This window comes from Trachemys scripta, chromosome 7 (assembly GCF_013100865.1).
Source record: "Trachemys scripta elegans isolate TJP31775 chromosome 7, CAS_Tse_1.0, whole genome shotgun sequence".
NCBI classification, from domain to species: domain Eukaryota; kingdom Metazoa; phylum Chordata; order Testudines; family Emydidae; genus Trachemys; species Trachemys scripta.
In genome coordinates, this window is record NC_048304.1 from 72052159 (window position 1) to 72124247 (window position 72089).

Genomic DNA, 72089 nt, shown 5'->3' on the forward strand with positions numbered 1-72089 from the left:
CCTGGAGTATTTCCGCTCCATCTCCAGACACGTTAACAGACTTTTCCAGTAGCTGTACTGGCCGCGAATGCATCCCAAGTCCTCGGGGCAAAGTAATCATTAAAAAAATGCTTGTTTTAAAAGCAAGTTTTATATTTTAAAAGGTAAACTCACCTGAGGTCCCTTCCATTGGGTCATGGTCTTGGATATTGGCTTGGGAGGGTTGGGAGGGTACTTCAGTCAGGCTGAGAAAAAGTTCCTGGCTGTTGGGGAGAACGGAGTGCTGGGTACTCTCCGCAAGCTCCTCCTCCTCCTCCTCCTCTTCCCCGTCCGCAGAATCCTCAGGTGTAGCTGATGAGATTATCCCCACCTCGGAATCCACTGTCAAAGATGGGGTAGTGGTGGCGGCCCCCCCTAGAATTGCATGCAGCTCGGCGTAGAAGCGGCATGTCCACGGCTCTGACCCGGAGTGACCATTTGCCTCCTTTGTTTTTTGATAGACTTGTCTGAGCTCCTTGACTTTCACGCGGCACTGATCTGAGTCCCTATTGTGGCCTCTCTCCATCATGCCCTTGGAGATTTTTTCAAAAGTTTTGGCATTTTGTCTTTTCGAACGAAGTTCTGCTAGCACTGAATCTTCTCCCCATATAGCGATCAGATCCAGTACCTCCCGTATGGTCCATGCTGGTGCTCTTTTTTTGATTATCGGCCTGCATGGTTACCTGTGCTGATGAGCTGAGCTATCTGTGTTCACCTGTGCTGTCCACTCTGGGCAAACAGGAAATGAAATTCAAATGTTCGCGGGGCTTTTCCTGTCTACCTGGTCCGAGTTCAGATTGCTGTCCAGAGCGGTCACAATGGTGCACTGTGGGACAGCTCCCGGAGGCCAATATCATCGAATTGCGGCCACCCTAACCCTAATTCGAAATGACAATATCGATTTTGGCGCTACTCCGCTCGTCGGGATGACAGAAATTGATTTAAAGAGCCCTTTATTTCAAAATAAATGGCTTCGTTGTGTGGACACGTGCAGGGTTAATTCGATTTAACGCCGCTAAATCCGAATTAAAGTCATAGTGTACACCAGGCCTTTGATAAAATGAAAAGACTGAGGCTATGTCTACACTACAGCCGGGATCGACGCTCTGAGATCGATCCACTGGTGGTCAGTTCAGCAGGTCTAGTGAAGATGTAGAAGAGTAAGGTAAGTTGATGGGAGAGTTTCTCACATCGACACCCCCCCACCCCTCCCGTGGTGTAGACCCTGTAGTAACTTGACCTAAGCAGTTAGACTCTGAAGATGACTTAGGGGTCCTGGTATATAATCAGAGTCACTCTTTTCTTTAAACAACCCCTCATCCTGTATATATGACTTACATTCTTTTTTTCCGTACATGTATGCCCTTGGATTCAGCTTACCAAGTGATCCACTGGCCTATTCCCATTATTATTTGCCACCCCATCAGTCATCATGTCATCTGCAAAATTTATCATTAATGATTTCATATTTTCTTCTAGTTCATCGATTAAAAATATTCAGTGGTGTTGGTCTGGGACTAGAAATACTTCATTTACATAATTATTTGCCATTAACAATTAAACTTTGATATCTGTTAACTATTTTAATCAAGTTTAATATCTGCCATGTTAGTTTTGTGTGTTGCTTTTTCAGTCAAAACATCATGTGATACTTGGACAAGTCTAATAATATTATGTCACCACAGTTCTTTTATCAATCAAAATTGAAATCTCATTAAAATCTATTGAATTGGTTTGTCAAGACCTATTTTCCATTAAGTTGATTGGCATTAATTATGTGTTCATCCTTTAATTCTTTATTGATTTAATCCTGTATCAGCAATTCCATTCTTTTGCCCAAGACTGATGTCAGGCTAACTAGATTATAGTTACCGATGTCAATCTGTTTTATCTTTTAAAATTCTCATGCAATATAGGCTTTCCACAATGTTATCCAAGATGTTTTAAAAATTAACACAGTGAGCCAGAGAGCTCTTTGGCCAACTCCTTTAAACTCCAAGGTTTTTATAGACCTATTGTTTTTAAAATGTATGTTTATTTAATGCAATTTACAGCCTCTTTAGTTATTGTTGAACTAGATGGCAAGTATTTTATCATTTTATAATATGAATACATCATCCAGCTTATTTCCAGATATTGAACATAAATATTTATTGAATACTTCTGCCTTATCTCTTCCTTTACTGGCAATTTCACCACCTCCATCTAGTAATGGACTGATACACTTGTTAGGATTCTTTTTGCTCCAGATATATTTAAGATATTCTTTCTTGTCCAAAACTGAGCTGGCAATAGCTATTTCACTGATACCTTTAGCTTCCCTGATCAACTGACAACTGAAAACTTGAAAAAAAAAAACATGTCCTTCCCTTTTTCTGTGCTGATAAACCATGATTATCCAAATACATAGAGCCATCAGAAAATTTGAATGATCAGAGATTCAGATAAAAATGTTTTTATAAATATCCATACTTCAGATGATCTCACATTTTGGATGTTCAGGGTCTGGATCACTAGCATTTCCCTAAAGCCCTTTTTAAATTTAACAGATATAGAGCAAGATTAATAAGATTCAGCATCACCACTCTGCTGGTGCAAAGCAGCTGTAAACCTAGCTTAATTGGGTGGTTAAACCACTGCAGCAGTTCAAAGCAGCAGGAGTGTTCTAGTGAATCTAGCTCTTTATTTTTACAGTCTTTACCATATGCACAACCCAAAAGGCTTTATTCTTGAACATTCTGAACTGCTTTAACACTTCACTGCAGCACAAAGACTCATACTGACAGGAAACAACACGAGGCTACAATTAACGAGTTGGGGACTATTTCCCCACACTCCCTGTGGTTCTAAAAGAGCCTGAAATTAAACAGGGCTCTAGTGACTTCTTGTTTCTGTATTGTATCATCATTTCTGAGAATGAGGTTTCTTGGGTGCTTCAGGCCCCAGGTAAATGGTAACTATTTATTTTCTTGTTTAGCTGTTTACTTTTTTATTAGATAGTCCCTTTAAATGCAAGTCCTATTGCTCTCAATGAAGAGTAGTTTAATGGTCCAGTTTAGATCAGACTTGTTCATCAATTGTGTGCTTCAATGGCTGGGGGAGGGAGATAAAAGTCACCCTGTCATTCTGTACAAGGCCTATGGATTATCTGCTCTAATTCACTGAGGACCATTGCTGGAAATTTTACAAAATAGCCTTTCAGTAAATGTGCTTTTAAAAGTTACAGTGTAACTAGACAACAACCTTTCCATCCTTTTACTAAAGCACTAGCAGTTCCCACGTCTAGGCAGGTGAAATAATAAACAACCAAGAGAAAACAAGTTCTGTGTATCCAGAGCATCTTAATAAATAAAAATAGTTTCTGTGGCTCAGTGCAGATCTTGTGGTTAGTCATGATAGTACATCTATTTTATTATTAAGTTAGACAATACTTTATAATGGCCATGGAAGAAAATATGATACACAGTACATTGAATAAGTCATCTGCTGTGCTTTTACATATAGTATACAGTAAGAAACTATGAATAACAACATTTAATAATGTCCTGCAGTCAACCATGCATTATCTATTGGAGTAAAAGCAGAGCAAGGAAGAGAGACTGATTTGTAGTCTGGTTGCCACTGTCCAGCAGGCTGTAAATGAGGAGTCTCGGGGTATGTCTACACTATGAAATTAGGTCAATTTTTTTTTTTTAAGCTAGCTGGCCTAGCCTTTTACAAAAGACTGTTAAGGTACTGGACAGGGACTTAGGGGATCTGGGTTCAGTTTCTGGCTCAGTCACAGATCTTCTGTGTGACCTTGAGCAAACCACTTAGCCTCTCTGTGCATCATTTTCTCTCCTGTAAAATGGATATAATACTTCCATGCTCCCATCTTTTACATTCTAAGTAAAATAGATTAGCTATTATGGTCAGGAAGTGTCTCCTTTCTTTGTGTATGTACAGCACCTAGCATAATGGGGCCCTCAGTTGGTGCCTCTAGGTGCGACTATCATATAAATGAATACTAATATTAATTAATTAATAATGTGGGTAGCCTCTCTTCCCATTGAGTGAAACATAGCTTATTCTAGAGATCATCATCTCTAGACAATGCACAAACAACAAGTCAAAGCAACTCACCTTTGTTTGTACATAGAGTATAATAGTTTTCTAACCACTGATTTCAAATTCATTCAAAAACCTGTATCTCTGTAACTCAAAGGTCAAATCATGGTACAAGTCATATAGTTACTGTCAGTTTTGTTTAGCAAATAATTATATATGACTTGATTTGACTTTGAAAGATCTGAAATCTTATATGGTGAATTGTATTATATATAATATTAAATATATTATAATGCATTTAGAAAATTTGTGGAGTTGTCACACGTAACATCCAGAGGGAATATTTGTAGTAGTATTAAGTATTTAAACACTATCTCTGTCAGGTCCATTTCCCCCCACATTGCCACTGTGCCAAATGGAGATTGAGCACAACAGAAAATGTTAGGCCTATATTTGGAGGCCTGAATACAAATATTAGATGGATGGGTACTAGCAGTGATTCATAGCGGATACCACAACATTTCTCCAGAGGCCTGGTAAAGAAGGCCAGTGTTGAAACCAGAGTCTTTCCAGTCCTATCCATAGATGTTAAAGTTCTCTTACTGAATTGAGAATGAGGAGTAGTGAACTTGATTCCTATTATCGGCCAAGAAGAGGTTGGGATGCAGATGTTTATATGTGATTTTTAAATGGTTGAACCAATCCAAATGCAGGGTTCAGAAATGGATCATTCAAAATTAATTATTCTATCCATCAATCTGGGCAATCTATCATACCCAATATGGATCTCTAAGATGCTTACTTCCATATCCACAGTCAGTATCTCCCAACTATACCTACCATTTGCTGTGGGTCCTCAGCATCTCCTGTATCTTACTGTGAAGTTTGGTCTGACTACATCCAGAGGCCTATATATACAGCTATGGACAGAAAGGGTAGGAATAGTCCCATATGTGGATGATTAGCTAATTCAAGCCTCACCACATCCAGAAACATTAACACCAGTGTAAACTACCCAAAATGTATGGCTTGCGATTGATGCACAAAGTAGGATGTTGACCCTGATTTAAGATAGGGCACTCCTGAATATCCATATTCAATAAGCCTGAAGGAAAGGTCTTTCCATATGCAGAGATGTGAACAAAATAAAGCAAAGGACTGATCTGCTGAGACAGATCAGATTCTAAGAGAAATGGCAGTGCTCCTGTGGTCCCTCTGGCTTATCATCTGGAAGTAGTGCCCAGGTATAAGCTATTCTCCATAATGCTCTTTCTGGTTTACAAAATTAAATTTTCCAAGACAATTCAGTTCCCTTTAAAGCTGGATGTCAACCAGCACAGAGGAATGCAATGAAGAGAAACAGAATAAATGCCCCCTCCCTCAAAGTGGAGAGCCACCTACACAAACAACTCACCTATGGCACCTGGAAAGGTCAGAAACACAGTTCAGAGAGAAAGTCAAAAAGGTCCTAATCTGGTTGTACAGAATGGATGTATGGTTCTAATGGTCCATCTAGTCCAGTATTCTGTCTTCTGACAGTGGCTGGTGCCAGGTATTTCAAAGAGAATGAACAGAACAGGGTAACTTATTGAATGATCCAGTCCCAGTTTCTGGCAGTCAGAGGTTTAAGAATACCCAGAGCATGGGCTTGCATCTCTGCAGTTTTGGCTAATAGCCATCGATGGACCTATCCCCCATGAATTTATCTAAGTCTTTTTTGAATTCGGTTCTGTCAAGGTTCCTTCCCCACTCTGAACTTTAGAGTACAGATATGGGGACCTGCATGTGAACCCCTAAACTGAATTACCAGCTTAGATCTGGTTTTGCTGCCACCACTCCGAAGTACTAACTCCCTTCCCTGAGTAGCCTTGAGAGACTTCTTCACCAATTTCCTGGTGAACACCGATCCAAAACCTTGGATCTTAACACAAGGAGAATTTAACCATACCCCCTCCTTTCCCCCACCAATTCCTGGTGAGTCCAGATCCAATCCCCTTGGATCTTAAAACAAGGAAAAATCAATCAGGTTCTTAAAAAGAAGACTTTTAATTAAAGAAAGAAAGGTAAAAATCATCTCTGTACAATCAGGATGGAAAATAACTTTACAAGGTAATCAGATTCAAAGAGCCCAGAGGAACCCCCTCTAGCCTTAAGTTCAAAGTTACAGCAAACAGAGGTAAACCCTCTAGCAAAAGGAACATTTACAAGTTGAGAAAACAAAGATAAAACTAACACGCCTTACCTGGCTGCCACTTACAATTTTGAAATATGAGAGACTTGTTCAGAAAGATTTGGAGAGCATGGATTGATGTCTGGTCCATCTTAGTCCCAAGAGCGAACAACCCCCAAAACAAAGAGCACAAACAAAAGCCTTCCCCCCACCAATATTTGAAAGTATCTTGTCCACTTATTGGTCCTTTGGGTCAGGTGTCAGCCAGGTTACCTGATCTTCTTAACCCTTTACAGGTAAAAGGATTTTGGTGTCTCTGGCCAGGAGGGATTTTATAGTATTGTACACAGGAGGGCTGTTACCCTTCCCTTTATAGTTATGACAGTTATACTTCTGGCCTTCACAACATCCCCTGGCAATGAGTTCCACAGGTTGACTGTACTGTTGACGAAGTACTTCTTTGTATTTGTTTTAAACCTACTGCCTATTAATTTTATTGGGTGATGCCTGGTTCATGTGTTGTATGACACTTTCCTATTCACTTTCTCCACACCATTCATGATTGCATATCTTTATCATACCTCACTTAGTTATATCTTTTCTAAATTGAACAGTCCCAGTCTTTTTAATCTCTCTGTTGTCAGTTAGGTGCATGTGCTCTCTCTATATGCTGTCCCAGCCCTGTTCAGATAGTTGGTTCAGCAGACCTCAATAATATTACTCAGAAAGAAGGACCACTGGCACGGTTCGGTGACAAAGGCACTCAGCCTGGTTTATTGCCCTCAAGACACAGTGCTAGCACTCTGGCTCCATAGTTACAGGTACACTAACACGTGAGTGTTCAGTGGCAAGGAATGGCTCAGTCAGCAGTAGGAATTTCTGCTGTCCCCAAGGCCACACAAAGGGTTAAGACGAGGCATCCCAATGTTTATAGACTGAGACAAACAACGCTCTCATTATCTTATGTGTTTCATGACATTTGCTTATTACCTCCCCTTGTATTATGCTTCAGGTGTCTTGGGCACAACATCCTTATTCATTAATTCAAGCAGACCCTCTTATCTGGTATTATCTGGGCTAATTTTCTGGAGTGTGTTCTCACACATACCCAGTATCTGCTTCTTAGGAGTTGTCTGTGTTTTAGCCATACTGGCAGTACTTTTGCCATCGTCATCTAGTGAACTTGTAAACATCTCCTTTAATACATGGCTTAACTTTGGTTCACAGCCTCTGGTTTAGACCTCAGTTCTTGCACCAATCCTGGTGCTCCAGGCTCTCTCTTTCTCCTACACTTTCCTCATATGGAAGCTATTCCATACCCCTACTAACTTGTTTTGCCCTTCTCTGTTCTTTTTCCAATTCTAATATATTATTTTTCAGATGGGGTGTTCAGAACTGCATGCAGCATTCAAGGTGGGGGCATCCCTGGCATTATAATATTTTCTGTCATGTAACATTCTGTTAGCTTTTTCGACTGCCACTGCACATTGAGCAGATCTTTTGAGAGAATGATGCCAAGATCTCTTTCTTCCATCTATTACAACCACTATATTGAGATCTCAGAAAAGTGAGAGAGGCAAAGTTTGACCTGGATGAAACCACCTTATGGGTTGAGTTAAACTCACATTAAAACTGATGTGTGAATGCACCCTCCATTTAAGATAGTTTTAAGAAACACTTAAGGGGCCACTCCTAAAATAAAGCTTAATAGAATCTGCCCAGAAACTAGCACCATGTGGGCAGAAGGTTCAACTGGGTATTGTGAAAAGAGGGTATGGATGGGTTTTCAGACAAGCTGAAAACTGAGAACGTCTCAGAGGCAGGAAGAAACTCAAGCAGCAGCCTGGAAGCATGGTGTGATGCTGGAAAAAGCTAAAGAGAAAGCTTTCAGATCTGGTGTTGGCTACAGAGGCTTGGGGCTATAAACTAAGAAAGGGCTTCTTTTCCTCTGGGCTCCACCTGTGTTTAGAAAAGCAGGTCTCTGTACATTTCTTGTAAATTGCATGAAAGAAAATACCAAATGCCATCAATTTGTACTTCCAACTGGAATAGCCACAGGGCCCTGAAATTTAACTAGCCACTTGGCTCAAAAGAGGACAATACTAATAGTCCCAAACTGGCCACACAGAGCTAGGTATTCTGACAGTGGAGGACCCATTATTTCTGCCATAAAGACTTACTGTCTTCAGGGTCCTGCCTTCAGCTAGAACTCAGATGATAGCACTGTCAGAACACCTAGCTCTTAAGCCTCTTAAGGTGACACCTAAGTTGCTGATAGGGTCACCTTAAGAGGCATTCATTGACACTCAACTTCAGTTACTAGTAGTGGTCGTGGTGTGGCTATCAAGGCAATACCTGGGGGCCAAAACTCAGGGCCCTGTTTATATTAGGCATTGTAAAAACACATATAGAGAGAGCTTACCCAGATGAGCTTACACTGTAAATAAAGACAGACAGTGTATGGGAGGAAATATTATTGTCCCCATTTTACAAACGGGGAACTGAGTCACAGAGGGATTAAGTGAGTTGTGCAAGGTCATGCAAGCAGCCTGTGATAGACCCAGAACTGAACCCAGATTTCCAGAGTATCAATTTAATGCTTTTTAACCACAACACCATTCACCTTCCAATCAAGACTAGGAGAAAGTTTAAATTATGATGTGAGCATCTAAGTATTTTGCCCTCTAAATTGTCCTAATCTAACATTTTTGAATTTCCTATATGGCATCTATCAAAGATGAACCATTGAATCTTCCACTGTGGGGCTATTTGAGGCAAGAAAAAGATTTATCCTTGGATCACACCCTCTAGCTGCACATTTTCTAGAGGGAAGCTATATTAATTATCTTCCTATTTGCAGTGTTATTTCCACTTGTTCTTTTGAGCATTATGCAGAGCTCCCTTTGAGTCTTACCACTATTTCCATGCACTTCCTGATCCTTAGTGTCTTAATCTTATTGGCCATCTAGTGTGTCACAAGACAAGGGGAATTAGTAGGTTTTTTCTTATTGTCCCTCTGTGACAGGTTCCTCGGGGTACACCCTGGAACTGGGGTACTGCTGGACCCTCTTGCTTACCAACCTGGACTCCCTCTCTGTGTGATGCTGTGACAAGCTGCAAACCTCTCCAGGTACATCACTAACACAGCCATCCACATCCAACTGAGTTGCATGAATGCTTTCACCAGCCACTCATGAACCAACAATAGAGAGGCTCCAGTCAATTTCCCACAGCTCCCTAGACTAGGACCCTGAGCTGTACCATCTTGCACTGGTCAGAAACCTGACCAGTGTACGTTTATTACTTAGTCCGCCCCACCCTCAGTGTGGCAAGGACATGCACCAGCTTTTGTTTACTGAGCAGATTCCCCAAGCACATCCAGCAATAATAATAAATCTGTTTTATATTTTACCTTAACTACAGAAAGATAGATTTTAAGTGATTATAAGTAATAAGTGTACAGATCAAAGTTGGTCACCTAAGAAATAAAAGTAAAATCAGAACCTGTGTTCTATAAACGGGACAGGATTTGAATCAAACAGTGTCTCACCCTGAGAGTATAGTTTCTTACTATACAAGCTGGGATTCTCCTTTCCGGCCTGGGACCACCTCCCTTGTTCAGTCTTTGTTCTCCAGACGTGTTTCCATGTGTTTGGTTGTGAGGAGAGAGAGGTCAAGTGATGATGTCACTTCCCCTCTTTAGTAGTTTCTTCCAGCTTGCTGGAAAGACCCTTTGCTATGATGTGAGTCCAGCACTTTCTCTGAGACATCTCCATTGTATATAGTTTCTGGGGTAGTCCTCGTGAGTGTGGATTCCCCTTCGTAGGCCATCATCAGAATCTGGCTGCTCCATTGCTGTACCTGAAAGGCTGGTTGTGGGTGTTCCCAACCTTACAACATTTTTCAGTAACACACACCTAGCAAAACTTTATAATTTCCCACACAATGATAGCACATACAATCCAACAGGATATTAATGTACAACAGATCAAGACTTTTAAAATGATACCTCATGAGGCATACTTTGTATAAAATACATCATAATTATATGACAGTGGTGAATATGAGGGTTCCAGGGTACTGTTTTGGGGCACAGAGTGCCACACTTTCCCTGCTTATTCATGAGGATTAAGTGATATTGAGAAAAGTACCATTGTTTCTCCCCAGAGCCCTGTCTGCTTTTCACTGTAATGAGTAGATAGTGCTTTTCACATTTTGTCCCTCTTAAATCTGACCAAGAAGAAATATGTCACCGACTGGATCTGAGCCATCCTCTAAAGCTCAACTGGACTTGACACAATTCATAAGTGAGAATATCTATACAGTCTACATGAAGAACCTAGGGTCTGTGGGACCAAGAGCATGCTAGCAAAGTGGAAGACATGTATTTCAAGAAGCTTAAATACAGTTTAATCTGCCATCTTCCCTAGGGACCAAATCTCATTTTAGCATGGCTTGCTACCCTCCTGGACTGAGGAAGAGAAAGCAGCGGCAAGACAATTATGAGCCCCTCTCCCCTCCCAACCTGCTCTGTAAAGACGCTACATATGCTTCAGTTAGGATCTATTTTTTTAACATTATTCCCCTGATATCCAACTTGGTATTTTGTAACTGAGCAATTACAGCTTATCCGTTCTGGACTGGTGTATTTCCATTGCAGAGAAACAATGCACAGTAGAACATCGGCATCTCCTATGTGCACTGCCTCTTCAAAAATGCTCCTTCCATTCCCCATGTGAATCACCCACTATCCTCTGGAAGAACAACAGTTACTCTTCTTTCCACTGCAGCATGGATCATTCCCCCCACCAAACAAAAAAACACCCAAACAAAAAGATGAAGTCTAAAGAGAAAACATAGTATTTCATGTTGTCAACAAGACGTTGAGTCTACTTGGTACAGATATGGAACATTGTTTATGAGATCACACCTACCAGTAGTTCTCTGTTGTTGTTCAGTCTATATGAGACAACACTTTTAAGTGTTAAGTTCTTTTAGTTTTACTTAATTTCCCTTCACTGATTCTACTGTTTTTCTCCATGGCCCAGGAAAAGAATTTCAAACCTCTCTTCCTAGTTGTTTCATCAACGTTACAAGAACTGGATAGAGGTCCAAGCTGAAACCATGAATCTGAATCTTTCATGAGGTTTCAGAGTGCATGCTTGACGCAACAGCCACAACCCCAACCCCTCATATAGGAGATTTGGCTCCAGAGGAAACCAAAAAACAAATCTCCTTAAAAATAAAAAAGCCTCAGTAGATACTGGGAAAAATACAACATTCCCCCTTAACACAAAGAAAAGCAGAAGGTTGATCAACCTTTGCATTTTAAATCATTTAATACTGTCCTAAAAAGTGCTATCCAGCTCCTACCCCGCTTTCCCCATTCATGTTGCAGGTAAACCTAATACTCTATGGCAGGAGTGGGCAAACATTTTGGCCCAAGGGCCAAATCTGGATGGGGAAATTGTATGCAGGGCCATGAATGTGGGGCAGGGGGTTGGGGTGCGGAAGGGAATGCGGGGTGTGGGAGGGGGTGCAGTGTGCAGGAAGGGGCTCAGGGCAAGGAATTGGGGTGCAGGAAGGTGCTCAGGGCAGGGGGTTGGGGTGCAGGAGGGGGTGTGGCAGGGGGTTGGGGAGCTCAAGGCAGGGGGTTGGGATGCGGGCTCCGGCCCGGCACCACTTACCTCAAGTGGCTCCAGGGTGGCAGCAGCGCACAACGAGGCTAAGGCAGGCTCCCTGCCTGCCCTGGACCCGTGCTGCTCTGCTCCCGGAAGTGGCCAGCATGTCCGGCAGTGGCTCCTGGGGGTGGGGTGGGGTGGCGTGGGGTGGCGTGAGGCGGGTGGCTCCGCCACGCGCTGCCCTCACCTGCAGGTACCACCCCCAAAGCTCCCATTGGCTACGATTCCCCATTCCCAGCCAACAGCAGCTGTGGGAGGCAGTGCCTGCAGGCGAGGGCAGCACACAGAGCCCTCTGCCACCTCTTCCCCCAGGGGCCGCAGGGACATGGTCTGGCCGCTTTTGGGAGCGGCGCAGGGCCAGGGATGGCAATCCCATGGGCCGGATTGAAAGCCCTAATGGGCTGGATCCGGCCTGTGGGCCATAGTTTGCCCTCCCCTGCTCTATCAGGATCTCAGACAGTAGAGAGTTTTCATATTTTACACAAAATCCTTAAAAGCACTCATTTGGTTCAGTGCTGTCAAACATTATCAGCAGAGCTTCCCTATCTAATTAAGTGGTCGGTTAATCACTCTAGAGGCAGCAGTTTTTCATTTTAAAGGACCATCTCAGGAAAAGGCTAAGTGCTCCTTTAAGGCTGTGAGATGCCTTACCTTCGTGTTGTGCAGGCCCTTGTTACAGAAAACTCTGTCAGAGTGAAATTCCTAAACCTTCTGATTAAGATCTAGCATTTTATGATAAGTTTGGTAGAGTCTAATCTCTTCAAGGAAGGAATTCCTCTGGAGGAGGAATTCATCATTGAACTGAATTTTTAAAATGGCAACTTGGGGAGAGGCACAGGGAAAGGAGTTGTATATCACATCTGGAATGGAATTGGCTGAAGGCTTTGATATGAAACACAAATCTAGGTGCGAGTTTGTGGAAAGAAGTGTCTGGATCCTTCCCTTGCATATTTTATTAATTTGATGAAATCTGGAAGCATTGTAATTGCAAAATCCTTTCCATTAATGCCAAGTGTGAGAAGACACATTTGTTCCAGGGGGTTCTGTGGAGTTTGGGGCAGTCTGGTATGGAGTGCCGGCCTGTGGTTACTTCCTATTTCCCCATGCGACGGTGGGCAATGGGTAATGGATCTACATAACAATGTGTCTTTTAGCTCTTTTTCATGTGCATGCTAGTTCTGCTGTGTATACAGGGCCGGCGCAACCCATTAGGCGACCTAGGCAGTCGCCTCGGGCACTAACATTTGGGGGGGGCAGCGATCGCGGCAGCCAGATCTTCAGCCGCCTCTGTCGGGGGTGGCATTTTGGGGACGGGACCTTCCGCCACCTCTGTTGGGGGTGGCATTTCGGGGCGGGACCTTCCGCCGCCTAGGGCAGCAAAAAAGCTGGCGGTGCTCCTGTATGTATAGAGATCAGAATAGCTGTGGAGGAGGTGCCAGATTTGCTCCCAAGAAATATCACACCCTTTCTTAATGGATCATAGTTTTACCAGATGACCAGAATTTAGGACATAGTGGTTTCATTTACTTCAATGGGCTTTGGATCAGCTCCTAAGTACATTTTATGCTTTTTATGATTCTATCCATCTGTTGGTTCCAAATCTTCTTTCTTGATTTCCTTTCCAATTCCCTCATTCTGGTCCCTCCCTGGTTCTTTTTCTACAGCTTCCTGAGTCTTCTCTCTCTCTCTCTCTCTCTCTCACACACACACACACACACACACACACACCTCTGTAGTCTAGCACATAATCTTACCTGACATTCCATGTTCTTTAATCTCCTCTTCCCTCTGTGAACCTGCACATCTCTCTCTAAAAACTTTACCTTCCTCTCTTCTTCCCTTTGCAGACACACCAGTGAGCAGAGGGATTATAAATGGGCATGGGGGTGTCTTGTAGGCTTCCCACCCAAACCACCAACAAAAACAGGTAGAGCAGCAGTGCACTATTTAGGAAGGGGCCACATTTAGTGGCTGTCCTTTGTTTGCTGGCTTGATCTTCAGTGAGGCATTACTCTATCTGTTTAAAAATACCAAAATGCCTCTCCAGCCCCATCCCATTTCTAACAACGAGGTCACCTAGTGTAAACACATGGTTTGGGACTAGACAGTTGATACCTCGAATTTAAAGGCGGGCACCCAAAAATCAAGGCCCACCAAACTAGTGGAGATTTTTTTAATGTAGCCCTCAAGAAAAAGCATTTTATAAACGCAATAATACACTTCTGGAGTATTCAGTGCAGCTAGGATGTATGGACATAGCTCCGGTGTAATGAAACTCAGACCATTTCCTAGCCCCAGTGGAGCCTGTCAAAAATGCATAAGTGGCTACTAAGTGGGACCTGAAAGTTCTGGGCCTGTGTTTGAGCTGAATTGAATTGTGTTTGTGTGTTGGCAGCTGCTTGAAATGCCAGGGCTTCTGGCATAATTCTAGCACTACACTGGACTTGTGCTCTGAGAGCTTTGGAAGTCTAGGTCTCTAATGTATCATGTGCCAATAGTCTGACCTTCCTAATCGAACAGGAACTGTAGATGGAAAATAATTGCCTCTCAAACAACCAGTTTGCCTGAAATCTTAATCATATATCTTAACAGGGGGCAAATGAGGTACATTGTCTGGTAAGTAGCTTTAGCCTTGTATTTCATGTAAACAGAATGAAATGCCCTTATGTCAGAAAATGAATGATAGCAACAGTACTTATCATATCACTCCATATGAATCATAAACATAAACTCGGCAATTGATGTTGATAATAAAGGATTTCTGAAAGTATTAAATCTGCAGGAAAGATGTTAATCCCACTTTGACAAGTACCTATTCTCTAATAGCATAACACTACTTAAATATACCTATAGAGTAAGTAAGATTTGCCTTAAGCCATATAAGTGAATTGATGTCAGATGTACTTAGTGTATGAGCACAAGATTATGGGAGGGGAAAAGGATGGAACTTTATTGCCCCAATGGAATAGGAAATCTGGGGATTTAACTTTTTAACATTTTTTTCTTTATTAAGGTAGATGTAATGCTTGGAATAAGGTGTTGACCCGAGAAATTAAAGTCCTACTTTTTTCCCCTAGAACAAGTGCTAGAGGGGCAGCAGTAGTGAAAGGTTCCTCAATCTGTTTCCCCAATGCCTTTCTCTTTTGATAGGAGTGACAAGGTAGTTCACTCTGTGTCTACTCAACTTTTGGCCCCTTTGCTGAGACCACCAATATAGGCTTCTACTGCAATTAAGATTTTGATGTTATGGTTACTGGGAATATGAAAGGAGTAATATAAAACCAAATTCATTACAATAAAGGTTCACACACAAGTGATTCACCCTAAAAAGTAAATGTGGATTAGCTTATGTCAAAGGAATTCTATCCTCCTTTCCTCTTTTATACAGCTTTACAAAAGCACCTAGAATGCATTCTGATGACTTCGCATGTTCTATGTTTCTATGTACAAATTCTATAAGTATATTCTACGTATATGTTCCTATGCTGGAGTGAACAGCAATGCAGAGATTGGATTGCATGCCATGCAATGCAGGCAAAATTGATAATTATTTAAAAGTAATAGTATCATGGCTCAACTTCTGACTCACTTATGCTTCCTAATGTTTGTCTTCCCAATGATCCAGTTAGCTTAAATTTATATCATATGGTGTCCACCTTATATTTTCTAACTATTTGACAGGTGTTAGATATACCATTATTATATGCAGGTAGGAAAGGAAGTATTTGGTATATTGTTCTGCATAAGAATATACACAGGTTGTTGTGGTGGCATCATTACATACAAGTTCATACACAGCTATTTGGAGCAATGCTTTTTTGCAATAGTATATCAACAAGTTTTTATAGACAGGAAGGCACAAATTGTTGTGTTCAGTATATGCAGATGGTGAACTATGGTTGCAGAGCACCCCGAACACTATGACATTTGATACATCTTTCTAATACAACTATATACAAATGTATATTCCAGAATCTAATGAGTTGCTTTTGTGTATGTCTATTTATCAAAATGATATATTAAAGATTTTGTTTAATATTTATTTTCCTTGCGTGCAGAGCTTAATTTGTAATGAAAGAGGTGCTGGGGCTCAAGCAATTTTTTTTACTTTCATAAGTGGCGTGGCAAGTCCGGAGGTACCGGGCCTATGAACTACCAAGCCTAGAGGTGCCAGGGCTCAGCCCTGGCAAAAACTGGCACAAATTAAGCACTGCTTGCTTGAGACCTCGATTAATTGTGTGAGTCAGTAAGTCTGTCTGAATCTGTGGACAGTTCCAAAAAATATGAGAGTCTGTCTGTACAATTCCGGTCTGTTTGGGCTTATTATTTTTTGATGATTATTGTAAGTGGTATTCTTGCCAACAGGGGGTGTATGCATTTGGAGTTATCTTCTATGGAGTCCTGAAATTCTGCTTTCCATTTTTCTGTCATTATGCTATGCCACCAGCTGGGTGAATAATTAATAACAAATCCTTTATTAGAAGAATTTTGCCCATTTATCTGTTCACAAATTGTCTATAAACAGATTGCTTTTTCCTGAAAATTATTTATTAATCAAATTATTTGCCAAATAATTTCTTCATTTAATTCTTCATCTGTGTGACTGGGCAGCTCTGCCCCGCACTAGCCCCGAAAGTGACAGACAGATACATCTGACAGGTGCCCAGTCCGCGCTTCCGAGGCTTCCCAACCCCGAGTCCAGACACAAGACACCCCAGACAATGACCCGGAGGGAGCAACGGCCCTGAGAGCGAGCGGGCCCCCTTGGGGAAGGCCCGGGGCCTACTGAGATCTGAGAGAGGTGTTGGGGGTGTGGACAAGAAGGGCATTTTCGACAGGATTGCCCTTTCATGGACTGCAGCTATGGGCAAGCCTAGGTGGCCGGACGAAGGGTGCGGAGGAGAGGGATAGGAAAGCTGGTGGTCCCCGTCCGGGTCGAGGGGATCCCCACAAACGCCCTCGTGGACTCAGGGTGCAGTCAAACCCTCATACGGGAGGGGCTGGTCCCAGACCTTAATCTCTCGGGCCCCCCGATCCACCTGTCGGACCTGACGAAAAACTCTCAGCCTTGACAGGTTCAGTGGTCCGAACAATGCGAGAAGGCCTTTGAAACACTAAAGGAATGGCTCATCCTGGAACCCATCCTACGACACCCAGGCTTTCAGAAGGAATTCATACTGCAAACTGACGCATCAGAAGCAGGCTTGGGGGCAGTCCTATCCCAAGAAGTAGATAGGGAGGAACACCCAGTGCTATACCTGAGTCGTAAACTGTTCCCTCGGGAACAACATTATTCGACAATAGAAAAAGAAGCTCTGGCAGTACGTTGGGCCATCGATGCCCTGCGGTATTACCAGCTGGGGAATAACTTTAAGTTGATCACGAATCACGCCCCCCTCCGGTGGATACACAGTATGAAGGACTTGAACCCCAGGATTGTGCGGTGGTACCTCTCCCTCCAACCCTACGACTTCCGGGTGTTTCATCATCCTGGTAAGGCCCATGGTAATGCGGATTTCTTCTCCAGGCAAGGGGAGAGGGAGGAGGGGGCGGACCCACCTGGGGGATCCTTCTTAAAGGGGGAGGTGTGTGACGGGGCAGCTCTGCCCCTCACTAGCCCCGGAAGTGACAGACAGGTAGCTCTGTCAGCGGAAGTCCCACCCCACCCATACTGGGCATGCTCCAAATGCTCCGTGAGTATAAAAGGAGGGAACTCAGCTCAGTCTGGGCTGGCGGCCGAAGGAGAAGGACCTAACTGGGCAGCTCCTGCAGAGGACCAGCCGGCACGAACCCCTACCGGGGGAGGAACCAGAGGAGGTGACAGCCCCGGAGACCTGCGGAGGACCCTGGGATTTGTGGATGACCCCGACTCCCAAACCGGTAGGAACCGACCCAGGGTGTGTGTGTGTGTGTGACAGACTGGTACCTTGCCCCCGGTAAGCCTCAGCTTGTTTCGGTAAGACCACCCCCGCTGAGCCAGCAGTAAGGTCCTGCTGCCCTGTAACCAAGGGCTTGTTCTATGGACTCTGGCCACTAGGCCGTGTTGCCCTGTAGCCAAGGGCTAATAACCTGGACTCTGGCCATTAGGCCGTGCTGCCCTGCAACCAGGGGTGGTGATATGGACTTTGGCCACTAGGCCGTGCTGCCCTACAACCAGGGGCGGTTATATGGACTTTGGCCACTAGGCCGTGCTACCCGGCAACAAGGGTTTATCCTATGGACTTTGGCCACTAGGCCGTGCTGCCCTGCAACCAGGGGCGGTTATGTGGACTCTGGCCATTAGGCCATGCTGCTCTGTAACAAGGGGCGTAAACCCTCACAGTCTGTAATGTGTTCATTGTGAGTATATTCAGTATTCAACTTCAAGCTGTTCCTGTTGGACACTCAGGCCACATGGTATGTTTATGTTCTGACTCGATGAATGGTTACAATCAGGTTCCCAATGCAAATACTTGTGATTACAAATACAAAATCTGCTTTCCATAAATAGTCTGCAATATTTGCTTAAAATTTGCCATTTCAGTGAACATGAATGCCAGCTAACTCATTTGCTTTAATATTCATGGAAAGTGACATTAAAAGGGGTGGGAACACAGCTGAAATGAATTTTAAAAAAAAGAAAAATATGACTACTCGTGGAAAAAAAATTGGCAATGTTCACTCTCTCTAGCCAGACGTCTCCATTCCAGCAGTATTCACAGATGCACAGCGAATGGCAATTTGTGCTTCAGATATGCAGTTCATCTGCATGTCTGGACCTAGCTAACTGTATGGGTACCCACTCAATACTGTTATGGAAATACTGTACAAAAATTTGATCTGTTAAGCTTGTGTGGTTCAGTGAGTTATTCAAATATTTTCAAACCTGAAATATGGGAGATCTGATCTAAGAGATTCTGTTTATTTTGCTCCCATCTAGCTATGGTCTCGAGGAAAAGTTGAGACCTGAAGTTTGGAGTTCCTGAATTGCTTAGTAAACGGGAAACAGAAGTCTTTGTATCCAATTTCTTTTTGATATATTTCCAGATAATTAAGGCATTTTTAATCTAGCCATTATCTTATTCTGGATTTGTGACTTGATCTTTGTGGTAGCTATAGAGGAATTTCAGAGGAGTCCCTGAACAAGCTGCTTTTCAATACCCATCAAAGCTGGCTGTGTGGTATCTGATATCAGGTTTGTTAGCTATTTTCGATGAGCTTCATGATAATAGTTGGAGAATCAAACTCCAAGGCCACAATTTTCAGAAGAGGTCAGCATACTGCGTGTTGAGATCGTCTCAAAATCTGGCCCCAGTTGTTGAGCATTTGAAAATCTGTCGCTGAGCTCTCTTGGAACTCTGGTCCCTGGTGTCCTGCTGTCATAGAGAGCACATTTTTGATTCTGCTCTTTTTATCTTCCCAAAAGAATCTTGAAACATGTTTTGATTTATAGAGACAAGGCTCTCTCTAGGATGTTTTGGAGATCTATGCTGAGAGCTTCATCCTCCACAGCCCTGCATGTTGTGCATCACAACAGTAGCATTTTACACCCTCATTGAATATTGTTCTTCCTTGACACTGGGTCTCAAAAATTTTGGGATAGAGGTGAACGAAAGAAAAAACCATTTCATTGGCATTTTGGTATGATGGATATTGCTTAGAAGTATGGAATGTTAGTAAGGCCTGGTCTCGGGTGAAAGTAAGGCCGGGCTGGTACGGGCTGGTACAGTGTACCGTTAAAAACTGGCCGCTAGTAGCTGCCCATACAGCTGACTTTAAAGTGCTGCCATGGCAGTGCTTTAAGGACCCTGCTTAAAGCGCTGCCTATTTAAAGCTCCAGCCGCTGCTGCTGCTACCGCAGCAGTAGCTGAAGCCCTGGGCCCTTTAAATCGCCACTGGAGCCCCGGGTAGCGTGGGCCAGGCAGCACAGATGGGCTGGCTGGGGGACGCTGACCCCAGCCCCACCCCTTCCACTGAGCCCCCACCCCTTCCACCCAAGGCCCCGCCCCTTTGGGGAGCGGAGCCGGCCCCTGGACCAGTAAGAGTTCAATTTTACTTTCACCCCTGCCTGGTCTGCACTGGCAAGTTTTTTCGACAAAAGTCAACTTTTGGTGATGAAACAGCAGAGTCCACACTGAAAAGCCACTTTTTGCACCAAAACTCTGGCCTTGGCTACACTTGCAGCTGTACAGCACTGTGAGGTAAACCTGTCTTCGTACATCTGAGTAGGGAAAAGCGCTGCAGTCTGTCCACACTGACAGCTGCCAGCGCAGTGGAGTGGCCAGACTTGCAACATTTGCAGCAGTGTTGGGAGCGGTGCATTATGGGCAGCTATCCCAGCATTCATGTGGCTGTAACGTGCTTTTCAAAACAGGGGGGTGGGGTGGATTGTGACAGGGAGTGTGGGGGGCGAGAGAGTGCTTTTTGAAGCATGTCAACTCTCTATTTTGCAAGTTCTGAACTCCCGGCCCCCTGCTCATTCATTTACTCACTCAAAGCAAGCTGCAAAACTGTTTGCTTTTCTCTGTGGTACCAGCTTTGAAACCGGCACTTCCGCATTCCTGCAGCTGGTCACAACAATGGAGAGAATTGGCCACTTGACAAGGTGATAAGTACAGCGCTGCAAGCGTTTACACTCACACCCGTGAGTCGTAGCCACTCCGCTGCAGCTGTTATTCCTTTTGGAAATGTGGAGTACCCGCAGCGGTGTACCCAGGGAGATACAGCGCTGTAAGTGCCCTGTCAGTGTGGACAGGGAGTGAGTTACAGCGCTGGGGAAGGCTTTACAGCGCTGTAACTTGCAAGTGTAGCCAAGGCCTCTGTCAGTTGCAGCGCTGTAATAAAACCAACCCTAGAGTCATAAGGCCTTTTGCACTGAGGCTTTAACACTGTAGTGCCAGTGTGAACATCTTGATTGCTTTTATCTCTGTAATTGGCCTCTAAAGGTGTCCCCCAATGCCTGGAGTGACCGCTCTGCTCATTGTTTTGAACTCAGCTGCCCTGCAGGCATGCATCCCTCCCCTTTCAAAGCTCAGTTCTGACAGCCTGGAGCGTGCTGTGCAAATAATTAATGTGGAATGCTACTGATGTCTTCCACAATAGAAACAGAGGCAGGCAGGCAGGGGTGGATGTGTGTGTGACAGTGAGAAAGACTCTATGCTGTGGAGAGTGAGGAAGGGAGGTGGGGGCCTCCCCCTCCCCCTGTCTCAGGACTGGTTGCTTCCTGTGGCTGTCTGGATTTACGAGACAGCATGCCGACACACTTACTCTCCCCCAACACACACTGTCTGTCTCCCCCCCCACACATACACACGCTTGCTGTCACACACTCTCCTCCCCACACTTCAGTTGAAAAGCAGCTGGCAATGGGATTGAGAAACCTGCATTGTGTGACGCTGTACCTGCCCCATGAGGCATTGCAAACCCTTTCCAAACCACCCTGCAGCCAGTTACACAGTGGGATAGCTACCACAGTGCACTGCTTTCTTTGTCCTTGCAAGAGCTGTTAGTGTGGATGTGCTCCAGCGACACAAGGAACTTGTGTGGACACGCAACAGCGCTTTTAATTAAAGCGCTTTAATAAAAGTGGTAGAACTTTTGGCGCAAAAACTTGCAAGTGTAGACATACCCTAATAATGCCAGAATAGATGAGACTACTGATGATTGTACTTAATACACATCTTTCATCTTTGTAGATAAAGTACATACATCCTAAAATAGGCACAGGTGAGCCTGTTTGGTTTGGTGATTTTAAGAATCACACTCTGGAGCCTTTCCCTCTTTCTATAACTCAACCATATTTTTTCTAGTATCTGAAATGTCTTTTTAACATGATATCCATTATTTGCAGGTTTTGGCTAAGGCTGGAAGTGTAAGAATGTCACTGTACAAGATGGGTTGTTTTTACATCACTTCCAACTCAACTAGGAGAGGGAAGTTCTGAAAATCTTGTAAAAATTTGTTCTCATATCATTTCTGGCCAAATTTTCCAATCCAAACTAAAAACACAAGCTTCAACCAGCATGAATCTAAAGGCAAGTTTGTGCTCAGTGCCTTGTTTATTCTTCTGATGGACTTTTCCCCCGTAGAATATCGATACATGCAGGCTGATCCATAACATATGCAGAAAATCTGCTTTCACATCTCTACAACTCCAGAATTTATTAATACCAGCCCTTTGTTTATTACTCAGGGTTCAACAAGTTCTAAATAATAGTCTGATGGATCAGTGTGTGATTGACGTGTGATAGACTTACAATACTAAATCCTTATACTTCATTCTGTTTTATGTCTTACTGTGTATCCATAAGCTCATTAGTTTGTCTGCTTTGCCATCCATTGATGACAGGAAGTATTTGTAAATGAATGAGGCCAAGCTCTAGGTTTTGGTTAAAAATTCTAGAAATAATGTTATTTCTGGATTCTAAGAGGCTTTACCCTGTGTCTTTGGTATCATCTGTCTAAACCTGCTACTATTACATAAAACTTTTCAGGCCAGATTTGGCTCTCCAATACACCTGTGTAACTCTGGGGGTGACTCCCTTGACTTTGATATTCTGCGGAGAAAATAAAGTTCTCTTTAAAAAAGAATAGACATATTTTTGCATTCAGGTAGCTGGATTGCCCAAGTAATGCTCTTTCCACTATATTTGGTATAACTTATTGCCAGTTAACTTAACGTATTGCAGTCTCTAGCAACCAGCTGAAATTTGTCGGTATCCTGGACCTCCATGTGGAGGTCTTCAAAGTCTTCTGGCTTGCTCCAGGCTTACTTCTGATTTAAGATGCTGGATGCCACCTTCTGAATTTGCTTCCTCTGTCTTTTCTCTCTAAAACTAACTTTGTACGTGTTGTACTTTCTTTAGGAAATGCTAATCATTCTGTGTTTCTAATTTTCCTGTCGTGTGACACTCTCTGTCCACACTGAAACCAATGTAAATTGCTTTACTCCAAGAGTCAGCAAAAAGATCCTTCATACATACACTGATGCTCGTTAGTTCAATGAATGTTCAGACACAGAGAAAAAAGGTAGAGTTGCTGTGTCTTTTTTCTTTTTTTTTTTTTTAATTTACTTTGTATTCCTTCAAGCCCACAGTAAAGTTTCAAATGAAAGATGCACATGTGTCAGTTCAAAGCCTCCATTGCTTGATCTGTATTCCCAACAGAAAGATGGACGGGAAAAGGTGGATTGCTAAAGCCTCACTGGAATTTTCTCAATAGCTTAGCTGAAAAAATAAAAAGGTTTCTTTCTCTGTTTCTGTCCTTTCTAGGCACAAACCCACAGAACAGAGCTCAATTTAAAACAAAACTCATGCTCTTGCTCTCTCTCAATATTGTCCTAGTATCTTCATTTTAGGTCTCTCCTCAAACATTTTTGTAAGGGGAAAAAATAATCTCCTCTAATGATGAGTAAGAGATTACAGCAGTCTTTGTTTATCAGAAACTCATTAGAGAGTATCTCATCTGCACACGGGGTAAATTTAGTCCCCACCATTGCTCAGATCCTCTCCTCCCCCCCCCTCGTAAAATGTTAGTTGAAGAAGCTCTGGGGAGATACTCTCCAGCTACTCTGTGGCCTGGAGGAAAATAAATCCCTGATGGCCTACTAACTGTGTTATTCAGTGCACATCCTGCCGCTTAGGCCAGATCCTTGAATTTGGGTGTTGTACACATTCGGTGGCTCAGGTTCAGACAAAGTATGTCTGGAATTTTAGGAGTACTTATGTGCTGTTAATCACAAACATGGAATTTATTCATGATATAACAAAATGACAAATGAAATGGAATACAACTGCAATGGATTTGGTGAATAACAATATGATTTAAATTAAATCCTTTGGAATTTCCGTCAGCCTGTCAGATTGCTTAATAAGGCTGTTTGGAAGATATAACATTCCGACGTGCAGTCTAGACCACTGAGGGACTGAGTCATCCTTGCCCTGAAACCTTGGGTGCCTCCCAATGCTTTGCTGCTGTAGTTCCCACCTGGATTCCTCACAAACAGCATGCAGGTCACACCTTGAATGTCTGTGTATAACCACAGCCCTGGTCCAGCAACTCTCACCCCAGCATCCTCTCAGCAACCACCACCCACACTTGGGCTTCCAGCAGCCTTGGTTACTGTTTTAGGGAGACCCCAACATACTCCTAGTCCTGAATTTTCCCCAAAAAACATATGTTCTAAACTGTCCAGCCCTCTTCTGGACAGTTCACATATTTTAGGTCCATTTCCCTTCTAAGGGGATTAATATACAACAGTTTTCTACTTCAAATGGAGTTACCCACACAATTGAGTTTCAACACAACACTGAGATAGTTTTGATTAAACAATCAATTTTATTTAACTACAAAGAGATTTTAAGTGAGTACATGCATAAGGCATTAAAATCAGAAATGATTACAAGAGAAATAAAGATAAAATGCTTCCTAATACTAAAACTTAATAAACTAGACTTAGGCCTTGGCTACACTTGCAGATGTACAGCGCTGTGAGTTAAACCTGATTTCGTGCAGCTGAATAGGGAAAGCGCTGCAGTCTGTCCACACTGACAGCTGCCCAGCGCACTGTCGTGGCCACATTTGTGGCAATTGCAGCACTATTGGGAGCGGTGCATTATGGGCAGCTATCCCACAGAGCACCTCTTCCCAGTCTGGCGCCATGGGTTGTGGAAGGGGGCGTAGGTGTGGAGCATTCTGGGTCCTGTCCCAATGCCCCATGATGCATCGCTTCGCATCCCAGAAATCCCTTTGTTTCCGTCCACCTTTGGCGCCATCTTTCAACAGTTTCTGTGCAGCGTGATCTGTCTGTGGGAAATGGAGCCCGAACTGCTGAGGCGTATGCTGACTTATCTCGCCAGCATGTCACGTTTGGCTGTCGAACTGTTCCTTAAGATCCAAAAAGTGACAGTGAGAGTGAGGAGTCCGACGATGCTATCGAGCCGCGTAACGCGTACGACACGAAATTGCTTGTGGCATTCATTGACATGCTCAGCACCGCTTTTGGGCTCAGGAAACAAGCACCGAGTGGTGGGATCACATCGTCATGGAAGTCTGGGATGATGAGCAGAGGCTGCAGAACTTTCGGATGAGAAAAGCCACTTTCATGGGACTGTGTGAGGAGCTTGCCCCCACCCTGCGGCGCAAGGAGACGAGATTGAGAGCTGCCCTGCCAGTGGAGAAGCGGGTGGCTATTGCAATCTAGAAGCTGGCAACTCCAGACAGCTACCGGTCGGTCGCAAACCAGTTTGGAGTGGGAAAGTCGACCGTTGGAATCGTGTTGATACAAGTTTGAAAGGCCATTAATCGCATCCTACTCAGAAGAACCGTGACTCTGGGTAACATGCAGGAAATAGTGAATGGCTTTGCACAAATGGAGTTCCCTAACTGTGGAGGGGCGATAGATGGGCCGCATATTCCTATTCTGGCACCACCCCACCTAGGATCCGAGTACGTTAATCGGAAGGGGTATTTCTCTCTGGTTCTCCAGGTGCTTGTGGATCACCGTGGGCGTTTCATTGACATTAACACAGGCTGGCCGGAAAGGTGCATGATGCACGCATCTTTCGGAACACTTGGCTGTTCAGGAAGATGCAGGCCAGGACTTTTTTCGCAGAGCGGAAGATCATGGTAGGGGAAGTTGAAATGGCCATTGTGATCCTTGGAGATCCCGCTTACCCATTAATGCCATGGCTCATGAAACCCTACACAGGGAGCCTTGACAGCAGCAAGGAATGGTTCAACTACAGGCTGAGCCGGTGCCGAATGACTGTGGAGTGTGCCTTTGGCCGTTTAAAGGCCCGCTGGAGATCTCTGTATGGGAAGCTGGACTTGGCCGAAAACAGCATCCCCACGGTTATATCCGTGTGCTGTGCCCTCCATAATATTTGTGAAGGGAAGGGTGAAAGCGTCACTCAGGCATGGACCTCTGAGGATCAACACCTGGAGGCTGAATTTGCACAGCCAGAAAGCAGGGCTATTACAGGGGTCCAGCGCGAGGCTGCAAGGATTAGGGATGCCTTGAGGGAGCAATTTGAGGCTGAAAACCAGCAGTGATATCTGGTGCCCTGCACGGGAGTGAAGTGCAGTAGTTCCAATCTTTAGGAATCAGTGTTTGCTAAGCAGACTTGCAGTGCCTGTTTATTTCCTGGGCTAAGGAGTCTTTTACTTTATGCAATAATAAAGAATGTTTTCAAAGCCAAAAAATCCATTTATTGAAAAGAAAAAAAAATATTTATTGAAAAGAAAAAGGGGGTGGAGTGGGGAACAGTACAATCACAGATTCGTGTATGTCCTGTCTGGTGTGCAGTGCAGTGAGTGCTGCACTTCAGGACAGCTATACTGCATGGTGATGGGGGTTGAGTGCAGAGGGTAAGGGTCATGGTTTTCACGGCTGGGTGGTGAAGATACTGGTGTTGGAGGCAGCGGGTGGCGTGAAGAACACGGAAGTTGGGAAAGTGGGTTGGAGGTGACAGTGGGGCACAACGGAAAGAGTTTTGGGACAAGGGCTGTGGGGGGGGGGTGGCGTTTGCATTTGCGGTACTGCTCCTCTTTCTGCATGGCTACCAGCTCCTGGATAGCTTCTGCTTGGTGTTCCAGGATGCTTATGAGCCTATCAGTGCTTTGCTGCTGGTGCGCGGTGCTTTGCCGCCGGTGGGCTGCATTTTCCTGGCGGATCCTGCTTTCTCTCTCCCTCCAGTTCTGTGCTTTCTCATTCTCTTTAATAGATTGCCACATCACTTCTTGCAGCATGTCTTCTTTGCTTTTTCGCGGTGTCTTCCTGAGTCTTTGCAGTCTCTGTGCAGGCGATAAGAGGGACAGCTGAGGTCTCAAGGTTGATGCAGCTGTATAGGCAAAATGCAACATTTAACAGAGGCAGCATTGTTTATACCAGACAGAGTAATGATTCCCCCCGCACTTAAGGAGTAGAAAACACACAGGGTCTACACAATAGCATAATTTTCCCGTCCGAAACAGAGCACACATATCCCATGGGAGCCTCAAAATGGTGAGTAAGGGGGACTGATTGTTTCAGGGCTGCACTGTCCTCTGGGTTTCTGTGCCTTGGGGAGAGCCAACAGCTTCAGAGGGCACCTACACTGAACACTGTCCCAACATTTTCCACAAGAGTTCGTCGTGGACGATATCTCACTGCTGAGGTAGACCTGGGAAGCAAGGGAGGGTCTTCTACTGCAATGCGGCTTCCACCCTGGCCCATATGCAGCTTGCCTGGGTGCAGCAATGGTCCCCCCGCCCCTCGCGGCACAGTGGTGCGAACACATTAGCCTGGCTGGGACAAGGACCACGGTGGCTCTCCCGATAAACCTGCGCAAGCGCATTGCACACGTTCTGGATGAGACATTAGAGGAGATTACCGAGGCCGATTACCGCAATGTGATAAACCACATCAGTGCACTATTCCACATCTAGGCATGCATGCCTAACCCTCCTCTCCCAAAGAGCCCACACCGAAAAAATTCCTTCCCCCCCCAAAAAAACCACTTACCGGGAACCTGCTCTTCTGTTTTACCTCCACCAAGTACCGGCCGCTGCGACTGGCTACCTTCCACCTGTCTCGAGAAGAGCTCCTGGCTGCCTGGCTCCAGGGATTCTGGGGTGTCTCCATCCGACCCACCACCATCACTCCCGTTTTCCTCCTCTTCCTCCTCCCCCACTCCCACACTGGCTCTGAAGTGTCCATGGTGGTGCTTGGAGTGGAGGTGGGGTTAACCCCAAGTATTGCATCCAGCTCTTTGTGTAATCGGCAGGTCGCGGGGGGAGCACCCGAGCAGCCGTTTGCGTCGCGGGCTTTGCGGTAGGCACTCAGCAGCTCCTTCACTTTAATCCTGCACTGCAGGGCGTCCCGGTCATGGCCCCTGTCCATCATGTCCTTTGATACCTTCCCGAAGGTATCGTAATTCCTACTGCTGGAGCACAGCTGGGACTGTACAGCTTCCTCCCCCCAAACACTGATGAGGTCCAGCAACTCGCCATTGCTCCATGCTGGGGCTCGCTTGGCGCGTGGAGGCATGGTCACTTGGAAAGATTCGCTGATAGCACTCCACACCACGCCGGGCTGAGCAAACAGGAAGGGGATTTTTAAAATTCCCAGGGAATGTAAAGGGTGGGTCACATGGTTGGTTACCTGAGGCCAGGGCAGTAGAGTTTGAACTGATGACCAGAGTGGCTAGAATAGGCATTGTGGTATACTGCCGAATAATTCTGGAGGCCATTCACAGTGCATTGGGCGGCCACCCTGGTGCTGCAGTGGCAGCGCAATACTCACTATTCCTCTTGGAGAGGTGGAGTACATGCAGCGCTGCAACCATGGAGATACAGCACTGCAAATGCCTTGCCAGTGTGGACGGGGAGTGAGTTACAGTGCTGGGGGCAGTTTTACAGCACTGTAACTCGCAAGTGTAGCCAAGGCCTTAGTTCAAGGTGAAATCCCTTACCACATGTTCTCGGTAACTTTTCTGACCAAATTCTCAGCCCAGGATCTGCTCCGAAAGGTCAAAGGGTGTTTCTTTTTGATTTCTTGTGTGAAAGAGAGCGAGCGAGATGGATAGGGAGAGATACCTTGGGGTGTTTTTATCCATTACTTCATAGTCCAGTCACCCTTTGAAATGCATTTTCCCGAGGGTTACCCCTCAGTAAAATCCATTCCCTCTGTGAGGTTGGAGTGATGGAGTTTGGTAGCGAAAGAGGTTTCATGCTGTTGTGTGCTAAGATGCAGATCTGATTGTTCCTGCCACCCTACCTTGCCAAAGAATGGCCACTTGATCAGTGATGGCCCATCAACTTTGATGACACCTGGCTAGAGGCATCAGCTTGTCCTTTGTCTTAGAGAAACTGGTCTACCCTGACTTGTTTTTTAAACGTATTTCAGACCTAGTTTCATCTTAGGTTTATAACTTTACATATAATGTTACTACACACATTTCATCATAGTATTAGGTCACATCAGCCTCGGAAAGACAGAAGTTCTCCATCAACCTGCACCTGGATCAAATGCTTCTGTCCCGAGTATCTCCATCGATGGCACTCAGCTGACAGTAGTGGAGAACTTTAAATATCTGGGTAGTGTCATATCCAGTGATGGATCACTGGATAATGAGATCAATGCACGAATATCCAAAGCAAGCAGGCACTTGGCTGTCTGTGTGTCAAAGTTTTAAATCACCACAACATCCGGTTGTCAACAAAACTGCTTGTGTACAGAACTGTTGTTCTTTCATCTCTTTTGTACGGGTGCGAAACATGGACACTATATAGGCATCACATCAAGCAGCTCGAAGCATTTCACATGCGCTGCCTCCACAACATCATGAAGATCCGCTGGCAAGACAAAGTGCCCAATCTCGAGGTCCTTGAGAGAGCCCAGATGACAAGCATCGAAATGATGATCATGAAGACACAGCTACGTTGGACCAGTCATGTTAGCTGCATGGATGCCAACAGAATCCCCCGTCAGCTTCTGTATGGTGAGCTCTCCCAGGGCATCTGGCATATAGGTCGTCCATGGAAACATTATAAGGACACCATCAAAGCCAATCTGCAGTACAGCAGTATCAAACCTAGGGACCTTGAGGACGCCGCCAGCGACAGAACACAGTGGCGTGCAACAGTCAGAAATACCTGCATCACCTTTGAGGAAGACGGCTGCCAGCGTCTACAAGAGGCACGCGAATGACATCACAGAGCATCAGCAGCGCACAATCCACTGACCGCGAACTTCCCATGCACCATCTGCAGCAAAATGTGCACCTCTAGAATTGGCTTGAACAGTCACCAGAGGGCACACCATAAGACCAACAACTGATGATCTGCACAGATTTGTCATCATCGGATTCAATGGACTACCAAGATTCGGTCACAGAAGGGATATAAAACCTTCTGGTTTAGGGCATAGTCTAACCTCAAAGGGTATGTCTATACTAGAAAAAAAGACCCACAGCATCGGCTCTCGGAGTCCAGGTCAAATGACTCAGGCTTGCGGGGCTCATGCTATGGGGCTAAAATAGTAGTGTAGATGTTGTGGTTTGGGCTGGCGCGAGGGCTTGGAAACCCAAGTGAGGGGGCATAGTCTCAGAGCCAAGGCTCCAGCCAGAGCCCAAACATCTACACTGCTATTTTTAGCCCCATTTCGTGAGCCCTGTGTACCTGAATCACTTGATCTGGGCTTGCTGCATCAGGGTTTGTTTGTTTTTTTTCAGTGTAGACGTACCTTGGAGAGTTGGGAAGAAACTGCCTTGTTCCAAGTTATTCCATAATTGCCCACTTCAGGCTTTGTTGCACCTTTCTTTGAAAGAACTGGTATTAACCTGTGTCAATACTGGACTAGAAGGATTAACAGCTTGATCGGCTAGGCTCTTCCTTTCTTCTTCAGTCCAGTCCATTTCATAAATAAATATAAGGAACATTGATTCTAGAGCCATGTGTGTGTTCTCATTACCCCATCCTCTGTTTACTCATGGACTCCCCTAGAATGCAGGCAGACCCACAATCATGCTGCAGTATCATTTGGAGAAGTACTGCCTTCAGAACATGGTTCTGTGTGCATAGGATTTATGCTTCACAACTGATATATCATTGTTTGCAGTGTTGTAAATTCACTCCCAGAAATGCTATCCCATCTGCTTCCAATACTGCAAGAAATATGCAGAACCCTAGCTCCAGCCCCTGCTACCTGTAGAACCAGGGAATTAGAGGCTCATCACTGTTCCTGAGTTGAGGTTGATGAACTGATTCAGATACAGTGAGGATCTTCAGCTTTGTCTAAACTGCAACTGAATTTCAGCCTTTAACCTGATGTTTTTATCCCTAATTGGGCTTGAATTTTGTATGATGAGAGGGCTCTCCGGTATCTAGCAGCATCAGACCAAACTTATTGTGGTATGCCCATTACTAGTTGATAGTATCTGCATGTTTGAGAGTTGGCAGCTACACCTGTGCCATCTCTACCTTCCTCTCTGAAGCAGGTGAGTAATTTATTTTCCTTGTCATAAACTTCTCTTTGACTCTTGCTTAACTATGGAGTATGAATGCTTTTCACGTCATTTGAACTCATGTGACTACTGGAAACAGTGAAATAAGACAGCCAGGATTTTTAAAAAGTTACTAGCGTTTTGGGATTCCTAAAATGTTTGGGTGCTCAATTAGGGAAACCTTAAAAGGGACTGATTTTCAGAGTGGGGGAGCTCAATGCTTTGTGAAAACCTTGCCCTATGAAAGTTTTAAATTAGGTACCCAAAATCATTAGTTGCTTTTGAAAATCTGGGCTAATTCAGACTTGTTCTTGAGGATTCAGACCTTCAGCACTGTGGAATTTACATTCTGATTTGCCTCGTCTTTGAAACTTTTTATTACGGCAAAGTTACAATAAAACGATAGCATACTTCATTGTACACTACTTATACTTTTCTAATTATATGGTCAAGTAGTTATATGGGAAGGACTTGTCTCTCACTGTGCCTTCATTCTGGGAGCCCAGGACTGTTAAATAAAGGCTGTACAACTGCAGTTATGTCTTTCACTTTCTATAAACTTCTGAAGCACAACTCAGCTGGGTGTTCATTTTACATATAATCCAGGCAGAAAAACATCCTCTTCAAGTAGGAGAGTGCCAGCATGTGGTAAGCTTTGGAGGAATGGAGATTTGCATGGAGAAATGAAATACAAGCATGAAGAAATAGTCTTCTGCCTTTAGACAGACCATTTTCAGATGAAACGTGTAAATCCTTAGCTTAATAGTGTAAATCGCATGTCCCCCTTTTATTGGACTTCATAGACCCCTACAAATGATAGTACAGAAGAGAAACATCCAGTGTTAAGCTCCTCTGTTATTTCTTAGCTTATTTCTTTTAAATTGTTTAAAAACTTTAATATAGAGATATACGGTGGGTTTGACACATTACAAAATGGTACTAATTTTCTAAACATTATTTTCTTGTGCACATATAAAAAAACACCTTGGGAGAATTTTAGTGCCCATAGAAATGGCCAGATGGATAGTCCTGGAGACTGGAGTCCTGTGTTTACAGCACTGGTATGGCATGTTCAGCACAACATCAGAGCATGCTTTCCCATGCTGTCCTGCCAATGTGCCTCAAACCTGTTCTGCAGGGACCACCAACATGCTTTACATATCCTTTTTCCTTCCATTCAAATAACACTGTGGGCCCTACTCCCCAGCACACCCAGGTATATGATCAAGTGACTGCAGCTTCCTTACCACTAATGATACCACCATCTGATGCAGCCACATAGTTGACCACCTCTGCCAATTCCACCTAAGGTGACTGAGACCCCTTTCCCAGCCCCCAAGAAAGCACGGGGTCTGTTGTCTCCAGGTGGCCATCTCACCCACGTGGAAGTACACATGCTGGCATCAGTGAAGGTTGTGGCAATTTAAAACTCAAAGAGGGGGAGGAGAGACGGGGATCTTTTGTGACTTTAGGGCCTATTTCCATTCACTTCCATGTTCACATCTCAGGGCAGAGTTCCTCTGTGTGATGTCCACTGACTCCTTAGATTCTCTGGGGAGCAGTAAGCACTGTGTGGGGTTCTTTGTTCAATGTCACCTTCTAGTACCCTAATTTTGACTCTATGAGCCACTCCTCCTCCTTGTTCATTTTGTATTGATCCCTGTGTTTTCTCTGGTCCTTTCTGTCTGTTGAGGGTGAGGTCCTTACAATTTTGTAGGCAAAGGGGAGACCAAATAGGCCTTGCCTCCTCCAAGCCACCAACCCAGGTTGTGGCGGTAGCAGGGAGAGGCAGATGTGTAGACCCAGCTGCAGCATACTCGCACCAGCAGATAATTTCACTACACCAGGGCAATTGTCTGCTGGGAATTTGAAAAACCAATTGAGTCCATTACACCACCTGAGTGAGGCAAGGGGGCTCTAACACAGCAAATAATTTTGCTCATACAGTGTGTTTTGGACCTACCACTGTATAAGAAAATGCACTAAGTATTATGGAAACAGAATAGTGTCTTCAAAGATAAGACTGTCAGATAGTTTTCATTCTAAGCCTGACCTTGACCTCTCTCACATCTGACCACCTTAGGCAGAAAAAATTGCTTTCAATCTGAAATTCTTTATATAATAAAAATTGTTAAAAGAGAAAACTATATTTTTTAAGTTAAAAACTCTAGATCTGAGAGTTCAGCTAACCACAACCTCATTCTTCAGGAAGCTAGGTAAGAAGGTCTCCTAGTAATCTTCTTGATTGCGCCAGGAGTAAGTTCAGTCAAACATAGACAGAGAAAATATTCCATGTGACTAGCCCTACTGGATATTAACCTCTCATTGTGACCATGGCCCAAACTCAAAATGCAGCAACACAGATTCCCAAACAAAGAAAATAATGTTCATAACCATTATCTTCAAATAAAGCTTGTGAAAATGAGGGGGAAAATACCTACAGTTTACATATATTCCAAAACGTGTATGCACTTGAATGAAGGCTAACTGTGAGTTGAATGTTTCAAACTGACTCTAATGGTATATTTTGGCTTGATCTTTTTAAAAGGCTTTCTTTTTTCTTGTGATTTTGTTTTATTTGGTCATTGATCTATGTTCTGCTCCTTTGACAGTATTTCTCCCCATGACAGTATTTCCTCCCCTGCCCACAACTCAGATCTGCAAACTGGTTGTTTGTTTGTATTGAAAGAAATCAGAATGATGTCCCCTTTCTTTACCAGAAGTAACTAGCTTCCCATTAATGGGAGAACGACCCTTACTTAAATTGTTAAGTTCCAATCATTCAAGCTATCGCGCTCTTTAGTGTGGACTTCTCTGACTCCAGGCAGTAATGGAGGAGACTGAGCTCAGACCCCTTATACCATTCTAGTGGGTCTGTCTTCACATTCTGACTGCCATGACCGAATGATAGGAAAGCTCAGGATATTTATTTTGTAATGTTCTCATTACTCCATTATACAACCTCTCCATGGATTTACATCACTAACCGAAATGTGAAAGGGGATACGGATAAAGTGGAGGAAGTAAAACAACCATTCAGAACCACCATTTCAACAAGAGCAGTAGGCTGTTTATAACTTGTATGCACGAGGAGAGGAAAATCAGATCACCATAATATTTTCCTACTGTTGCTTTGGTGGCATAATGAAACATACTATACTAGTACACATTTACCCTGCACCAATCATAGCTTCATACACTAAACAAAATATAACCTGTTTAGAACAGTTTTGTACATAATCTGTACTTATATATCACCTTTAGGCTAAGAAACTCAAAACGGATTGGCATGGGTGAAATAGAGTGTTATAGTAAAGAGGAGTCCCCATGGCCATGAGGAAATGGAAGGCAACGGTGTTGATAACAAAGAGCTAGACAAATTATCAAAATACAGTGTGTCATTGCCCTCTACCTCCAACAGACCTATCTCAGGGCTTTCAGTTTCTTTGCCTGGTTCTGTGAACCTGCCCACTTTTTACTTGCCTCAAATATTATTTATACAGTTAGAAAGGAAGGTTAGGCCATCAATGTTTGCACAGCTGTAGTATTTATAGAATAAGTCAACTTGTCCTCCCCTTGAGCCATCTTTACGAGCGTAGGAAGAAAATGAAGTCCCAGCGCTGTAACATAGGATTCTGCCCCATGAGAAATTGAATCTGTACAAAGTGAGTCCTGCCTCCCACCTCCCCGCTGGTAACATGTGTGAGATATGCTTGTATTTCAGGAAAATACCATGTTGATACCAGCTGGTGACTATTCATTATTTCTGTTGCACATTAGGGCCCTATTGTACCAGGCACTGTACAAACAATATCTGTTCAATATCTTCATCAATGATTTAGATAATGGCATAAAACTTATAAGTGTAATGTTTATAGGCAATACCAAGCTGGAAGGAGGTGCGAGTGCTTTGGAGGATAGGATTAAAATTCAAAATGATCTGGACAAACTGGAGAAACGGTCTGAAATAAATTGGATGAAATTCAATAAGGACAAATGCAAAGTGCTCAACTTAGGAAGGAACAATCAATTGCACACATACAAATGGGAAATGACTGCCTAGGAAGGAGTGGAAAAGGTATCTGGGGGTGATAGTGGATCACAAGCTAATACGAGTCAACAGTGTAACCCTGTTGCAAAAAAGTAAACATCATTCTGCAATGTATTAACAGGAGTGTTGTAAGCAAAACACAAGAAATAACTCTTCTGCTCTACTCCACACTGATTAGGCCTGAACTGGAGTATTGTGTCCAGTTCTGGGCACCACATTTCAGGAAAGATGTGGACGAATTGCAGAAAGTCCAGAGAAGAGCAACAAAAATGATTAAAGGTCAAGAAACATAACCTATGAGGAAAGATTGAAAAAATTGGGCATGTTTATTCTAGAGATGAGAAGACTAAGGGGAGAAATGATAACAGTTTTCAAGTACATAAAAGGTTGTTACAAGGAAGAGGGTGAAAAATTCTCCTCCCTTACCTTCTAGAGATAGGACAAGAAGCAATTGGTTTAAATTGCAGCAAGGGAGGTTTAGGTTGGACATTAGGTAAAACTTCCCAACTGTCAGGGTGGTTAAACACTGGAATAACTTGCCTAGTGAGGTTGTGGAATCTCTGCCGTTGGAGGTTTTTAAGAGCAGCTTAGACAAACAGCTGTCAGGGATGGTCTAGAGTTTCTCAGCAACCAGTTTGTGTACCGACACTGGTCACTGAGATCTCCCTGATACAGTTTAGGAAGGCAGCAAGCTTGTTCCTGTTATCAAAATGGTTGAGAAACACTGGTGTAGATACAGAGGGTCCTGTGGCACCTTTAAGACTAACAGAAGTATTGGGAGCATAAGCTTTCGTGGGTAAGAACCTCACTTCTTCAGATGCAAGACTACAGATTCAGACTAACATGGCTACCCCTCTGATACTTGACTGGTCTAGATAATACTTAATCCTGTCTTGAGTGCAGGGGGCTCTCGAGGTCCCTTCCAGTTCTATGATTTTATGAAACAAACAACACTCATTGGGTTCGCTGCCCCAGAGAGCTGATGGGGATATATTGCACCATAGAGTGGTTTTTATGCCATATTACGTCAACACATCAGGCGCCACTGTTTCTACAGGAAACAGCAATTGGAAGCATCAGCTACTGAGCTGCCATACAAATATAGCCGCTTTACATAGAAACAGAACTTAGTGAGCAACACTAGCCTTGTATGGTTACCATAATTTGCACTCATAAATAGCCAATTGCAAAATGTAAAATGTCCTTCTATCTGATTCTCAGTCTCTCACTACAGCACGCTTATACTTTCTCCACAAAAAAAAGTAATAATTCAGAGACTAATGTAATTCTTCCATATCAAATTATTTGTCAATAAAACTAAAAGAGTAATTACAGAAACTGTTGCTCTGATGTTTTATTCATGAAAGTGACTGCAAGAAGGCAGAGGAAAATCATGGGACAGCATGACTGTTTATGATGAGAAAGCATTTTCTCCTTTCATAAATCTCTCCCCCATAGGAGAAAGGCTGCAAACCTAAAATACTTGATTAAAATGACACTGTCTGCTTTCTCCACAACTGCACTGGAACAAGTATTAATCTGATTCATGAGATGTCTCACTGTGGTCACTTAGGTGATAATATTTGAAAGTTACACCAATCTCTAGAGAGCTGGATTTCACTTTGGGTTAAGTTCCAGAAGCCTGAGTTCAAATCCTAATTTAGATGAGACCACGACACTCATTTTCTCTTGTGACAAGAGTCCTGATTTGCACATGCCACCAATAATGCTACCCAGTTTGGCACAATCAACTGTATCTGTTAAACAGAAGTTTAAGTAGAGGAAAGCAGGGCTGATAATGATCAAAACTGAAGTACATGCTAGTTTAGCAGGTTAGGGACTATATTAGACCTGCTATTAGCATCTCTCTTTCACAGGCATTAAATTCCCAACTATAAAAATAAAATGAATTCATTTACCAGCAAACACAGATCAGGCAGTGGAAAAGGTCAAGCAGCAATATGGCAAATGGTATTTAAAAGCTGGTCACATACCAGTGCAGAAGTGGAGTTTACTAACATGTCACTCTCGTGTATTACATTTCGAGTGATGTCACATGAGTCCCAAAGTGATCTCCATTCCAGACAAATTTGGCATCACTTTTCTGTTGAAAATTATTTACATTAGAAATAATCCAGAGACTGAGGTTACCAAATTAGTATTTACACTAAAAAAATCAGTTCTCCCACAGCATCTTAAATGTCCCACCTGAATAATTCTTTCCCTCCCCCCATATTCTGGGTCTTTTACACATGATGTGTGTCATATTTGGATCTTGGCAGGTTGAGAGCTGTGTCCACTAATAGGAACATATTATTATCATCCAATTATTCAATCCCATTATTATGCCACCTTTAGCCAAATAAGCCAAAACAGGAATTATTGATTTATTTAAAGTTACACTTTGTGTTGTTTCTTCCCATGGTGCAATGAGGACACTGTAGGAACAGTATACATTATATACTGGGGAGGGGGGGTGCAATGCAATATGGTATTTAATTTTGCACCTCTTATATACTAGACTTCCTGCAACCTACATACAATGTTAGAAACAATGGCACCCAGAAACTATCATTTCCCAGTAGCATGTGATTGCCTGCTTCCCAGAAATACATGCTGTGAAAAAGGAAGGCAACTGACATTCTAAATGTAAGCAGGGGTTATGCCACATAGGTGTATTAAGTAAGTTTTGTCCTTTTGTGTTTATTGTATACATATATACACACATACTCAATATATTGTGTAGGTATATATTTCCAAAGTAAATAATTTTCAGTCACAATTATATATATATATATAAATATAATATATTACATGATGGGATGGCCTCAAGTTTTTTTTCAATGTAAATGCAGTCCTCTTTGTCAAGGTCTGGTTTTGGGCCTCTGTCTTCAGTATCTCCACATAGTAAATTCCCCAGCAGTGACAGCATAACCCAAAGATGATAAGTGATCTAATCTGTGAACAGTTAGTATAATTCTACTGTGCCAGCCTTGGACATACTGTCAGACTTAGTCATCACCAGAGGAAATTTTCCTATCATCACGCCAATATCTTGCTGTGCATCAATCAGACCCCAGGGGTCATATTGCAGTATGATTACTAGGCCACTTCTGCTTAACGAATCAATGACATGATATGGGCCCAAATTTTTGATGGTTCAGTCACGTAACCCTCTTTAAATAAGCCATTTAAAACTGAAACAACCAGACAGCCTTGCCTTTGTGATTGCTTATTCACAGCTTCTCTGGCTTAAGAGACTTTATACAGAAAGCCTCATTGAATTGTCAACCTTAAATAAACTTTCAATTATCTGCCATAATAAAATCTCATGTTAGTCAGCAGCAGGCACTGCTTCAGGTGCTTATAATACAGGAGGAGAGAGAGCCTGTTCACCCAAATGGGAAGGAAAGGAAAGAACAAAAAGGGAATAACGGTGGGGACAAACAAACATACTAATTAAAAAAACAAAGGGAAAGAAGACCATGAAGCAACAAAGGGAAGGGGTAACAAAATGACTCAATAGGAAACAGGACTCGCCACAGGAAGGAAATGGGAAGACAACAAGGAAAGGCTGCTGCTGGAGTAGAGCTAAGGGCTTGTATACGCTACCACTTACGTTGGTATAACTTATGTTGCTCAGTGATGTGAATAAGCCAATTCAGATGAGCCCTCATCATTGTAAAAACAAAGCCAGAAAACCCAAGCAAACTAACAAACACAATCTTGAAAGTGTGCTGGCATTTCCTTCTTCAAAGCTTTCTGAATAGCTCTGTTGAAGATAAAGAACGGGATTTAAAAACTGAGGCTATGGTTACATGATGGACCGTACCTTGGCACCGGCTCTATCGCTGTAGCGGTACAGCTGTGCCCCTGTAAGGTCTCCTGTGTAGCTGCTCTTTGGCAGGTGAGGGCTCTCCTGATGGCATAATTAAACAACCCCTAACAAGTGGCGTTAGCTATGTCGATAGGTCAGCCTCTCCAGCTGACAGAGCAATGTCCACAACAGCACTTTTGTTGGTGAAACCTATGTTGGTGGGGGGGGGTGTTTTTTTCACACACCTGACTGACAAAAGTAGTAGTGTAGACAAAGCCTGATTGAAGATTGCAAGAATGATTCAGAGGTTTTCTTTGGCCATATGTTAACCCAAAGTATGAGCAGTAACTTGATCATTCTTTGTATCAGGCTCTCCTTTTTGGAGAGATGAAGGGATAATGTGAATGGGGGCAATCAGAAGCATTTTACATAGATTATAAATAAGTGATGTATGTTTGTGGTATAGAGCTGGTTGAATGCTCTCATAGTGAATAGTCTTAATGCTGAATATAGCTCTTTTCTGTTTGGGAATGATTCACAAATGGATCATAATTTCAACTAATGTGGAAATTGTTTATAAGTACTAGCTGAACAGTTTGGATAGACAATTTTCAGCTTATGAGTTGATCCTGAACTCTTATTTCAACCACTTGTTTCCCATTATCTTCAGTATGTGACTAACCTAAGTCACGTGGCATAGTTGCTTTCTTGGACTAGAATGCCAAATACGTGTACACCAGGGTAACAGACAGTATGCTACAAATATCTGATACTTTTGTTTGCAGGCTACTAGTCTCATTGGCATGTTACCACTAATATTTACAGGAAGAGCAGCCACTCCCCAAATAAAGTGCCAATAAAAAACAGTTTTGTGCCAAAGACTGAGAATAGCACAGACATGGTCAAACCTAAGAGCTATTTGGAATTCAAATGACTGTTCATGAGCAAGCTTTCTTTGTAGTATTCCATCCAATATGGACCTTCCCCTTAATCTTGTACCTATTTACTGCCCTTGGAAACTTGTGTTGTAAATTGGAATGGCTGAGTTGATTTGAGCTCCTGCTAGCCTGAAATGTATGTCAGGGAAAAGCTTGCCACAGTCTAGCACACTAAAAGCCTTCCACACTCTGTACAAACAATATAGCAAATTATTATATGCAGCTGCCCCAAGCAGTGGCATATTGTATTTACACAGCAAGTTAAATGTTTTCCTTCTTTACAGCCATGTCATAACTAACCCCACAGGATTCTATTTTTAAACTTGAGGGTGTTTATCCAAATTAAACCTTAAGTACAAACTCTCAGAACTTCCTTTCTCACCATATTTTATTAGGTAGCTTGTATCTTCAAATATCCATGTGACAAACTATGGCTGAACAAGGTTTAAACACTGGAATTATAGGCAGGTACTCCCTACAGCGTGTTTGGCTCCCACAGAAAACTACTGAAGCTATGTGTATATGCATCAAAGGGCAGCAATCGTCTCTAAAGATGCAAGTTAATATATACATATAAACAATAGTGCTGGTGTATTTTGGGTGTTTATTTCTCAGAAGAAATAGCTTGAAAACATTTTGCATGCAAATTCCTAGGACTTGGAAGCATGCTTCACTCTTGCAGATCATTAGCCCTTGGATAAGTGGTCGGGGGGAACATAATTCTCACCACCAGCACTACTGGAGGGGTCAAATCATGTTTGGGAGGCTTCAAGCAAAAACTTTCTTCATCCTTGCGATGAAATTTTGCTAAAACTAAAGGCAGTTTTCAAGGCAGAAAACGAATTTTGCAAGCAGCTAATCTCAATGTGAAAATTGGTAGAGTTCACAAAGCTCTAATTAGCACATCAGGCTTGTTTTACCGAATCACAGGAATAGGTATAAACCATGCTCTTCAAAACTTGTTCAAAGAAATTCTACAGAACATTAAAACACACACAAATGCTTTCAAAGATGGAGGGTACATTTTTGTACAACAAAATGAAGCAGTTGGTAAGTTTATAAAGTGAAAATAGAAAACGGAGAGGCAGGGTGATCCCATGGGAGATGAAGGAGAATCCAATAGTCGGGGCACTAATCTAGATTCTGGAAGGCCTGGGTTCAGTCTTTGCTTGGCCACAGATTTCCTGTATGACCTCTCTGTGCCTCCCTATCCCATCTGTAAAAACTGAGATAATACATTTATCTACCCCACAGAGGTGTTGTGAGGACAAATACATTAAAGTTGTGAGGTGTTCAGATACTGTGGTAATTGGAGCCATATAAAGACCAAAGATAGGTAGAGAATAGAGAAAAAGGACCATGTGATAAAATACAAGAATGAATGGTTTGGTTCCGGAGACCATCACAAATAAACCCTAACGAATACAAAATCAGCAGTGAGTAGAGTTGGGAAAACTCTACATAGTGAATAATATATTCAGTATATGTAGTCCATTTTTCAATTGTGATTTATTCATGAGCAGACTTTGAATATATTAATTACCTGAAAGGTTTTATGGAAACATATTTCCAGTTATTGGTTGCCTGCAAACTATTTGCCAATGATTGTACTTCAGGGAGGTATTTAGAACATTCCCAATCTATTTTTGTGGCCTGCATATTAAGATTTTAAGGTTGATACAATTCTCTGCTAGGAGTTTCATCACATACAAACACACACCGTATGTGCATGAAATGCTGTTCAGCTCAGAGTAGAGGTCTCCACTGAAAGCCAGGGAGCTGAAAAGAAACCCAGAAGAATGCTGACATGCTGATTCCTGGCTGCATACTATTAACAAAACAAATTTCATTGTTCCAGTGGCGATATGGGTAACACAAAGCTCACCTGTCATCACAAGCTAAAAGTGCTTTTGATGATAAATTTGCTCTGTTGCCCTCAGCAGTTTTTACTCTCTGAGGTACTCTTTCCATCATTGATGAAATTGAAATTCAATGCATTAGAGTTGTTCTATGCGAGGAGAAGGTTGGCTGAAGGGAGCGGTCGTGGTTACAAACAGAAATTGTCTGCCCATGAAGTTGCAGTAGCACACTTCCTAGGCTCCTAAAATATTTATCAAATGGATATCTAACACCCTTTGACCAGAAATATGCCAACCTTGCATGAAATTCTCAGAGATACAACATCCTGGCCTAATCCAACATCGTGGTGAAATATTAGAAGAGGGAGTCAAGCAACATTTAAATAGTAAGCAAAACAAATATGAGTCCACAGGGGGAAGATTTTAGTGGAATGTGTACTATAGTAAATGAATGTTGCAGGCATTAATCCTTGACCTGGAGCTTAAGGGTCAACAATCTGTCTATCCAAATGACGTTTTCAGGACCTTAGAGGTAAAGAGTAATATGTCAAGTATCTTTTGGGATATCTTCTGCTATAGCCAAAGCTATTCATCAGCGATGTTCTGTATCGTGGTAAAGAATGGACATTTCTTGCTTATCTTTCAAGTATTTTGTGTCCTCAGATTTTAGACAACCTTCCCATTTTATATTTTTTTGTATCCCAGGGTCTAATGTACATTACGTTTATTAGAGCTGATCAGGCAATAACCATCATCAAATACTTTACTGGGAAAATGTTGTGATTTAAAACAAATAAAATGCAATTTGAATATTTGCCCATTATTCACACTACTCTATTGTTTATTTTACTTACTCCATTTATAAAACTCCTGCTGTACTGTTTAGAAAGACATTACATAATAGACCAACAATGATGTGACAAGGAGCAAATATTATAGGCTAGATTCAGACAGTTCAGGAGAGTGATGTAACATCAGGGAATCCATTCTGGGTCCCTGACACTCAGCACCAGCCATAGTACAACTTAAAGCTCCTTCCAGACAGCTTTAAATTCCATCATGGGCACAGGGTTATTAATAGATCCTATACCAGCAGAGGCCAATACACCGACATAGTAGGGAGGAGGGGTCAGAGGTCCAGGGCCCAGCTATGTGAGGATGTGCCAGCAGGTGAGTTCCTTATGCCAGAGGAAATATCTGCTGGGCAATTACAGACAGGTTATGACCCCTTTGTGATGCTTCAGCAAATTTGGACCTATGTGTGTCCCCTGTAACTACTGAGCCAATTACTCTGAAACAAGACAATGTCAAAGAGGAAATTATTTACTAAAGGTATCCTAGGACCAGCAGATAGTGGGTAGCCTGATATATTTTGTTATATATATTTTTAAGTCTATGCATACATCAGTGAGTTAAACCCACAGTCCAATAGGAACAACTGTCATTCATCAAAATAAAGTAAATTAACTTAACCAGCAATATTCCACATGCCACTCACTCAAAATCCCACACACGTCCCTGAAGCTCAAACAAATAGGTGTTTTTTGGCATGAAATACTAAAGGTCAGCAAATCTCAGCTGTTTTGGACTAAACATGTGTCAGGAGGAACAAATTAGCATTTGTTCTCTGCACTTGTACTTTGCAGTGTAAATAATCAACATTACACCTGTGTTCCCGATGTACAGCTGAATAGCATTGTCTCTGAGTACAAAGGTATTAAATAGTACACTCTTCTTTCCTTAAGTACAAACCACTGTCTCCTGGCAACTGCTGTAACTCACAACTAGAGTTTTTCCTCCTAAAAATGGTAGCTTATAAAAACAATTCCGGGTCTAGGGAGCTGGATTCACTGGCATACATATCAATAGCTCCAAAGACATCCATGGAATTACAGCTGTGTAAAAGCAATGTAGAGATCAGACTGAAGTCTTTAACTGCACCTGATGCTGCTTTCTTTTTTCTTCCTTCTTGTAGATGGAGGGCTGTTTCATCTCCAGCTTTATGCTGCTCTGAAACAATAAGTAGTCAAGTACCAGTTTTAGATGGCAGGTGGTCATGATGCAGTTGCTCCATGTTCAAGCTGTGATCTATCCTGGTTCAGCCTCACCAGCCTAGCCAGCTGTTGCAACTTTAAATGTTTCTTTCTACTACGTGACTAACTCCTGTTTGAATATATTCACAGCTGCACCTTTATTGTTGCCTGTGGTTGCCCTTTTCATACGTTAATTACCTTTCATATAAAGAAATTTCTCTGAGTTCTCTTAATGTTGAGTAGTTAGGTTAGTCAGTACCTCTTGTAGCCTCTTAAATGGTCTTGTGGGATCCCCCTTCTACCTACACCATGGAATTTTATGTGCCCTGTTCCTCAATTGTACAGCTGTGCAAAAGTTTTGCATAACCAACAAAACTGGCACATTCATTAAAAAAGAGGAGAGGTAAAAAGTGTTTTGTCCAGTGAAGAGTTAATGTTCAGGAGAGCTTCCAAAACTAGGTGGATTTTCAAAAAATATACATACTGCCATTATAATTTATTTTTATTACTATACATGTACCTAGTAAAAGAGAGTAAACCAGACAAACAAATAGTGGGAAAAGGGAAACATTATTATCCCCATTTAACAGATGGGGAAACAGAGGCATAGCAAGTGACTTGCTCAAGAGCACATGAGAAGTTTGTGGCAAATCTGGAAATTGAGCTCAGATCTTATGAGACCCAGTGTAAAGAAAGGTATTTAGATGTCTAACTAGGCTCCTGAGAAAATTCTAGTCTTATTCTGTCTGTGTGTCAGTTCCCATCTGTAAAAATATTTTCTTTCTTCTATGCGTTATCAGTCTTGTCTATTTAGAATGTATGTTCTTCAGGGAAGGGACTGTCTGTTATTTGGGTGGGGGGAGTAGTGCTTTACATAATGGGGTCCCATTCTTCACTGGGATTTCTAGGCACTCCCCTAACACAAATAATGATCCTAAAAATAAACAACAAAACAAGAACTCCTGAGTTTCACAGAAAACCATAAACACCTTGTGCCACTTAGGCAAATTTTCTATGAATGTGTGAAGGCAGAATTTCCCCCCCAGATCTCATCAGAGGCAGCTCCAGCTCCCTTTCCTTGGTTTCCTAAATGAGGTGCACGTTCAGTGATATCAGTGGGAGATTAGTAATTGCTCACTTTAATCAAAAAATTTTACATTTCAAATGCAATCTAGAATTATGTGAAGGGAATTTTCTCTGCAGCTACACTTTTCAAAAAGCTGCAGTTTAGCCTATAACTGGCTATTTTGGGCAGCACTGTAACTCTCCTTTTTCTTCTCTGAGAAGCTTTTGATCAAAAGCGAAGAGAACACACATCTACTTTAGTGTATTATGATTAAACGCCAACCTGCTATTTGTGTCCCTCAGCCTCTAATACATTAGTCTCTCTTGAGAATCCTCTGTTGTCTTCCTTGCCCAACTCTTCCTGCACTACACACATGCGCACAACAGCGCATGGGACTGCCCACCCTGCATATGCCCTGCTATGTGCTCCAGGAGATGAGGGCAGACTTGCCTTCTACTTCTCTTGCTTTCCTCAACCAGGTCCTCCAGGAAGGTGCTCCCCACCCACCCCTGGCCCTCTGGAACTAGTGATCAGGGTCCTACCCCATGAGCCTCCCTGACATGCCCCCTGAGTCAGCTGAATGACATCCAGCTGGTCCGCCTCCAAGCCATGTCAGGAAAACATCTGTACATTCTCATGCTTCATCCCATTCACTTCCTCACCCTCATATCCCAACCCAACACCAAGTGGAGGGCCCCATTGCCACAAGTGAAGGGCAAGGAACATTGGTGGGCCAGTCTGTACTTCATTCTGGTCCCATGGCCCTGTAGTATATTGGTGGCTGCTCCATGGAGCTGTGAACATTGGCATGTACCTGGCACAGTTCAGTAACTCCCCTGACACCTGTCCCTGTTGCAGTGAGAGGGGAATCCTGATGCACATTAACACAGGGTGCATCAGGTTGTGCCCCTCTTCCGGCTATTCCAGAACCTCTTACTAGAGGCTGCACTTTTCCCCACCCCTCTGTGCACTGATGCACTCCGTCCGTGGCCCCAAAAAGTCTCTGGACCTCATTGTCAACCTAATCCTGGCACTGGCCAAGGTGGCCATCCATCACTCCAGGAGGAGGAAAGCTGAAAGGCTGGGGGTACTCTGTGACTATGGGGCCTATTTCTGTTCCCTTGTTCACTCGTGTCTCCAGGTCGAGTTCCACTGGGTAGTGTCCGTTGACTCCTTGGATGCCTTTGAAGAGCGGTGGGCACTGTCCGAGGGTCTCTGCTCAGTGGCCCCTTCTGGTTCCCTGATTTTTCAACCTTTAATCTCACTCCCGTTCCTGTTTTCTCCTGTGATGTCCTCAGCAATCAATTGTAGCCTGGACTTAGTGGTTCCTCCCCCTCAATTGAGGGTTTGGGCCTTTAGTTATTGGGTGGGCCTAGACCCACCTGGACCAGTACTACAAATAGTACACACACACATACGTATTTATTTGGAATCACATGTTTCATTTCAGGTGTGGAGTCAGAATCTGGATTCAGAGCTTCATATTGTTCCACCATCTTGTGGGCAGCAGTTTTAACAGGGTTGCTCTCAGGCTTTCTGAGAAGACAAATAGCAGAAAGACATGGTCATTTAAGAGTCCATTTTTGATAGACACTTTGCTGTCTTTTTATAAATTATAGACCTGAGCCTGTTCCCACTGAAATCAGTGGGAGTTTTGCTACTCATTTAAAAGGGAGTAGGTTGAGTCCCCAAGGACTTGCAAAAACATGAGCACCTTCAGATTTAATTGACTTCAATGGGAGTTAAGAATGCTCAGCTCCTCACAGGAGGCTGTCAGCTCCATGCAGAATCTGGCTCTGCTGCAAATAATTTTGTGATGGTCTATAGGTAAAAGATACGTTTGACTTCTAAAGCCATATGCTACGAGGCAGACTGACAGGTTTCAGCCCAATGCCACTGAAAATTGCAAAGGTATTAAATTGTGAAAATCAGCATTTACAGCTTTCTGTAATTATTCCTGCATTGATAACAATAATTATTTATTAGAGCATTTCATAGTGGTAGTGTCATCCATATGAGGTCTCCTCCCAAAATAAATCCCCATACAAGCCATGTTTCTTTGCATGTCAGAAGGCCAAAATCACTCTGCTATTTTAAAAGAAAGCAGATTCTTGTGCTATTTCCTTCTGTCCACCCTACCAGGTAAATAATTGGATTGGGGAGGAGCTGGCTACTAAGGGTGACATCATTTTTTAAGATGACGGCTTACTGACAGACCAGCTTTTTGCTTAATTTCAAGGGTTCGTTGAAGCCATGTGCATAATGATATTATAAACCAGAGAGCAATTTCAGTGTCTCACAATGGATAGTAAATGATAAAAGCACATATTCCCTCTATGTTAATGCACATGTCCATGTGCACCATCATCATCATTATTGATAGTATAATACTGCAATCAGCATTTGATGTATTTGACAGAACATTTAAATTATTTTAACAATACATAGATTGTATTTTCATTTTAAACTGCTAGTTTTAGAGGCACTGCCTATAAAGGGCCAGATTTTGCCATCCTTACATTGAGTAAATGTGCAAATAGTCCTGCTGATTTCAGGGGAGAATACAATGTCTACTGAACAGGAGTAAAAATGGTCCGAAGTGGTTTAGTTTATATGTATTGTGGGTTGTTTGTTTTTTTGGGGAGGTTGGGGTTTTTGAGGGTTTTTTCCTTTTGTTTTTAATATCCATTGAAAACCTCTTCCCTTTTGCATGTGACAAATAGTATTCCCCCCCTGTATTCCGAATAGAGCTTGAATAAACAATGTTTTAGTTTACTGCTTGTTTGTGCACCTTGGTAATGACAGTGCAGTGTGGGCACAGGGGTGGCTGTCTACATAATCTGTCCAGTTTAGGTTTTTCTTACAGTGGATTAACCGTGAATAAAGCATATTCTGGTGAGTACAACAAAACAGTGGTTATCTGTTGCTTTTGTTCTATGTGCTTGGTTAAGGACTGTTGGAGGGAAAGAAAGAGAGATCATTAGAATCAGGAGGACATTACTCACTGGATAATCAAGATCAAACTATGGGTCCAGTTTACAATTCCTGGAGACTTCCAGAGCCTCCTATCTTGCAAGAGATATCCTGACTGGAAGAGTGAATTCCACTGAATAACACTGAGTTCTGGGGAAAATTAAACTCCCTGCCTGTAGATAGCTTCTGTTTCTGGTGACTTTGTAAAGCCCTAATATGGCTGAGTACAATCCTTGAAACCACAAAGAGCAATTGTTTACCATACTTACCCATCCTGAGTAATAATCTGTGATTAGCTTCATTGATTTCAAGTAACCCTGTTGATTTCAATGTAAGTATGGGCCCCGGAATCTAGTTCATGGTATATTCTCTTTCCTTTACATTCCTCTGCTGTCTGTTAAGTACCTCCCAGATTTTTTCCTCATACTTCCCCACAGGATGTAACTAGAAACATTAATTCAATTAAGATCCATTGCAAAATGTCTACCAACTGCTGTCTCTTCCCCCATAAAATACTATTATCTTGACCACTCAGCCATGCGTTCCTGCCAGGTGCATATTATTAACTGTTAGGTGTCTAGTTAAAATCATTGATCAACATCATAGAACAAGTCAACTGAATCCATTCTAGTGGGGAGGGCTGCCTTTCTTATTTTACTGGTGATAATTGCCCTGATGTCATTATGTTGCCTTATGCTTCAGCACTGATTTATAATGCTGCTGTGATATGCTTCCTAGGTTGCATCTCTGAGAAGTGGATACAATTCTGTCTTTTACAAGCCTTCAGGGAAGACCTAATTCAACCAGGCTAGTCATGATTTATAGCCCCTTATCCTAATAGGCTTTTCTGACAAGCCTGATGTTAGGAGGATACCATTAGATACAGGAAGCAGACAAAAATGTGTTTTTGTTTATTGTCGTGGGATGTACATGACATTACAATCCAGTGAGTGAAACCTTTGTACTTGAGCCAGTGATCCTAAGTGGTTTAGTTTATATAGCTTGTTTTGTTTTGTGGGGTAGGAGGGCACTGGGGGTTCAAACAACCAAGGAAGGGACTCTAAAGGTTCGCAAAGAGTGCAAGGTGTGTGTATAGCTAGTCTGATCATACTAGTAATAATTATGAGCACTTACATGGTGTGTCATGTTTTCAAAACTAAAACTAAATAAACATCACAACACCGCTGTGAGGTCAGTTGGTGTTTATATACATGGAGTAACTGAGATAAGTAGATAAAATAGCCAGTCCAAACTACATACCAGGTAAATGGCAGAGCAGGAATTAGAAGTCAGACCTTCCGCTGCCCAACCATTTGCTACTTCCTATCAAACATACTGTTCTCTGACTGTCTTTGGTAAGCACTCAGTAGTTGTACCCTAGTTCCCAAGGTTCCCAGGAAGTGTTTTAAAAAGATCTACCTTGTGTCTCCATAATGATTCATGTATCGCCAAATTGGAGGTTTATCTAGCCACCTGCAACAACCTAGGGTGGTTATTTTCCTACTTCCTACCCTCCAAGAGAGAGATGTTCCTTGTTGCTCTTTCTGGATTGACTGGTCGTGGAATGACATTTACAGGGGAGCAAGTATTCATATGCTTTATGGGTAGATGCAGATCCGGAGTGTTTAAATACTTACATCTCTTTAATTAACCCAGGATCTTCATTGACTGCAGTATAGAAGCCGCGTATGAGCCAAAAGCCAAATTTAAAGAATAGCCCTAGGATAAGCCTCTCCCACAGCTTTAATACATTCAAACAGCCACGGCCACACATATAGCTGCAGAATTAGTTTTTAATATTCACTACAGCAGGAAGCACATTTTTGTTATAAAATGGGGTTAACACCACAAGCCAAATGTCAAATTTGAGAAAGCAAAGAGGCTTTTGTCACATTGAATTAAGGGGTATGAAGAGGGTAAGGATTTTGGCAATATGATTTATATCCTCAGGCAAACTACAGTATGCGTGGTGTTCTTCAGACCTATCCGCAATCTAATCTGGAGGCATCAAACTCAGTTTGAAAGGGTAATTCATTTGTAATCATCTATTAATTCTGAGCCCTTCACTGCAAACCATGAGGACCACTTGAATGTGAGATGATGGTACATCATTCACAAAGAACATCAATAACGTGCGCATTGCTGGAGATTCTATTTTGAAGGTTAGATTTGTGTGGACCTTTTGTGTAGTGGAATGTGAAAGTAGGCAAAACTCACCTGATTTCAGGTTATACACAGGAAAGGCTGGGATCCTTTATAAAAGCTTAAGCTTCCCCTCTCTCTTATTTAGTGTAATCTTCTGATAAAGAGGCCAAGTACAGTATAAGTCTCTTCCCAACACCTTCTGGAGGTGTTATCTGACGACCTTCTGGATCTTTAGCATTTGTCCCCCCTCCTGTGTGTTTACGCTCTAATTCGTGGTTTCTGTGGGTGAAGGAGGCAAACCAAATGCTAATTTCTACAGCAGCAGGAATATAAATTCCACTAAGATGGCTGTTGCCAGTGCTTCTGTGGCTCTTAGCTTTCGGCATGTCTACACTACAAACTTAAGTTGACATCCAGTCGCTGCAGTGATTAAGTTGGTTGTGCATGTCCACACACACTCCTGGTGTTGGTGGAATGTGTCCTCACTAGCAGCGCTTGCATTGATGCAGAGAGCAGAACACTATGGATAGCTATCCCACAGAGCAACTTGCCACAGAGTGTTTTGGGAAGATCTTGCAATGCCTCATGGAACCAAAACATTCTTGCAGCGGTGACTGGGAACATGGCTTCAAAGTCCCATGATGCAGTTTTCTTCCTCCCATAATTTCATCTGCAACCCATAATATTTCATGCCTTTTATTTTCAAAAGGTTGGCGTGGCTATACATATGCCATTCGCTGAGAAGCATGGACACTGCTCAGCTGTGCGCTATTGTGGTGAGCATTGCAAACACCATGCCTTTATCCTGCAGTATTTCCAGAGTCGCAAGAGGAACTGCCGCATGGAACATGGCTATGTCCTTCAAGTAGCCCTCCTGGAAGCCATGGAACAGAACAATTCCCAGTTGCTGTTGGCAATCATGCAGCAGCTGAACACAGTGGAGCGCCAGTTCTGGGCCTGAGAAACAAACACTGACAGGTGGGATCGCATCGTTATGCAGCTATGGGACAACAAGCAGTGGCTGCAGAACTTTCAATGCACAAGGCCATTTTCCAGGAACTGTGTGAGGAGCTCTCCCTCGCACTGCTGTGCAGTGACGCTAAAATGAGACCTGCTCTTACAGTGGAGAAGTGAGTGGCCATCGCTCCGTGGCAGCTTGCAATGCCAGACTGCTACTGGTCAGTGGGGAATAAATTTGGAGTTTGTAAATCCACTCTAGGGAGTTGCTATGATTAAAAGTATTCATGGTCTTCTGCTAATCACCTTCTGCTAAGAAGGGTAGTGACTCTGGGTAATGTGCAGGACATACTGGATGGTTTTGCTGCAATGGGGTTCCTTAATTGTGGTGGAGTGATAGATGGCATGCATATCCTTAACTTGGCACCAGACCACCTTGCCAAAGACTACATAAACAGAAAGGGATACTTTCCTATGATGTTGCAAGTGCTGGTGGATCACTGGGGGCGTTTTACCAACATCAACATGGGATGCTCCGGGAAGGTGCATGACATTCACATCTTTAAGAACACAGGTCTGTTCAGAAAGTTGCATGCATGGATTTTCCTTCCAGACTGCAAAATCACTTTTGGTGACGCTGAAATGCCAATAGTAATCCTGGGAGACCCAGCCTACCCCTGAGTCCCATGGTTCATGAATAGGGCCCTACCTAATTCACAGCCATAAAAAAATGCATCATGGACCATGAAATCTGTTCTTTTGTATGCTTTTACCCTATACTGTACAAATTTCCTGGTGGAGGCCAGCATTGCTCAAACTAGGTTCTTAGTCACAGGGGAGTTGCCAGGTTATTGTAGGGGGGTCATGGTATTGCCACCCTTACTTCTGTGCTACCTTCAGAACTGGGCGGCTGAAGAGCGGCGATGTTGGCTGGGTGCCCAGCTCTGAAGGCAGTGCCCCACCAGCAGCAGTCCAGAAATAAGGGTGGCAATACCATACTATGCCACCCTTACTTCTGCACAGCTGCCTTCAGAGCTGGGTGGATGGAGAGAGGCAGCTGCTGAGTGAGGGCCCAGTTCTTCAAGCAGCAGCGCAGAAGTAAGGGTATCAATACCATACCATGCCATCCTTACTTCTGTGCTGCTGCTCATGATGGCGCTGCCTTCTGAACTGGGCTCCTGGCCAGCAGCCGCTGTTCTTTGGTTGCCCAGTTTGGAGGGTTGCGCTGCCACCAGAAGCAGAGCAGAAGTAAGGGTGGCAATACCACAAGCCCCCTACAATAATCTTGCAAGCCTCCCATTACCTCCTTTTGTCCAGGACCCTTACAGTTACAACCCCATGAAATTTCAGATTTAAATATCTGAAACCATGAAATTTATTATTTTTAAAATCTATGACCATGAAACTGACCAAAATGGACCGTGAATTTGATAGGGCCCTATTCATGAAGCTGTACACTGGGCACCTGGATAGCAGCAAGGAGTGGTTCAACAATAGGCTCAGTAAGTTCAGAATGGTGGTTAAATGTGCCTTTGGCCATTTGAAGGGTCGCTGGCGCAGTTTGCTCACTCGGTTAGACCTCGGTGAAAAAAATATTCCCATGGTTGTAGCTGCCTGCTGTGTGCTTCATAATATCTGTGAAGCAAAGGGAGAGAAGTTTCCATACGGGTGGGGAATGGAGGTGGATAGACTGTCTGCTAATTTTGATTAACCAGATTACCAGGGCTACAAGAAGAGCTGAGCACGGAGCAATGCATCTCAGGGAGGCTTTGAAAACCCATTTTGATAATGACCCACAGTAATGTGCACTTTTTTCCAGTATTGTGCCTACCCATAGTCTGAACATTGCTGTGACTGTTGTGTTTTTCTCATGCACCTCCCCCCAGTATCTCAGGCCTGGTCTACACTGTGGGGGATCGACCTAAGATATGCAACTTCAGCTATGAGAATAGTGTAGCTGAAGTCGACATATCTTAGGTCGATTTACCTCGCATCCTCACGGCACAGGGTCGACTGCTGCCACTCCCCCATTGACTCCGCTTCCGCCTCTCGCTGCAGTGGAGTACAGGAGTTGATGGCAGAGCGATTGGGGATCGATTTATTGCCTCTACACTAGACGCGATAAATCAATCCCTGATAGATCGATCACTACCCACCGATTCAGTGGGTAGTGTACACGTACCCTCAGTTTCCCTGTCCCTCCCCTCCCCACACTTTGAATTAATAAAGATGATTTGATTTTCAAGACCCCCTCGCCTACTGGAACGTGTGTGAGGGGGAAGGGTAGGATGGCGATGTTGGAATGCTGTTCAGCAGGGGCTGCAGAGGGAGTTGAGCCTGCTTAAAATGTTGAGGAGTCTCATACTCTGTGTTGCCTGCAGTGGCCCAGGGCTCCGACTCCTCAGAGGTATCCATGCTGCTCTTGGGGGTCATGGTGGGGTTGCCACTGAGAATAACATGCAGCTCCTTGTAAAAGCAGCATATCTGTGGTACTGATCCAGAGCGACAGTCTGCCTCCCTTGCCTTCTGGTATTGCAATTCCTTGATTTTCACACAGCGCTGCTGTGTGTCCCTAGTGTAGCCGTTCTCTCCCATGCCCTGCATGATCTGCTTGTATATATCTATGTTTCTATGGCTGGCTCGGAGCCGTGCCTGCCCAGCGTCTTCTCCCCACAGACCCAGCAGATCCACCACCTCCTGTGTACTCCAGACAGGAATGTGGAGCAGGCATGATCAGTTGGGCAGGTGAGCTCTCCATGCTGAACAAACAGGAAGTGGCAATTCAAAAGTTCCCTGTCCTTTAACAGGGGAGGGGCTGTTTCCTATGTACTTGGCTCCTGGGCAGCAGAGTTGAGAACAGTGACCAGAGCAGTCACAGCAGAGCATTGTGGGACACCTCCTGGAGGCCAGTTAAATTGATGTAAGCAGCATAGTGTCTACACTGCCACTACTTTGACATATCTACATCAAATTAAGTGCTATGCCTCTCGCAGAGGTGGAGTAATTAAGTCAACATAGCAGGTGAATTACATCGGTGGAAAGGACCTGGTAGCATAGACACAGACATTAAGTCAACGTAAGGCAGCTTATGTCAACCAACTATGTAGTGTAGATCAGGCCTTAGTCTGAGAATGGCTTTTATTTTTCATATTATTAAAACTTTTACTACTGGCAGCTGTCTTTAAAACTGCAATAAACTTCCACTTTATCTACTTCTAGTTTTCTTGACAGATTAGGTCATGTGGACAGATGAATTAAGAAGAAAAGGGAATAATAAAGTATATAGGGCTAGACTGAAACCAAGCTAAGGATCTAGCCAATAGCATTCAAGTTACCAACAGTCCATAGTAAAATATTTAATCAGAAATAAAGAGCCAATGTGGTTGCTCCAGGTGCTTTTTAACAACTTGAAAATCAAAAAGGGGCTAAAATAAAAGATTGAAAGAAAAAAGAGCAAAATATACGACAGGAGTGAGATATAGGAGAATAGTGTGGAGTGAAACTAGACAGGCAATGTGTGGAATACAGGAAGGAATAATAGTACTTCCAAATATCCACCCTTTTCTTTCTTTACATCCCCACCCACATTCATTCCCACAGGGTCTTTCTAGCACTGCTGCTAGTACTAGACCCTCAGATCCTGGCATGCTGGATGCACTGGGACCCAGATTGTGGCTAGCCTCTGCTCAAGGGTTTGAAGGTAGGAAGGGATGAAATGTTCCTTCAGCTGTCGCCCCACAACCCACACATCTGGGAGGAAATAGGGACAATCTAGCTCCAAAATGTGATTGGGTTTAAAGTTATTATATACTATTATTATAAATGAGCCAGACCTTCAACTAGTGTTAATTGGAGTAGCCCCACTGACTTCAATGCAGCTATGCTGATTTACTTCTGCCGCGGAGAGACTGGCCAGCATGCTTTATTAGTATTAAAATCTCTAAGTTCATTTCATTTTGTAACTCATCCAAACAATGATGTGGCTTGCTTCCCTCATCCCCTTTCTTGCAGGCTGGTAAATGTACTATACATAAAACAGCCACTTTATTCATCTGAGGAGAAATTGCTCCTCATACTTAAAATGAGATTGGAATGTGTCTGTGCTTGTTCTAAGATACTGTCACCTGGCCTACGGCCTATATTGTATGTAATTGAAACCTATTTTATGGGACTCAGAGATGTTCAGAAGTGATTAAACAGATGAGTTGAGGCAGTTACTAACATGGTGACAATGTGGGTCCTTTGTCCCTTGAACAGGGGAGGTTTCAGATGAGAGACAGCCCTGTGTTTTCATTTCTAGCTTTTGGCAGCATGATTTCCAGTGGACTTTATTTCCTTTCTGATAGTTGATTCCATGCTTTGAACAATGTCAGTGTCACAATGTAAATAATGACCCCTACTAAAATCACAGTCTAGAAGGAAATTCTTGGTGTGATAGCTGTATGTTTTGCATAATAGATTTCCTTTGTTTCAGGTATGTTGTGTTAAATGGCAGCCCATCAACATGCTCCCATGCTTTACATTTTATGCATGCAGAATGCATGACTTATTCCTCAGAATTGTATTTAACATGGAAAAATAGTGAGAATTAATCTTTGGCAGCTGTGCAGTTTAAGCACTTTACTGGTGCAGTTTTATTCCAATTAGACTTTTTGTATAAAACTTCATTTAAATTTAGAAATGGATTTCTACCCTGCCCTGCTCATTCTTCTACAAATAACTGTTGACTCATGAATTCATGAATTATTTCATACCCCCTAAGTCATATAAACGATAACGAAAAATTTTATATTGGCAGCCAGCTCATGTTTCTCTCTGATGAGAAACCTCCTCCTCCATTATTTTCTGTACTTAAGAGCTTCCCTTCACTAAAAGACAATAGAATGGACTGCCAAGGTCTGAGGACTGCCTTGAGGGCAGTCTACAGTTTCATGCACATGCAGAATAAAATATGGCATTAAAGGTTTGCAGGTGTTCAGAATACCGGATACAATGACAAAACACGGATCTGCAGTTCAACAGAAAATTGGAGACTGCTCAAGCTGCAAAATGTGGATCTGAATTTCCACTATCCCAAAGTTCAGGCATGTTTTGTGCCAAAATTCTGGTTTGGCCCATTAAAAAGAATTGTTTGCAAAATGTAGTTACTGATCCATGTTTAGATTTCAAACAGCCCTAACATTCAGAGAGGTTGAATCTGGAGTTTGGGTTGGGCCATTTCTATATAAAATAATATTTTAAAATAATGAAACTAAAAATAAATAAATAAATTGGACTCTGGACTTCACTTTCTTTTGAGGTCAGTTCTAAAGTCCATTGAAGGTAATGGAAAGACTCTCTTGTGGCATGTCTATATGGTAAGTTAGTGCACAGCAAGCTGGGGTGTAAATCTACACCATGCCAGCATGCTTTAACCTAGCACTATGCAAAGTCCATTAGGGAAATTTTAGTGCACAGCAACAGTGTATACATGGGCACGTAGTGTGTGGCATGCTGACACAGAGTCAATTTACGCCCCAGCTTGCTGCATATTAACTTACTGTAGAGGTTTGGATCAGGCACTAGCTTTTCTTTGTAAATTATATATTGCCATTTCTTTTATTATCATATTTTGTTTTGTGTTAGCTGTTTCAGAGCTTCAGGGCTCATTAAGATAAATACGTTCCACCTGATGTGTCCTGTGGCAGCAAACAAATTGAATACAAGATGATATCCTGTGGAAAGGATGAGCCTGGGGAACTGGTGACAAACTCATAAAAAATGATAGTGAACCTTTTTGTTCTGAACTGAAATTATTTCAAAAAGAAAACACAGAGGAAATCTGGATAGAGCAAGGGAATAACCTAATCCAACTGGGCATATCCTAACTGTTTTGATAATGCAGGGCCAGGTCATCAGCTCCTGTAAATCAGGGTAGCTCCGTTGGAACTAGTAGAGCCATCCCAATTTATTCCAGCTGGCATTCTGTCACACAGGTCCTAATTTTTAAAGTCAAAGGAGTCCATGACTATGCACAAAAAGTGTCTGTAACCATATTAGGGGGTCATGGTGCCTTACCCTTCCACTCAAGTCTTACCCTTTTGGGGTGTTAGAGTCTAAAACAAAAAGGGATAGCAAATTTCAAAATCAGGGTCATCCGTGGGTTTGTTGGGAGGTTCCTCTACTTTGAACTTGTCTCTGGGCAGCCAGTCCCTTTTTGTCAGTCCACCTGGGCCTACTCATCCCACCCACCAAACAGCTTAGGCCCTCAGCTGGAACCAGGCTTCCCTTGTCAAGGAAATAGTTGAGCTCTGCTCTCCTTTCTGGCCAGCCTGACGTTTGCTACAGGTTTTGCCTTATGGTCTCATCTTGGTCAGTAGGCTCTCTTTAATCCTCTGGTTGCTAGTGGAGAAAATCTCATTCTCCTTACTTACCCCTCATTGCTAGTGAGAGGCTCTGTCAAACGGGAACACAATTGCACCCTGGCTGTATTGAAATCAAAGGTAAAATTCCCATTGACTTCAATGAGTCCAGGATTTCATCCCTATTTTTTATATATACGAAATAGATAACTGGTAAATGACCAGTTAGATTACCTGGATGCCCAAATACCTAGGTTGTGAACCCAAGTCATGATGCATACTATGTTTATTCAAGGCCCTTACCTTGTGGGGTTTTGAAAATTGGGCCCATAAGATTTTCTATGTCACTCCATACCTTTCTAAACCCAGCCAAGGTCTCCAAATATTTTACCAGGCCGGTGGAGAGCATCTCATTATCCTTTGTAATACCAAAGATCCCATTATGGTCCTAGTCCAAAGACCACTGAAGGCAATGGGAAGATTTCCACAGACTTTAGTGATCTTTGGATCAGGCTTTAATAATCCACAGTCTGAAACTTTGTATCACTTCTGATCTGCAATAGCTTTCCCTATGGTCCAGGGCTTAAAACCACTTTTCAGTAAAGTTTGTTTGATTGTCAAACATCACATCCAGCCACCCAACCCTATGCAATAATCCCAAATTGTCAACAATCATGAATATATAAAAAACAAAGATCATTCTAGCATAACAAGAATGGCATCGCTGACTAGGGTGACCAGATAGCAAGTGTGAAAAATCGGGACGGGGGTGGAAGGTAATAGACGTCTATATAAGAAAAAGGCCTAACTATTGGGACTGTGCCTATAAAATTGGGACATCTGGTCACCCTATCGCTGACTTCCATCACAGCTGTGAGAAAAGTGCAGCCTTGGCCATTTTGCATGCAATTATGCAAGTCTCATTGTACAGTATTTGGTGCTATGGATACCTTATTCAAGGAAAACCTGAATTTCTATTCTGCACCTCTGGGATCAGTTCTTCTCAAGAGGTGTAAAACTTGCCACAAATGGGAAAAAAAAATGTTTTCTTATGTGGGAAAAAAAATTGCTGGTGTCTCTTGTTTCCTTACAAAACATATTTGTCCTACCGCTGAATTAAACATTTTTACTGGAAAAACATATGTCAGTGTGATGAAATACCCTTTCCTGATCCTAAAAAGTTGCCTCTGGGTATCAAGATAGTATGGTAAAAGAACCAGAGTTTTATTCAGGTATGTGGGCTCCTTCTTCTCCAGAATGGAGTTAGTGTTTAAAATAAACCAGAGCAGGCAAGAAATCTCTGGTACATTAATACAGCATGGAAGTGTTCTTACAGTGGAAATTTTCCATGGTACCTTACTGTAGTTCACAGAGGGGAAAATCCTGTAGGGTGACTTCAAGGGAAATGTGAGCATGCTCATTACCTTGCAATATCTGGTCCTAATATAGTAAAAATACTGTGGGACCTGTTAACAGGATAATTGTTTTTGTAATTAATTAGTAAAATGATATAGCTGGAGCACTGATAGTCAAATATTAGAGAGACCCTTTATTGAAACGAGCTACACAGTAGATGTCCCAGGAGGCCATTTTTCTACTTTCTTCTATTGCTTAGAGCGTGTATCTACTCTGAAAAGTGACTGAATAAAAATGGCATTGTGCAGCTCCATATTGATTGTCTTTCAATAATTCCCAGTTCACATCAGTTCATTCCGCCTAGAATCTGCCAGTCCTAGGGATTCTTGCTGACTCAGGCTTTGTCAGCGATAAAGATTCGGCAATCTGAGCTAATTGTACCCTTCTGTTGATTTACAAACTGGAATAGAATCCAGTTTGTTTTCACCAATAAGCTGTGTCTATTTAATTTGACCTAATTTTTTCAGAATTGGGTTAGCGTTTGTTCAAAGCAGGAAAGGCACTGCATGGATTCCTGCTGTATTATGTAGACTGAGGGTCTGGGGAGAGAAATGAAGGTCAATGAGTTTCCCCACCCTTTGCCCCTCAGAACAATCATTCTAATCCCTCAGTACTCATCATTAGCACTGTGCGTACTCATAAGATCCTCCCATGTGAAGTCTTTTATGACCTGAACTGCTCCTTTATGTGCAAGTAGGAGTCTTAGTCCTGGAAACACACACACCTGTACAGACCCTTAACCCCACCTTGCCTTCAGTGGGGGTCTGCACTGACATCTGAGCCCACATGGATAGATCCCTGTGTAGGAGAGGCACAGAGGATAATAAAAGGTGTATAAAGGGAGACACACACACAAGAAATGTGGCTTTACAAGACAGGTTCAAGTGCAATATTTATCTAACCCCGAGCAATGAGAACAAGGCTATCAGGAGCACAGAAGGCCATTTTGCTATGGCAGCCAAACTAAAAAAGACAAACAATCCAAGTGAGACTTTTGACTCGTATGAAAGAAAAAAGAAAGTCTCATAAAGAGGAGAAGAACAGAAAGATATTTCTTTCTTTGTCCTTTTAGCACTGCAAAAATATGGGGAAATTTATGGCTACGCAACAGGTATTTTCTTTATAACCCTCAGCACACTAAATGTAATATCAGTTTTAATTAAAAAATGTTCTTGTGTTCTATATGATTTTTGACTGCATTTGTCTATTCCTTCCATTTCCAGAAACACGATTTTCTGTGGAAGATAACTTTATGTGAATTTAGCTGCTGTCTAATGATTTTTACTAGCAAGGAATTATGAACAGTTAAACTGTACAACCAAAATTAAATAGAAATTTATGGCAGCATTTGTTAATATACTGAGTAGAGCAAGTGGCCTCTTTCCAGAAACCAGAAAATTGCCCATTAACTATAACATTCACCTCCTATGAAATGTCGTGGAATATTGGGGGGGGAAGCAAAGAGGCAGTCATGACAAAACTCCAAGTACAAGGCATAATATTGGTGGGAATAAAACCAGCATTTCTTCTAAATTAGTATTAAATATGGAATTAAAAAAGTCTCACCAAAGGGCATTAAAGCTTAAGCTGCTAAACAAATGAAAATCAGTACCAATGCAGTCTGTCAAATTTTCAGATACAGAAGTAAATTGTTGTTATTATTTATTGTTTTATTTCACAGTCCCAACCCAGTTAGGGGAAAAATAAACAGAACAAACTTTTTTTTTAATGTAACATAACTGAGGTAAGAGCTTCTGTGAGATTAAGTGGATTGAACTATTTTATGTGCTGAGGTATGGATTATTGTGTTCTTATTCGCAGGTAACAAGGTTCCTGGGAGGAGTTTCTTGAGCACAAAAGCTCATTTCTCCTGATTAGCAATAGTGAATCATTCTCACATAAAGCATTGCTCCCTCACTTAAAAATACTCAAGGCTACTATGTGCTCAAGATAATGTGACATGTATCAAATGTGGTATCTGAATATATTGAATCACTGGAGAGCACATCTAGAGGAAAAAACACGTTTCAGATATTTTGAAGAGAAAGAAATACAGAGTTTTAAAAAAAGAAAAAAACAGGACTGCTGAATTATTAGGATTGATAATGACAGATAAGATGCTGGCCATTTGATCCATTTTTTCCTAATATCCAACCGAATTCACCCTCACTGCAAACTAAGCCATTTACTTCTTGTCCCACCCTCAATGGACAATTGATCAGGACCAGGTCTGGCTCCAGCATTTCTGCCGCCCCAAGCAAAAAAAAAAAAAAAAGCCACGATCGCGATCGCCGGCGGCAATTGGAAAAAAATTTTAAAAGCCGTGATCGGCAGCGGCAGTTCAGCGGCAGGTCCTTCACTTCTAGAGGGAGTGAGGGACCTGCCGCCCCAGAATTGCTGCAGGTGCCGCCCCTCTCCCTTGGCCGCCCCAAGCACCTGCTTGTTAAGCTGGTGCCTGGAGCCGGCCCTGATCAGGACTGACAATCTTTTACGTATTTGAAGATTGTTATCATGTCCCCTCTCAGCCTTCTCTTCTCTAGACTAAACATGCTCAATTCTTTCAGCTCCTGGGTCTTGTTTTCTAAACCTCTTATTTTTAATTGCTCGCCTCTGAATTCTCTCCCATTTGTTCACATCTTTTAAAGTGTGATGCCCAAAACTGGTCACAGTATTCCAGTTGAGGCTTCACCAGTGCAGAATACAGTGGAAAAGTTGCTTCCTGTGTCTTAAATACGATGATGATTATTCTTATTATTTATGTAGATTATGGTAGCACTCAGTATGCCAAGTGCTTTTCAAACACATAAAAAAGACAGCCTTATCCAGAAGAGCTTGACATCTGAAAAACAAACAATGGACAAAGTGGCTTCTTCTTTTCAAAAGAATAAATGGACACAAATCGGACATCAGGAATGGTAACATACACAAGCCAGTAAGTGAACACTTCAATCTCCCTGGTCATTCTATCACAGATTTAAAAGTCACTGTCATTGAACAAAAAAACTTCAGAAACAGACTTCAAAGAGAAACAGCAGAACTAAAATTCATTTGCAAATTCAACACCATTAATCTGGGCTTGAATAGGGATTGGGAGTGGCTGGCTCACTACAGAAGCAGCTTTTCCTCTACTGGAATTGACACCTCCTCATCTATTATTGGGAGTGGACTACATCCACCCTGATTGAATTGGCCTTGTCAACACTGGTTCGCCACTTGTGAAGTAACTCCCTGCTCTCCATGTGTCTGTATATAATGCCTGCATCTGTAGCTTTCACTCTATGCATCCGAAGAAGTGAGGTTTTTACTCACGAAAGCTTATGCCTAAATAAATCTGTTAGTCTTTAAGGTGCCACCAGACTCTTTGTTGTTTTTGTAGATACAGACTAACACGGCTACCCCCTGATACTCTTCTTTTCATATGTAACACAAGTTGATATCTAGATTATTCAGACATCTATTTGCTGAAAATGGAAGGGCAGAAAGGTATTGCAGTCCACTCTCCAATCTTCTAATTGTGCACTACTCAACTACATGTCTACTAGTACTGCCTTCTTGTGGCATCCCCCATAAGTAGCGTAAAGCAAAATGAAACTAGACAAAATGCAGAACACAGGTTCACATTCTAATCTGACAAAGTGACATGGATATTCTGCACAAGCAAAATGGTCATCATGGCTGCCAGATGAACTGCTTATTCCATATTATTATTTTTTGTTTTTGCATAACCTAACCCTAACTGACCTTCTGCTTAGCCATTATGAACTAGCTAATTTCTTGTTTCTTGTAGCTTCAGATACATATTGCATTAATTTACTGGAAAGTCTCTGTTATTGAAGGCAAACTTCCATCTACATTGGATCATTACATTTTCTTTCTTGTGTTGCTCTGGGGGAAGGCGGGGGATAATTGAAAGCACATTGCCAATTAAATGATGATTCCACATAGTGCAAGAATTACTGCTTATCGAATACCAGCCCTTCCCATGAGTTTACAGCACTGAAACCAGATCTATTTATGGTAGCTAGCTCAAGTACTAAGTGTACCTGCTAACACTTATGCATACTCAAGTCGGAGAGCAGCTATCCTTCATAGGATTATTGACATAAGCAAAGTTAAGCACCTGCATAAATGTTTGCAGGACTGAGGCCATTGTTTGTTTCTAGGACATCTCTTTTACATAACCATGTTGTCTTTCAGATCCAAGGTCTCTTATTGAAGTCAGTGGTTTGCCTTTCTCCATCTTTTAAGAAATTCATTGTTGTTGTTTTTAAAAGGACAGGTTTATTCTCAATGCATTTTCCACCATGGGGTGCATTTGATTTATCATGTAAAATACCCTTGTGATACCATCTGTGATAGGCTATGAAGTAATTGTTTCTAGTGCATTTAAGTCATGCAATTTCTGAAGATTGCATTGTTCTTCAAAAATTGCAGTTAGCGTTACCACCCTAAAGAACAATCATTTAGGCCAGAAAGCAATGTGGCTTCAGATAGATACTAAATATTAAGCCTAGACAATAGATATACCTTATGATTCTGCAGACATTTTCCTTGTATTCCTCAAAGTAAAAGGTGCCTGGTTTCCAAAGGAGTATTATGTACTACAAACCCAGATTGAGTTATAGTTCCTATATGTTCCCTATTCCCATCTTATTTTAAATATATAGCAAAGTGTATATGAAACATCTAGAATTTTTATCATTTAAATTTCTAGTGATCACACCATTCCGCCTCTTTTGTGTCATCATGGATCCTTTGGCTACTTCTGGCTTGTTTATAGTCTATATAATGTTCCTGTGCTTAAAGAAGTTTTAGGATATTGCAGAGTAAGGTGACAGAGTCTGGTCCTAAGAAAGCAAAGATAGACAGTTTTTCCACAGCACTCGTTTCCTGCCATGGTGAAAGTACAAGTATCATCAATGAAAAAGTGAAACATTTCCAAGGATTGATAAATCTACTATGCCTATCTATATATTTATGATTTCTATCTAGGTACTTACATTGCGCTATTACCATAGTCTCTAAATGTCTCCTGTAGCATCTGAGAACTTGATGGAAACCTGTAAATTCCTACACTTGCTCCTAGTGACTGCTAGTTTTTTTTTATCATTTATTACCAATGTTTTCACAGTAATGGGTTGAGTAACTATTGTCAAAGTAACTCTTTGAAATTTGCTTGTGGCAAGTCTTATTTATTATTTTTTGGCACAGTTTTTGTCCAGACTTCCACTACAGAAGCTAATTAAGATCCAAATCCTATAGTTCTTACTCAAGCAAAATTCCCTTTTTGCTGCTAAGGTCCAATGGATTTTATCTTATGACTTTTCCTCCCTAGCAGTCCTCTTTTAGAATATCTACTCCTCACTTCAATTATTTTGTAATCTAGGTGTACTAGAGGGTTGAAAGCAATTTAGCAGTAGTCAGAGGATAAAGACATTGCAGGTGTGCAGCCTATAGAGTATTAATTGGGTGGCAGGTGACCATAAAAAAAAGGGGAACTAAGGGGGGTTATTCTGGGTGAAAAAGCAGTGGAAATCTAGAACTCCATAATAATGACAAGCTGAAATTTATTTCTTTGTACTACAGTTTTTGTTGCGCCTATCATTAGTTCTGAAATATTCATAGCAGGAGAGTTGACAGCTCTAATTAAATGAATTAAGTAATTATGCATGCATTGTACGTAATGTAATTACAGTCCATTTAAAATTTTTCTCATTGCTGTATTCCAAAGAGGTGCAAAATGGCAATACCAGAAAGACTATTGTTCCTTTAAGAACTTTTTAATTGAAGCAAATGTTTGAAGTTAAACTCCCAGTGGGAATGTTCAAGCTGAATCCAAATGCCTTCTTTCTGGGGAGGTTCCCCATGTCTTTATATGGCTGCAACAATGATCTTTCTGGTATAGTCCAAAGAGTCCTCCAATGTGGCATGTGCCTGATCTCTTCTTTAAGTCAGACTCAGAATCAGAGGCTTCCAGAGATTAAAGGTCATGACATACAATGATCCACCTTGATTCACACACCCAGGATATGTGGATTATGATGGAGTACTGCATGCAGGGAATTGTACTTTCTGTAGGTTCCATTTCCATATTTAAAAACAGGGTAGCTATGCTTGGTGAAATTATGTGCAAAGTAGATGTGCACTTCAGACACCTGGCAGATTGTAAATATGGTCCCAATTAGACAAAGTCCAGGCACGATAGTTTCAGAGAACCCAAAATGCAGCATGGGAAAGGAATATAGGACATGGAATTAATTGGCATGGGAGAATTCCTCCTTCGGATGGAGAAAAATTTTGACAGGCTAGATAGAATTATTGATTCCATTTCCAATGTTTTATATGGGAAAATGCCACAATATTGGATTATTTACACTGTCCATGACAAATTTCAGCCATTCAGAAGATTTGGGGGCTTGCTGAGAAATAAGTCACAATGACCATGCTGTCCTCCTGGCAGATTAACATCTGATTAAAGGTTATTTTCTGTTCTGCACCCAGATTTTGCTGACCACAGGATAGAGAATAGAAAAGTTTAATTGGCCTGTTCAGAGGAGGACATGTAACAATGATAAAAATGCTTGGGTGACTGATTTTCTCAGCACCTAAAGCAACATTAAAAAACAACAACAGAACAACCAGTTTAAATAGGCACAGCTACATTGGCTTCAGTGGATCATTATCTATTTACTAGAGTTAGTCAGAAAATAAATAAAATGGGTAAAAAGCAAAAAAGGAGGGTTTCAATAATGTTCTTGATAAAATCTTCAATAAAATGTTTATAAAAATAACACAAATTCATGAAATATCTACATTTTGATGAAAAATCAAGTGTTTCACAAATTTAAGACCATTTTGTGACAAACAAAGCTTTTTTTTTTTAATTTTTTGACCAGCTCTACTCTTTAGACCAGCAGAAGATCTGGCTCAAAATATTTATTGATCACAAATATATCATTTTACTGCTATGCTTGGGAAAGCAGTTCTCAATCCATCAGAACATGGAAAGGAAGGAACTGCAGTAAGCCTTCAGGGAGTTGTTTCAATCAAAAATGCCCCCTCACGTCTTGGTGGTTGTCCTCCTCCTCCCCCCCACCTCCAATTATCATTTGCATTATACCTACAGTTGGCTTCACAAGTCTGCATTATTTCAGTGAATTTAGCAGTTTTTTTGGATGAGAGAATCAAACACAGAGCAATCTCATTCCTAATCCTTTTCAATCTCATAAGAAAGAAGAGAATTCATTTTGATTCATTAACGATTCCATTCAGCAAAATCCATTTTAATGTGTGGCTCAGAGCCAAGGCATGAGAGCCCTTTCGAAGAGAAGCTGCTTATGATGAAAGAACCCCTCATAATCAGTGCAGACTCCTCTTTCATTCTTTTTCTGTCCTTGTTTTTGATACAGACGTATCAGCTTGTAACTAACCTGCCCACTCCACAGACTCAGGGGATCCAGACTATTTTGTCTTCTGCCAATTTAAATGATTACATTTTTGAGGTAGAATTTAAGTCGGTTCTCTCGTTACATTAGCTTTTATGGATAAGCACTAGGATGGGAATCAGGTACCATGATTAACTAAGAATATTTTGAAAACTAACTTATTAAAACTGAATTCTCAACAGGAGTGTGTTAACCACATATCTGAATATGTATACAGGACCTTAGGTTCTGTAGTATGTTAGTATGCTAATTTATGCACCTAATTTAAGACACCTGGGTTTGAAAATTTGGGGTCTAGCTTTTCATTTCTACAAGTATGGGTTGGGTCACAAAAACAGCAAAGTGAATTCTAGTTTCATAGTAATTTCTAAATGAATAGTAAGGCACGTCACATTATCACTTCAATGGCTCAGTCAGAGTAACTTTTGCTTAGCAGAGGAGCAGAACTAAAGTAGAAAGGTGGCTGCAATTTAAAGATAAGGTGCACTGGGCGAGCTATGTGGCGGAAGGCTTGGTGGACAGCTTATGCTACTTTGGTTTATCTTTCATATAATAAGCATCTGTGGCTTTGACGGAATAATAATCATGGCCAAGATTTTCAAAAAGACACAGACAGGTCTCTCCTCTGAGTCTCTCAGTCTAATAGTAAAAACAGTGGACAGTATATATGGTATTTATTTTTCTAACTGAAACTTCCTGTTCAGCTTGAAGAACGCTCCACAGAAATACCTCTCCTTCCATGAGCACTGTAGGGCTCATAAAGTTAAACATTGTCTGTCTGAAGTACTTCTCTGGATCTTATTACAATAGCGTCCAAACACCTCACAATCTTTTTTTTAAATATATTTATCCTCACAACACCCTGTGAGGTAGAGAAATATCATCCCCATTTTACAGGTGGGGAGCTGAGAGACAGAGAGATTAAGTGGCTTATCCTAGGTCACAGGTGGGCTGTGGCGGAATAGGGAATTGAATTCAGGCCTCCCAAGTCCCAGACTCGGACCATTAGAAATCCTTCCTGTCGAGACACACAGTTCTGAGTGTCACAGACAGTAGTGACCTATCGACTACAGATCAGATTCTCAGCTGGTGTAAATGAGTGCAGCTCGGTTGAAGTCAGTAGTGCGCTACACTGATATAGATCAGCAGAGGTTCTGGCCCCATAGTTTTTAATTCCACTCTAGTTCCTTATTTGTAATGGCATAAAGCAGATAGGGGCTTACAGATGGTCTTGAAAATATTGTTCAAAAATATGAAACCCATCTAATTGTTTAAATGAGGGACTGTTAATTAATTTTAAGGGACTGACAGCTTGTCTACTTGCCCTATTAGTAGTGTATCATAGGTACTACACTGTCTACTGGAGATGTATTAGCTACTTAATGGAAAAGGTCAGTCAGCACTTATTAACATTAAAATCTCATTTAGTTTCCCTGGTCCCCCCGAGGGCAGTTTGACTTCTCACAGAGTAGTGAGCTTTATACTGCTTTACAACATCTGCCTTTGGAACTGGGGGTATTTCGTCGCTCCATCTGAAAGTTAATAACATTGTTAAAAGGTTGAGTTGGTGTCATGGTGCACATAGATCAATGCTGCTACCATGTGAACTACTGCCCCAGCTCACAAAGTGCTTCAGCATGTACCTCTGTGGCCTGTCTCCAAGGTGTGCTATGATGTCTCCTGGTTCTCTCTTTTTCCCTTTTAATCCAATATTGTGACTATTGGTAGATTAATGCTGTTTGTATAAGGGAATGTGTTTGTCAACCATTTTGCTAAATCCAGCTTGCAATTCAAATCAACAGTGCTCCTACCCCTTTTCCATTGTGGCTTTGTGAATATTTGAATGAATGTTTGGAGTGGAGCGTGTATTCCTTCAAATATGGCTATTTGTTGGCGGCTACAGTTCTTCATGTTTTTCGGTATGTGCAAAATTCTCCCTCCCTTCATAAGCTGAGCACGCTGTTGGCATATTTTTCATATATAGTGCTAAATAATTTATGTAAATTACTGTGTAAAATAATTATTTTCTTACCTGACCTTGTAGAACTAGACTCCTAATTCAGTAGTGGAGGCTTTTGTTTTGTTCTGCTTAGGATATAATCCTCATCACTTAAGCAATCCAGTCTATTCTATATAGGTTCTTATACCACCCTTATCACCACAGTTTTGCACACAGTATTTGTTTTGGTTGGGTTTGGGGTTTGGGTTTGGTTTGTGTACACTCTGCTTGTTGTGTGTGTGCTAAAGAAAGCAGATTGAAGAAGTGCTTCTTGTATTTGGAGCCAGGGCCGGCTCTAGGTTTTTTGCCGCCCCAAGCAAAAAAAAATTTGGCTGCCCCCCGTCCCAGCCCTGGGCTCCTCGCTGGACCCCCCTGTTGCCCCAGCCCTGGGCTCTTCCCCACACCCACACCCCCTGCCACCCCAGCTCTGGGCTCCTTCATTCCCCCCCACCATTGCCCCCCACACACACACCTCCTGCCGCCCCAGCCCTGGGCTCTCTCCCCCCAACCTGCACCCTCCTTCCGCCGCAGCCCTGGGTCACTGGTAACTTGCTCCCACTGCAGGTCATTCAGCAGGAATTTTAGATGTGCACAGAAAACAGACAGGATTGGTTCCCATATTGTTACAGAACTGCAGTAAAGTGGAACAATTTTCAGCTTGTGTGATTGGAGGGTATCTGGATGCCTATTATAAGACTGTCCTACATAAATGAAGAAAAGTTGAGGTGCCTTTATTATTCTTTTGTTCCTCTCTTTCTTTCTATGGGGAATTTGCCAATGCAATATCACTGTCTTCCTTTTAAACAAACAAACAAACAAACAAAAAAGGCAATGGCTGTTGAAAATAGTAATTCCAGTCCTAATAACCACTGGGAAGCATTTCTTGCTCAATTTTATCCTACTTTTTCTACAGCAAGTTACAGTGGATCAGTATATTTGATTTGGGAGAAATGAAGTAACAGCTGCCCAAACTGAGCTTGAGCACTCCTGAATTTTGAGGTGTTCAAATCTGGAAGGCAGGTGCTGGCGGGGGGAGGGGGGGAGGGCTGTGGCTCTGTGATCTTTTAGAGATGCTGGATTCAGACTATTGAGCACCTTGAAGATAGGGACCAAGACCTTGATTTGGCTTACTACTATATGAGAGGTCAGCGCAGGAAGTGAAGGACAAGTCTGATGTGCAAAGTAGTCCATGTTGCTGAGGAGCATGCTGTAGCATTCTGGACTAGTTTGTGTTTTCTGATGGCTTCATGCCCTGGCATACCACATTGCTGTTATATTTATATTTGTTTGTTGAGTGACAGCTTCCATCTCAGTGAGTTTCCATGGCAAATATCATCATGTAGGTGTACAAAATAGAACCTTTAAATAAATATCTGTGTGTCCCTATCAACAAGATTCTGTTTAAATTATTAACTAGATAACTCCTTGGGACAGGGACTGAGAAGGGGGTCCAAGAAGAGATATAGGTGTTGCAACACTGAGCATCATAGCGCCTAGCTTTTAGATGACTATAAAAGGGTGTTTTGCCCCTTAGGCTGGAGAGCCTGGGGCTAAGTCAACCCAGATGACAGGATGAGCCCCACCTGAGTGGGATCAGGTCATTCCCTATAAAGGGCAGCAGATGGCGGCAGTGAAGGGGAGATGCTCAGGAAGAACAGAGACTGCTAGGAGTGAACAGGCTCCAGCAGAGTCTTGGGATTTTGGATGAAGTCACTAAGAAGGGCTGGGGGTAGCCTGCTAAGGCAGGAGACACCCTGGGCAAGCAAGGGAAGAAGTCAAAAGCCCTCCAGGCAACGCAGTCTGGGAATAGGAAAAGAAACATTTGTTTGTGGGACTTTAATTTGGGACTTGGAGTTATTGTCTGTGAATAAATAGACCCCAAGAAGTGGGATTTTGTACTCATAAAGAAGGTGTGGAATCTATGTAAGCACCCTTTTGAGGGAGAAATGATTAGCAGGGCCTCACAGAGGCATCCCTGGCCACAAGAGGGTGTTTGGGTGGTGGCCAAGCTGCTACAGTCACCATTTAAGTATTAGTCCATGGTGGAATAGTCGTTGGCCTAGAGCAGGGGTCGGCAACGTTCGGCACGCAGCTCGCCAGGGTGCTTACCCTGGCGAGCCGCGTGCCGAACGTTGCCGACCCCTGCCCTATTAAGTTCTATTCTGAAGATTTCAGTGGAACTTAAATGGTGCATAGGCCCCTCTANTTTTATTTACCTGCTGACGCGGCAGGTTCGGCTGATCGTGGCCCCCATTGGCCGTGGTTTGCCGTCCTGGGCCAATGGGGGCGGCGGGAAGCGGCACGGGCGAGCGATGTGCTGGCCACAGCTTCTCGCCACTCCCATTGGCCCGGGACAGCAAACCGCGGCCAGTGGGGGCCGCGATCAGCCGAACCTGCCGCGTCAGCAGGTAAATAAAACTGGCCCGGCCTGCCAGGGTGCTTACCCTGGCAAGCCGCGTGCCGAACGTTACCAACCCCTGGCCTACAGAGAGAGAGCATGACTCTGTAGTCCAGTGGCTAGGGGACCCACCTGGGAAGTGGGAGACCCTGGCTCCAGCCTCCCTTCTCCAATCACTCTTTCCTTATTTATCCACATTGGAACAGCTTCAGCAGGAGAGATTGAGTTTGTGTCTCACATCAGAATATCCCATAGCTCAGCCATTAGCCATCTCTGGAGAGGTGGAGACCCCATTCAAATCCTTGCTCCCCCTCAGTCAGAGATGGGGGTGGGGGAAATTTACAAAGCCTAACATTCTTTAAAGAGGATCATTCACTTATCTCTATGCCACAATGAACATAACAAAGAAAGGAATTCCAAAGTAGAAAATAAGACACAACTTATTTTAACCTAACAAAATGTTGTTTCCACTCTCCAAAAGTGGCAAAGTTCTCCTTTCCTTTCAAACATCATGTTGTGCAGTCCTTTCAACTGTAAAGTGCCTAAGGACAAAGGAATGGAAGATGAGACTGTGATTTTTCTTATCTTGGGATTTCTAAGAGTGTTTTGATTTATTGCCAAATGAAGACCTTTAACAGAGTTAGAATACTTGAGAGAAATGAGTTAAGTGGTAATTTAAGGGATGTTTATTTTGTGTGTTTTCAAGGAAGACAATCCAGAGATCTATATATTTACAGCAGAACTGGGCAAAATCTCTGAGGTTTGCTTTGATAAAATTACAGCTAATATGATCAGAATGCAAAATTTGATTTGAGTATGAGCTGTGTGAAATGTTTGCAATGAAACTTGAAACTCCATAACACTCAGTTGTTTTGTTTTAATGTTTGGTTTTGTTTGTAATACTTAACTCAATCTGTTTGTATATGTTTCAAATGAACCTGGATCAATGTTTTTGCATTGAAACTACATGGAATATTTGGTTGCAACATATAATGAAGTCATAGAGTTTAAGGCCAGAAAGGATCACTAAATCATCTGGTTTGACCAGCTGTATATCACAGGCCACTAAAAATCACCCAGCCTCCCCCACTTAGACCAAAGAATTACACCCCTCAGGATACTAAACTATTGTATCTCACAGGGAGAGAACAGGAGGGACCAAGGAGCACCATTGGCAGAGTATTCATTAAGTGAGTCAAATGCAGCCATTTTGAATAACTTTCACTTTGCATTTTGAGGTGGATTTGAACCTAAACCAGAAGGCTGAGCTCAGAAGGCCAGCTCTTTAGCTTTAGTGACTTGGTGTCACTCCACTGAAATTGATGTACAGTCTCATTTTCATTGATTTCAATGGAGCTATGCTATTTCACCTCAAGATAAGGAATTGGCCTACCATATGGGAAGCCATACTAATCAAAACAATGAGAATGTTTGTAACAAACCTCTTCGTAAAAAAAGTATATACATTTCTACAGGAATTTAACTATGCTAACATTTCCTTTAGCTGGAGATTGTATCTGAAAGTTTACCACATACTTTTCTTAATTGCAGCAGCTCAGACGCTTAAAAACAGTCAACTGAGGCCTGGTCTACACTACGACTTTAATTCGGATTTATCAGCTTTAATTCGAATTATCCCTGTAACCGTTCACACAACGACGCCATTTAATTCGATGTAAAGGGCCCTTTAAATCGATTTCTGTACTCCACCCCAACGAGCGGAGTAGCGCCAAAATCGATTTTAGCAATTCGAATTAGGGTTAGTGTGGCCGC